The sequence below is a fragment of the Cyprinus carpio genome, chromosome B15, assembly GCF_018340385.1.
Source record: "Cyprinus carpio isolate SPL01 chromosome B15, ASM1834038v1, whole genome shotgun sequence".
In the NCBI taxonomy this organism is placed as follows: domain Eukaryota; kingdom Metazoa; phylum Chordata; class Actinopteri; order Cypriniformes; family Cyprinidae; genus Cyprinus; species Cyprinus carpio.
The window spans coordinates 19202823-19269194 of NC_056611.1; the positions used below are offsets into that span (position 1 = coordinate 19202823).

The window sequence follows — 66372 nt, forward strand, 5'->3', positions numbered from 1 at the left end:
TCTCTCCCTCTGCACTTATTTTCTGCCCCTGCTGTGGTTTTGAATCCCTCCAGCTTGTCAAGAGGACTGGCTGTGCGGACAGCACCGCATCACGCATTACAATTCACTACAGCTTTGTGTGTGGGGGGGGGAGGGTGTATTTTCAGGGGAGTTACCATAATTATATGACAAAATGCTGCAAATCTCACAGGGTGCCGAACACAGGAGCAGGGGTCAGGGGACAGAGCACTTTCGGCAGGGTAATTTGTAAATGTCATTCAGGTGGGCTCCCCTGTCAAAGCCCGCTATCCACAGCAGGCTTTCTCATGCAGATTTCTAGAACCAGAGCTGCCAGTGCTGCTTCATTCTCCTGACCTCCTTGGCAATATTATCTAGCACTGCTTGTGTAATCAGCAAAAATATGTGTTTAAAAAAACACTCACTACGTTCATGAAAAAAAATATGATACTGTGTTACAAAATGATTTTTGTTGATGTTGTTGTTTGTTTGTTTGTTTTTTAGTTTAGTAATTTTTCTCTCTTAATTGAGAAAAAATTTAGAAGAAAAGAAAGAAAGAAAGAAAAAAATTAGAGAAAAAAAATAAAGCCAACTTATTAGGACCCTTAAGATATTTTGCATTATTAAATTATTTACAGCACAATAATTTTACCCTCAGTTGGCATTGCTGTTATGTGAAACACTCATTCCCATTCCCAAAAGTCTCATTCCAATTATTGTAAAATAAATAAGAATTTATACTTCATTACATATTATATTTTGTATAATTATAATCATCATCATCATCATCATCATCATCATCATCATTATTAACAACAACATCAATTAATTCTAAATACTATAATACATCTGGAATCATTTTATTTTTTAGATGTATTATAGTACTGGGAATTAATTGTCCTAAAAAACTACAGGTCACATTTAATAGATTACACTTGTTTTGGGGGGAGGGGAATTTCCCCCCTTTAGTTTTGGATCAAAATGTGACCTGAATCATTGTATCTCCTGACAGTTCATGACATTAACCCTAATACGTATTTAATGAAAAGGAATATGACTGTCCCAATTAAAAATATGTTAATGTATGTTATAATTTTATAATTTATAATTTTAAAATAAATGAATGGCAAATAAGCATAACGGAGTACTGTAGCTACATTTGTCAGTTGTGTTCTGTTAATACTCATTTGAACCGAAACAACAAACAGAAACAACATCACTATACTGGATTACATTGATAAATATTCAATAATATTAATCTGGGTTTCTGTCAATTTAGAGGAACACGTTAAGATTACATTTCATGAGGGTTCAGTTAAGCAGTGATAGTATCATACATAATATAAATATATCATCCAATGGAACTGCTGTTTGAAGAACAAATAGTGTCCACTGCATGGACCAAAACCAAAAAAAAAGCATTGCTACGATAAAACATTCAGTGCTGTGCAATTGCTCTTTAAGTGTTTGGCCTCAGTAGTCAGTTGAGACAGAAACAACATGAGGTCAGATGCTGGATATATGATTAGGTGTCTGTGAGATGACCAGAACCCAGCTTCAGAATATGTTACTCCAATCTGAATAATCACAAGAGAGCATTCTAGACCCAATCGATGCACTATCACTATTATCCTTTAAAAGAGCTGCCTCATTTTCCCTCAAGTGGGCTATCAGTGTTGCTTCTAACCCATACATTTCAAGGCCTGGCCGAAGTTTCCATCTCATCCCTCCCCTCTCTGAATTCATTTCAAGGCCGTAGCTCATTGCAGCCTTGCTTGCGAGAGCTTGCAGGTTTCTCCAAGACACTATGTGCCTGAGACCGACACTTCCCACCTACGCTTGATGCAGAGGTTTTTTAGGATACAGTCAAAGCCTCAAGGACTGAGACATTGCACAGTGGACGGTTACACAATGGATGAGCAATTGGAAGGCTTTTAGAAGTGCTTCCCTTAAGGTTTAATTGAGGAATGGGGCAAGAATTGATGTTTGGTGATGTGGTTCATTATCTACACAAGGATCCTTGAGTAGCAGATCCTATAACCTCAATGATTCATTGAAGCTGTTGTATTTATATGATCTCAATCACTATTGACTAAACAAATATTAAACACAAAGACTCTTCAAGGTAAATCATTGAATCCATAACATCAGGAATACCGCCAAAATATGAAAAGCAATGACCAGAAGGATGTATAGTTCCATCCAAGAAAACAAGCAGTGTACAAAATATCCCATAAGTGCAAGGGAAAAACCTGAGCAGATATTCATATCTAGAGTTTATATAAATTACTTCAAAAAAAAATAAAAAAATAAAATAAAATAAAAATCAGCGTCTTGCTTTTTCTAGGGTCAATTGTAGAAGGTAATTTCTATTAAAATAACAAAAAAAGGATAATTTGAAGATTATTTATTTGAATATTACATTTACAAAAAAAAGAGGAAAAAAAACAGTTAAATTTTTTTTCTATATTATTTTTGTTCACCAGCAAACGGTGCTAACCATTGCTTTAAAATAGAAGTTAAAATCACTAAAATAAATAAATAATTAAATTAAATTAAAAAACGATGTTTAGACATTCTTAACTAGTAAGTAATTATTCTACTACATTCATAATCCACTAAAATGGTTATTTATAGTTATTTTACACTTCCTGCACTTTTAAAATACAGTTATCCATGTTAGTATTTTAAAAGTACATTTAACATCAAAAAACAAACATTTTTACCAAAAGACGTTTTAGTCGGAATAATAGCATTTAGATTCTATTGCACATGTGCAAGTCTGTGAAGTATAAAGTTGGTATGAAAAGGAAATTCAGCTATTTTCTAAATGCATGTTTTAGATCTTATTGTGAACGATTCATTTGTGCATATGTATTATATTTAAGTTATTCCTTTATTATCAAAATGTCATTACTGGACAGATTTCTTTATGGCGATGTATGCAAAACTTCTCCAATCATTTAATCCACTTAAACCCCGCCCACCTCTAATCAACAACCAATGCCTAGAACCAAGTCACTGCACTATATTTTCATTATCAATTAGCTGTTGCAGTCCTACATACATTAAGACATTTCTTTCTGTGGTCTTGGCATTCATTGGTGACTTTCATAGCTTTAAAATGGTGAACACAGGCATCATTAGACTATTTCCTTCAGCAGAGTGGCTATAATAGGGCTTATAATAGGGTTTTACACTTATTCTGTCTGAATACAGCGCATTGCAGCTTCCCATCCAAGCACCAATCGTTATATCTAAAGCAGCTGTGATATTCATTATAAGGAGGCACTTCGCCTTGACCATTCTACTCGCAGCCGATGGTACAAAAGCCTCCCCTCAATGCCTCGCCAACACTCTCATCTTATGACGGCAATGCAACAAGTCTGTAGATATATGCTAACCTGTTTAATTCCATTTTACTCCACTGTCTCTTTTCACTCTCCAACTGCTCCCAACCTCTTAGAATAATTCTTCAATGCTAAATGGTCAAAACCTCATTCTGTAAGTGAATACCCTAAGCTAATGAATCGCAAATGTTTTAAATAAAACTTGATGAATTAAATTTAATGAGATTATTTTACAAAACAGATCCACACACAAGCGCTTTAAAGAAATGCTACTGACATGGCATTGAAATGAACCGAAAGGCTGAGAGGTCCGAGGCTAGAGGGTTTTCTCTCTTTTTTGCACTGCAAGTCTGTCTACGGCCCAATACTGTAAGAACTTAATGCCATCAGGGACCCTGCTATTTGAATGCAGGGGCTTTTTTATCAGAAGCACAAGTGGTGCAGAAAAAATTGCTTGGGATTAATTTGGGTGGCGGCGAACACACAGCTGGGATCAGCGCGTGCAGCTTTTTGCACCCATGCTCGCGATATGCTGGGGTTGCATGGTCTGTTTATTAACGGTGACTCTGCTCCCATTGAGGGGCTGAGACTGGGGGCTGGAGTCAGTGGTGCAACTTTAAAAGGCATTTAGCCAATAATAACATACATGTACAATACGATAAGGAAATTAAACCTTTTTGGCCCCTCTCATCTTTGCAGCAACACCTAAGAATAGCCAGTCCCCCTCTCCTCTTTATCCATGTGTCCAATGCAGAGCTCGGTTGTATCATCTCAAAACATGAAGGATCATGTGTTCATGTGTGTAAATAAGGCAAAAGCGTATTACGACTGTGTGTGAAGAATCAAAGCATCCAGTCCATGATACAACCCTACTGGGGATGTGAATGTAAATGCATGCTATGTTGTGGATGTTTTATTTCTCTGCCATACCAAACTGTTTCTGCAGGGTGCAGATGGGTACTGTAGTTAATGTACCAGCACTCTGAGGCATGGCTGCATTTCATTCGGCCTGACCATAGCACTATTACAGCGGGAGTGGATGGTAGGCTTTGAGCAATGTTTGTGATTGGCTGTTCGTACATTTAACTTAGTATCTCGAAGCTGATGATGGTGGACCCACTGTGGAGAAAACGGCTTCATGGGTTCAGCTGCAGCTTTTCATAATGTAGTCTTCCTTTAGTGAACACCATACAGTTACTGTATGTGGAGACGATAACTATGGTTTAGCAATATATAATAGATTTTTGTTAACAGTAAAATATAGTATATTACTTATTTATTTATATATATAATTCAATATATTTATTGATATTGCATATGAGCATATGTATTTTATCATTTGATTCAATCCTTTATACCTGTGTTCATTTAGGGATAGTATTAGAGATACTGTGTGGGAAATGAACGAATGAATGAATGAATGAATGAATGAAGTTTTTTACACAGTATATCAGAGCAGAAAATAATTTTAAAGTTTTCACTAAATGAACAAGGACAAATCATTAATCACATGATAAAATATGTTGACATATTACAATATAACAATACTAAATAAATAAATAACTATAACATATATATAATAAATGATCATAAAAAATACCAATATTTAGCTGCATATACCAGCAAAGATTCTGTGAACTTACATGAGTGATAATGCAAAGGAATTGCTGAATTAAACAATTTTGAATCATTTAATTAAAAATGACCTGGAAAATGGTTATTACTTACCAACTTCTAGTAGTTGGGAAGTTTCTACTAGGGGTGGGCGATATACCGGTAGACATGATAAACTGGTAGAAATTTGTCAACTGGTAGAGATTTTGGACTGTAGTCTCTATCATAATTACATGCTCACGTGACATTGCTGTGCTATGTGGTCACGAAAACTTATTGTTTACACGGTTTTAAGCATTGTGGTTTAAAAACAAGTGATTTTAAGCCATTAAAATGCAATAAGCAGTGAAAGAGAACTCATTTCATTATATGCACATGCTGTCAAAAAGGCTAACGCACATGATGCTCAGAGCGTGGGAGTACTTTTTGCCACTTTATAGGCCTTGACCAATTAAATATACACACTTATATGCTTCAAAATGCCCATCTTTGCAAGTATCCTTGTAAACATAGTAATTTAGGTCTTAAGTGAAAGCAAACGGCTGAGAAAGAAAACACATGTGTAACGGTATATTGGATCCGGGCAGCTCTTAGAGTGACAGCAGTCTAATATACCAGCTGTCTGTCATTCATGTTAATCAAACAACAAAAGAGAGAAAATCTCTCACTCTTGGCTAAATCACTTTTGTAACTTTAACAAGAAGAAATATATGTTTAATTTACACAGTGAAGAATATGGTGTGTTTTTATACATTTGATTACTTTATGCATTTTTTATTTATTTGTTCTACTGTGGTTTTGTCCTTGTTAATTAGTTTGTAATGAGCTTGAGTGATTTTTATTTTATTTTTTAATTTAGGCTATTATTATTTTTTTATACTGACACTGGTGACAAGAATTATGAAATTTCTATGGTATCAAAAATTTTGGAATCATAAATAACTTATTTAAAAGCAAAAATAACTATATCATGATATATATCGTTACCGTGAAATAAAATGACTCATATTGTGACATAAGACTTAATCGCCCACTTTGTTTCAACTACTGGTTTATATCTGATTAAAACAATTAAGCATTAAAATATTTCTATCTTAATTATACAGTCATTAGAAAACTTAACCAATAATGTGCATTAAATCATTACAACACAAAATATAGCTTAATGATAATAGATTCGCCAGCAAACTCATCACAAATGTAGTTTGTATATTCAATATATATAACCCAGCCATAATGATGTCCAAAAACAAAACTTCTACAAGTAAATGAAATATGTGAATTATGGAGAGAGAAAAAAAATCCCGTTTCAAAGACATTTTCCCAATAAATGTTAATCTTGCACCATTTTCAACCAGAGGTCCATGTATGCTGTAATAGGACACTTAAGCAGTCAGCGACTAGTTCTCCCTTAGGCATCCATGGTTTCACTGCAACTATCACTGCAATAACGTGAAAGCACACTGCATTACACCCATTTGTGGAGGTCACGTTCAAATGAGCTTTGCATCAGGCATGCAGCCACACATATATGCACACATCCTGTAGATGAGAGAGAACTTACAGCAAAAAAGCAGCGTCTGGCCAAGAGCAGAGTGTTATTTCACAGCATAACTAACTGACTGATGGCTCAGTATCAAGTAAGAAAAGAAGAGAGAGGGACAGAGAGAGATACAGAAGAGAGACATTCTACATTATTCCCCATGGAAAAAGCTGTTAGGTCACCACAATATTTCTGGAAGCAAAACTCAGTCAAAAGCGTATATTATAGTCGGACGGTTTAAACATAATGATTATGTAACATACATTTGAACATTCAGTTACTATCAAGATACAATACATTTTGTATCTTGATGTATCTTGAAATGTGAAACAACAACAGACTTCCAGTTTGAATCACAGGAAACCACCACATTCAAAAAGGTGGTTAGTATAAAGCTCAAAATAAATCCCACCAACAGATCTGAAAAAGAAAAGTGTACTAAACAGAGAAAAGAGAGGTAAATTGTAAAAGTGACAGGGTGAAAGTTAAACAATCCGAGCAGTTTGCGAGCATGGCAGCGCATGAAGAAACAGGAAACATTGTGTGCTTTGGATTTAGTAAATGTGTCTGAAAGCAATCAAACAATGTCCGGACCAATACCGGCCTCATCATGATAAGAGGCAGCCGTGAGGCTGAGTGGCTAGCAGGCAGCTCTCTAATCAGAGGCTGGACTGCCGTAATTGCCTGCTACAATCTATCTCTGCCAGTGCCGGCTCCATACTTTCCGTAGTATTAGAAGGCTGCCCAGTTCATTTCAATACGCAGCGCGCCGTCAAGTGAAATTGGCAGGGTAAATAGGAACCGCTGTTTATTTCCTGCTTCCTTCTGTCGTACTGGGGCCAAACACAGAGTAAAAGAAAGTGCTATTAGCTCGGGCAGAATCCACACAAACCGCAGAAATTACTGTCAGCGGGCAACCCTCCGCAAACCACAAACAATAGACGGCATCCAAATTAAAGCACAATAAATCACAATGTGTTTAGCTGCGCCGAACCCGCCATCACTTTATATGCATGCACACATATGTGCGTTTTGCGTTTCAAGGAGCCGAAGGCCTCGAGCACCGCATGCTGTGGCAGAAAAACAGGTCTGGTGAAATCTTAGGTCATTATCAGGAGGCACATTCGACAATTCACCTCACACTGCTTTTAAACGCTCTCTAGAAAATAAAGCGTGCCAAACAAGTGTAATGGCTTACAGAGAAAATAAGATAATAATAGTGAATGGTTCTGGGTAAACAATGAGGTTTTGTTACTTGTATTGTTGTCGAGGCGAATTCTGCTCATTGTGTGCATCGCTAAGTCAAAGAATGGATTTTCCGTCTTGACATTTGTTTTCCACCTTGTCAAGTAAAATAAAAACATGCTGAAATGTTAACTTAGAAACATACCTAACAAGTACACTTCGCCATCACATTCTAAGTCTGATGGAAGTGTTGCTTTCAGATAACTCCTGCCTGAACCGATCTATAAGGACAACAAGACAACAAAACAAATGACACAGTTCATACAGCGGGGTGCGAAAGGTCAATGCAATCACTTTGATATTGTGTGTACAATCACAACATTTACTCGCCGCATACATCCCAGTCACTGATCTTCAAAAGATCTGTAATTAAACAGAGTAATTACATACCTATACTTGTGTTCAGACACCTTCAGAGGTCCGACGTAATTAGTTATCATGACCACCTCATAGTACGCAGGAAAGAACGAATCAATAACCCATTCTAAACGACCTCATGAACATGTTACAAACAGACAATAAGACAAGCCCTGGAAGCATCTGCAGAGCCTGTAAGAACTCAAGGCTGACCGGATATGTATAGAAAAATCTGAGTGACCTCAGTAAATCAAATGCTTGTGCCAATAAAATCTTTAGCTTTTTCTGTACATTAAGTCATTGTGTTTTAAGTCGAATGGCAAACATTTGGCGATATTTCAACAAGACAGACAGTGAGTATTTATATATATATATATATATATATATATATATATATATATATATATATATATATATATATATATATATATATATATATATATATATATTTTTTTTTTTTTTTTTTTTTTTCAGGGGACTTCAGTGCTTTTATGAGGGCACTTGTGCTTTTTCAATCAGCAATAACAACATTACTATTCAGTAAGAGCTGCAAACAATAATGTTTGAACTCTGGGTTCAAAAGGCCTAGAAAAAACATCATTCAGCCTCACGTTTTCACTTTTGGATGAATTCAACAATTGAGACTGAATGGTGGCTTCTTCAAAATAGGCTTCAGTGCTATTCCTTAAAATGACCTCTAATTACATGAAAGATATTTTGAGTCTTTTCAAATTATGACGTGTTCGCCATCGGCCTCCACTCAAGACTTTTTTTTTTTTGCGCTAAAGAAAATGGGCGAACAATTTGAGTTCTCTTTAGTCTACCCAAAATGGCTTTCCAAGTCGGTTTAGAGGGTCTGCAATTGGTTGGTGCAGAGCATTGCTCTGTTAATTCTGCTATCCACCATTTCCAATTAACATGCTGAGAACACTGTTATATCTTCCAGAGATAGACTGGGTTATGCAGGTTACAACCTTTATTTTATTTTATTTTTTCTAACAAAAACAAAAAAAGGTCCAGATGTGGTGGAAGTATTGCACTATACCACCTTCTAAATCATCGACACATTGTTTCATGTTCATACTGCGATATTAAGACCACAATCTACCCGTTACGTAGATCTTCTCAGATGAATTACCACCAAAGTCAAAGAAAAGGCTCCGACACCTAAAGCCAGAGGAACATTACAGACAAGAGCCTCATCTAAATCAGATTCTAACTGCTGAATCAATGCCAATTATTGTGAGACAATTGACAGCAATGCATCTGAAATGAGCTTCTACATTATTTCTGCCACTCTTTAACAAGGACTAGAGGAAAATATAAGACACTGAAATGTTGGTTTGGGTGAACTGTATTGGCCTGTCCATTACAGGATTATACTGATTTACAGGAAAAGGATGTATAAAGTATGTGCGCATACTTATTTTCACTGGAGTGCTCACAAAACACAATTAACCAATCAAACAAAACACATCTGTAAACACAGTCACTTGGTCCAGGTCAACCAGTCAGACTGTCTTTGAATTCATCATTATGAAAACAGTGTGCATTCAAGAAATGAAGTATATATGTTTCAATCACTTTGGAGTCTGTCAGCCATATAACTAATTAAAACCTTGTTAGTTCCCGAATTCTTTAAATGCATTTCTTTTTTTGAATTGGGGACGTGGGTACTTCGACGGGGACGTCTCCAATGCATTGCAGCGACTCTCCGTTTGAACACACCACAAATCACAGTCATACATTAATACTACAAGAGTAATCGATTAATTCTGAATGTTGGGTCTTTCACAGTACGCTCTATTATTTCTAATTACCCAATGGGTCACGGAAGTATGCCTCTGCAATTGCACAGCCCCTACCAGGTATATAAAAAAGGAGAAAAAAAAAGAGCCATTCCAGCTCTCCTGTCCACTCTTTCTCCCTCTCTCTTTCTCACATGCACGTCTCAGTGGCCCTCTACCAAAAGATCACAGCTCCACCTAGTGCAATCTACAAGAAACGAATGGAATTGAATTGAACTGGCACAAATATGATCTCTACAACATGCTTTACATCAAATTTCCATTAGAAGTTATTCTTTAACCTTCAAAAGTATAGACACTTTTTTTTTAATATCTAAACGAGCAATTAAGTTAAAATGATCTCTATTTCTATGCACAACTTTTTCTAGAGGACTTATAAATAATAAAATAAACCAAACATCTACTGGAAGAAAGTACAAAGCACACTAATGACTATTATTGAGTGTCCTGACAGTGTTATTGAGACTCTAAGACCCTATTTCTGAATCCTTGTCTATTAAATGAAAAAATAATAACGCATTATTTAACAATTGCAAGAAGCAAGTATATTTGTCTCCCATTTATAGTCTATTTACTATGAGAAATGACAAGAACATGATCAGATACTTTGCTAAAACCTTTTCACATGAGGTCCAAATCAATACTGAAGGTTATAAAATTATATATATTTTATTATTACATACACATATACGCATACACACACATTTTTTTTACCTTGAGTGTTGGCATATACTGTTCAGAACTGCATATTGTGTGTGTGTTTGTGTGTGTGTGTGTGTGTGTGTGTGTGTGTGTGTGTGTGTGTGTGTGTGTATACATATATATATATATATATATATATATATATATATATATATATATATATATATATATATATATATATATATATATATATACACATATACACACACTACGTAATTTTTAGTATTTTAATTATATTAGCTCATATTAATTCAAGTAGCGACTTCCAGAATTTAGTTATTTAAGCGTTACATTACTTTTCTTTCTATCTTTTTATTTTACACATATACAGCTGTGCTATGCACAGTAGTTAATTTAATTTAACTTTAATGAAAAAGTATGTGAACAGTATTTATGCATTTATGAACAAAAAAAAAGCGAACATCTATTTTTGTACTGTCACATCTTGCCAATCCAGAGAGCAGACCAAGCTGGAAAATAGGCTCACCACACACACACACACACACACACACACACTTTCTCTCTTCACACACACACCCTCTTCACCCGCTGAGTTCCACAGTCTGGGCCTGCTGCACCGAGAGGGAATTTACATTTTAATAGGCAGAGCTGCTTGCGCCGACTTCGAATGAGGGTATATGCTCAGCTGAACAGCGGGAAATGCACCCCACAGCAGAAGTTTAGAATGAACCTCAAGACAATTCCTGGTGCACAAAGACAGAAAATGATATATTTTAGCCCATCTCTGTCGTGTATATAGTGAAATATGCATACATATAGAAATCATTTTCTGCCAGACCTCATCCGAACGTCTCCAGGTTTATGCAACATTTCTGCATTTAAGCAGCTGCTTTCAATGCATCTTGTTGAGAACTGAACTGGGATCTAATGCGCTGTGTGGAAAAAAACCTGCAGAGACTTCCAGTATTAGAGTGCCAATATCTTGATTTACTAAAATAAATAAATAGATAATATTTAGTGACCAGAAACTGAACAGGTGCAGTTCTTGATATATAAAGATTCAGAAGTGATTTTTTTAAAAAGAAAAAAAAATTATTCTATGCAAAAGTTCTATGTAAATGATTTCATTATGCTTAATTCATTCAATTAATAGACTTTATTATACTTGTTATTACTACAACAAAGCATCTTTAGGGTGCTTTCCATCTGTCCTTAACTAAATTACTAATGCGACCACAAATGCACCTGTTTAAAGCAACCAAATTTACATTTATGTTTATCTGTTTCTACATTCTTGGAAATAACCATTCTGTCCTCTCATATTTCACTTTCCCCCTCTTTTTTTCATCCCTCATTTCTACACCATGTCATGACTGAGTGTGAAACAGCACAAGATGTCACTGCTCCGGGCATGCAATCAAGTGGAGGGCCCCTCCCAGCTCTAATTAATAACTATTGAACACGCTAACAACAATCAACACTAATTAAATACGAGCTTGTTGACAAGAGTGCAAACCTTATCAAAAGACACCCCCCTAAAAAAAAAAAAAAAAAACCTTGCTGTGGAGAAGGGGGATGAGGGAGGGTGCTCCTGTTTTCCGTAATTAGTTAACGAAGAGCCCTGGGCCATTTTTTTTCGATTGAGGACCCCGCAAGCCAGTTAGGAGTTTCGTCTGACACCCTGAACAGAAGAAGCACTCATACTTAACAGCAGGTCACATGACCATGCAGAATCTTCACCCTGGTTATGCAGGGTAAACAGAGCACTGAATGAATTGCTTTCAGCTTTTGATGTATTTCAATGCTGAATATGAAAGAAAATGAGATTTTTGTTGCAATATATGCAGGAGTGCAAAATAACATTCACCAAAAGCAAAATGAGAGGAAAAATGGCTTTAACAAGTATAAAAAATAAATAAATAAATAAAATGCCTACACTTCTTGTAGTTGTATTTTGCATTTTCTTTTTGCAATGTTTTAATTTAAATATAAATTAAACTGTATTGACAAAAACACTAACAATGTTATAACAAAAAATTCATAAATATATACTAGCAATAAACATTGGTTATTAATGTAATATTTTTATGTCCTACTTTATAATATGTGTCTTTAAATAAAAAATAAAGTCTAATTTCTAATAAAAATATAATAATAATAATAATAATAATAATAATAATAATAATAATAATGCAACCAAATCATATTTATGGCAGGTAATTATTTCTTGTTAACCCGACAATTAGCCAGAGTAGTATCAGTAATAGTAGTAGTAGCAATAATAATAATGATAATAATCTTACCAAATAAAGAATAAAAAAAACAAAATACATTGATATTAATTGTTAATTAAAAATGATAATAAAATAATTATTGTTTGACACTCTTCCAACACTCAACCTAACTAAGTCCACTGCTACAATACAATTATATAATAAATAAATCAAATGAAATCACAAAAAAAAAAGGAAAAAAAAGATCCAAGACAACAAACTGACAAGAAAGCCCAAAATCAAAGTACCCTATACTTGTGGGCAATCTATGAATTACATTATCTCTCAGTTGTAGCAGCCAACTTGAACACACTCAGCAAATGTCACAAAAGGGCCGGTTTGAGGTTTTAGGAAGCTGTTCAAGGCAATACAGCTTTAATTCAGTCTATGAACAGGATAGCAGTATAGTGCAGAGAATTTGAGAGTTTGTTGGCTACAGACAGGACACAGTGGGCAATCAGGGGCACAAGTTTGCCCTCCAGTGCCCCAGTAACCTAACTGACATGTGTGTGTGTGTGCGCGCCTGATGCTCTCCCAAACTGGGAGTAATACTGAGTGACAGCTACCAAGGGGTACAGCCCTTGCATCGACAGCAGCCGTTTGTTTCCATGATCGCTCCCTGATAGGCAATTGAATTTGTCAGTGACCCTAAACAATTGCTCCGATGAGATCCAACAGGCCTTTCCTTCCCCTGGCCCCACTGCCCATCCTGATCAATACAGCCAATCAATGGCCAGCGGCCGATATTGATGACTATGTCCCGTCTGCTGCCTGCTCCACAGAAGCTTGCCAAGAGGGCAGCAGGCCTCTGTCTCCCTGCACTTGTTGATCTCTGTCGTCCATTGTTGGAACTGATGACTAAATAATGCTGTGCTCCAGACTAAATCGGCAGAAACAGTCAAGCTGAAATTCCCTACCACCAACCTCAAAGCTTTGCAGCCAATCATACAGTCAATCAAATGTAAACCAAAGAAGATGGTCAAGCCAGGTTTTTTTTTTTTTTTTTTTTTTCAATGATGGCACAAAAATAAAACGTTTGACAGCAAAATGTGTGCATGTGATTTTGACAAAAAAAATAAATAAGGAAATACTTAATATTATTAAATAATGATAACATATTTAAATTATTATTATTAAGTATAATTAGAATAGAGTTATTGACAATTGAAAATTGTATTTCTTTTTTAATCAATTGAGAAATAAATAATAATAAATTGGATTCATTTTGGAAACACTTTGCAATATGGGTTCAATTTATTAACATTAGTTAAAATATTTTAAAGCAATGATTTAAAAAAAATATCTAGATTAAAATGATTTACAAATATTCGACTGTTCATTGCTATAAATTATTATAATTACATTTATTACAATTATAATAAACTCGATTACTTGGATAAAACAGCATTGTTTTCTTTAATATATATAATATAATATAATAATATAATATATTTCAAAAAATTTAAATAATTTTGTTAACACTTTGCAAAAAAGGTCAAATTTATTAACATTAGTTTAAATATATTAAAGAAATTTTTAAACATGAATCTGGAAATAATTTATAAAAATACTTAATTGTTATAAATGATTATAATTACATTATAATTATAATTAACTTAATTGAGTACTAAAAATCAGCAAAATTCCATTAAAATAATTTAATAAATAATTTTGGTAATACTTTGAATAGTTTTGGTCAAATTTGCTAAAAAATTTTAATCTAGAGGTTCCTTTCATAATACAATAATTCATTCTTACAACTTGCATGTACAAATTAACATTAAGACTAATACATTTTGAAAAGAAAAAAAAAGTAAAAAATGTTCAGTGTTAGTTCTTGCTACCCAGTGCTTTATTATACATTTTAAAAATATAATGTTATATATATATATATATATATATATATATATATATATATATATATATATATATATATATATATATATATATATATATATATAAAATTTGTATGGCCTGAGCACAGTAGTTGATGAAGTCAGGATTGATGCATCTGCTCAGTTCCGCTGATTATTTTAAAATAGGAAGTTTTCCTAGTTCCAAGATGTCTGGACGCCACATGAGTTTACTTTGCCACTACAAGCATGTTCAATCGATCCCTCCTACAATAACGAGCACAAAAATGTATGTGTGTCAACGAGTGGAGATCAATGGGACCCCATGAATCCAATCAGCACACCCCACCTGATCACCATTGAGCTTGGGATACTGTAGTAAAAGGATACAAGAGCACCCCTCTGGTTGAATGGCATCAGGTAGGGGGTTTGGAGACCGACAGAGTCCCAGCTGTGATGCCTGTGCATCTGAAGAGTCTGGGGAAGTAGGGAACCTTAATTAAAACCCTACCTGAGCTCCACTCTCTATTCAGAACAGAGATCACAAGCTCCCCATGCGGCACAGCTACGCCGCCCCCTCTACGCCATGCTCCCCAAACCCTCGGCCACATGTGGTTAAGGATTTTCCACTTTATTAGATAAATTGCTAGCGATCAAAAGTAGTCCTACCCGGTTCACATTTCTACTCTTTAATAAAAAGGCCTCTTGGCAATGTGGGCCTGCCAAGACACACTGACCCAGAGACTGAGACCACAGCAGCTGCAAAAATGTAAAATAAGAGGTAGAGAAGTATGCACAACTTAACTTGCAGCATGTCGTTGCGAGATGATGTGGATTTTGTTTTCTGTCCCATTGCCTCACACATCTGTTTGTGTTTGTTGCTTTGGCATGGTCCTGCCGTCATCGGAGCCAAGAGGAGTTAGTTCACCATGCTCATTAATTAACAGATTTAGTCCCCCTGAGAAAATGGCTCAAAGGCACCGCTGTCAAAGCACCAGTCCCCTAGTAAACGAGCCATCATAATATTCGACCGTTTAAATATTGTGTGCTGGCAGAGCAATCAAAAACAGAAAAAAAAATACTAAATAAAATAAATAAATGAAAATAAACACTACCTTACAAAAAGTTTGGGGGCAGTAAAATGTTTGGAAAATTCTTGTGCTTAACGAGGCAGCATTTATATGATTAAAAATACAGTAAATTTGTTAAATATGATTACAATTTAAAACGGACTGTTTTCTGATTCAAAATAATTGAAAATGTAATTTATACTTGTAATGGCAAAGCTGAATTTTCTGCAATCAATACTCCAGGTTAGGTATGTTACCCTCATTCCCTGAAGGAATCTACTTCGAATGTCAACTAAACAAGCCAATATACATTGGCATGCGATTATTGTATCCAGCTGCCACTGATCACAGCGTGAGCATAAAAAGGCAGCCGGTGCAACACAGACCAGGTTTCCGGTCTGGGACACAGGGGCATTAAGGAACCAAACATTGTCTGTGTTTCTCATATCAACCAGACACAGCCAGAGATGGCGCTCCTAGACCACAAAGTGTGGACATCGCACAACTCAGAGAACTCGTGGTGACCTTTGTTGTTCGGAGCACAAGGTCAGTAGCGGTTTAGAGCTCTTTCAGAACTTCTGGATCGTGACCACCCTCATGCAAGTCCTTCAGTGCCTTGGCCTGATGAACCTGCAGTAAGGCCATAGCGTGTAAGGCGGAGGCAGCTTTTCCACAGGTTGTATAACCAATCATCCAACCTCAAGGGCTCGGGGCATGGTGGAGATTTCCACTCGAGCCCTACCTTCTCGGAGGCCCGGGAAAGCATAGCTGACAACTCCGGATCTGATTCAGGCCTTGCCACCGCTCTGGAGGGCGGCAGCGCAGTTGAATTTTCCTCTCCAGAGAGCTCTCCCTCCGATGCAGTGATCGACATCCAGTCATCGGGAGGAGCACCAAAGGATACCGCTGGTACGCTCTTTGAAGAGAGTCCAGCATGTTCCTTTGGTGGCTCAACTGGTTGAGTGACCGACTGTAAGGGAACAGCGCTTATTTGAAATAAAAAAATATTTTGTAAGATTATAAATGTCTTTAGTGTGACTTTTGATCAATTTAATGTATCCATGCTAAATAAAAGTATTAATTTCTCCATAAATAAATAAATAATATGTATATGCCCTTTTAAACCATTCTCTTGTTAGTGGCACATAAAGGAATTCACCCAAAATTATATAAAAAAAAAAAGAAACAAAAAAGGGTCTGTACTCATTTACTCACCCTGACATTATTCCAAACCTGTATGACTTTGTTTTTCTGATGTGGAATTAAAAAATGACCATTTTTCTCAATATGCAATGAAACTCAAAACACTTTCAAAACACTGGACACTGAATCCCATTGACTTTCACTGTACAGACAAAAACAGTGGGACAATTTTTTTATTCATGTGTTCTTTTTGTGCTCCACAGAATAGAGGAAAAGTACATCAACACAGGTTTAGAACAACATGAGGGTGAGCGAACAATAACAATTTTCATTTTCGGGTGAACCTTCCTTCTAAAATGCTCTAAAATAAGTCCTAAACATTGCTTACTCTTTTTACACAGTGAATGGAGTGCTAATAGCGCAGCTGATGGGTACATTTGATCCAGCCTTCCTTGAGAGGCCTGCAAAAGAAGCCTGTTTATTTTCTCAGGATTCCAATTAGCATCCAATCAATAATCATGCTTCCTCTAAATTTCTCTATCAATTTTCAGTGGATTCAGACAAAGAGGAAGCCTTGTACTGTCAATAAGAGCATCTTGTTTACCTTCTCAGCAATGTTAACGTTTTCGCCAAGCTCTCCAACCGAAGCTGTTTGAGCATAATTGGAATTCTTTCATTGTCTTTGAGTAACCGGGCGATCCGCACCTGACTGGGCATTTGACAAGAAAAATGTAAAGGTTGTTCATGTGGTGTATCACAACAAAAGCAGCTACAGAGTAGCTGTTATCCATTTAGAGTCTCACCTCTCCACTGTAAAACACACTTCCAAAATTATGGAGCATGACTGTAGCGCCAGCGCTGCTTTTTTAGAAGACATGTCTTAATGAATGACTGTGATAACTTGACTATTAAAGATCTAGAGAATTTCCTTCTCTTTGTTTAACCAAAGATGGCCTGACTAATTATTAAACAGCCTGCTGTTTGGTAATACATAATGTATTCTCAGGAGTACGACAGATTAAAAATGAGAGTAAATACTGCATGTGTCGTGTGTGTTTCAACAGTAAATTGTGATTAACAGTGATTCTGTCCTCTCTCCTCCTCCATACAAATAGAAACGCATGAGATGGATTGATGCTGCATAGCTTTCTTCGCTCTGTGTTGAAAACACCACAAGATATCACCTTCATCCTTTGGGACAGCGTTAATGTTTTTTTGCAAATATCCTGTACTCGTTTGAAAATGAGTGATTGCTTAGTAAATCTCTCAAATAAAGGAAAAATGCAGCTTTATTCCAAGGTAGCTAATTGGCAATTAGTAAAACAATTGTGGAGCATTGTAGCATCAGCCTAATTGATAGCGTTTATAAAGCTGGCTTACCCAGCAGCGTGCTTTCAGAGCTGTGCACAGCAAGCTACATTTCTTCATTAGATTACAGCAAATTGCTAAAACAAGGAAATGGGCTCATTTACCTAAATGGTGTAAATGAATGTATGTTTATGAAGCTTTTACGAAACCAGCAATAACTTGCTTGTCTATTTTTTAATGCACTCCTGTCTCCAGGCACAGTCAAAGAGCAACAAGTTTATTTAAACCAGCACATCAAGGAGAAAGTTTTCAACACTATATGACAGGTACAGAACTCACATCCCGCAGCCTCTAAAGAACAAGCGAAAGGGTCAAATTAATCCTAAAAATGGCTATAAAATGCACACAACAAACTTAAAAGGGGAGTATATATTCATAACTATATTTGCAATGTCCTGAAGGAAATACCAGTGCTTACAAGACAGCAAAAGAATAGTGTTAAAGTTTCAGGTAGGTTTATGTTTAAGGCTTTGGTTCTGCAAAAATATTTAAAGCACCTTCTGTGATGCTTGTGCAATGTAAAGGTACAGATGGGTAAATAGATCAACCTCAATCTTGTACAAATCCCAAGGGTACAATGGTAAACATTGAAAATATATATTATATGTATACTTTCATATTAAAGTAGAATATAGATATTTATATAAAAAAAAGAGATTTAAGAGATAAAATTTGAAGTCTCTAAGTTAAGTGGTTTGAAATGTATTGTTGAAAATCTATTGTTGAAAATAATGCAAAGATTTGTTAACTACAAATGAAGATGTATTGCACAGCAATAATGTAATTTAATTAATAATATAATTAATATAGATCAGGGAATAAATAGTTACATATGTCTAAATCTATAATTACATACATTTAGGTCCATATATATTTAGACACAGGCACACTTATTCTTTTAGCTGTTGACCAAAACATATTCAAGTTACAGTTATATAATGAATATGGGCTTATAGTGCACACTCTGAGCTTTAATTTGAGGGTACTCTCATCAGAAATTGGAGGAAAAGTTAAGGATTTACAGCTCATTAATTTGTACCTCCCCCTTTTTTCAAGGGACCATAAGTAATTAGACAGTTGACTCAAAAAGCCATTTCATGGACAGATGTGGGCTATTCCTTCATTATTTCTACATCAGTAAAGCACGTAAAAGATCTGGAGTTGATTCTAAGTGTTCCATTTCCATTTGGAAGCTGTTACTCTGAACCCACATAATGCAGTCAAATGAGCTCTCCATGCAAGTGAAACTGACAATTGTCAGGCTTCAAAAACAAAATAAATCCATCAGAGAGACAGCAGGAAAAATACACAGCAACTGTACAGCATTAATTAGGAAAATAGTGTGTCAATAATTCAAAATGACAATAGTAAACACTCATTTTTCAGTTAAAGGCAGTTCATCATTGAATTCAGTGATGTCATCATCTAAAAACATCTAAAAAAGCCAGACCACTTCTGAAAAAGCATTCTTTGGATGGCTGAAATTAAGATCGACCTGTACTAGAATGACAAGAAAAAAGTATGGAGAAGGCTTGGAACAGCTCATGATCCAAAGCATACAACATAATCTGTGAAAAATGGTGCAGTGCAATGGCATAAGCATACATGGCATCCAGTGGCACTGGGTAACTGGTGTTTAGTGATGACTTTATAGTACAAATGGACTATGACCCAAAACATACAGCAAAGGCAACCCAGGAGTTTTTGAAGGTAGAAAAGTGGAATATTCTGCAATGGCCAAGTCAATCTCCATGTTTCAACCCAACTGAGCATGCATTTTGCTTGCTGAAGACAAAACTAAAGGCAGAAAGACCCACGAACAAACAACAACTGAAGTCAGCTGCAGTAAAGGCCTGGCAAAGCATCACAAAGGAGGAAACCCAGTCTTTAGTGATGTCGATGATTAAAGGAGTCATTGCCTGCAAAGGATTCCCAACAAAATATTAAAAATTAACATATGATATTTATTTGACCAATTACATTTGAGCCACTGAAAGTGGAGGGGGGGGTCTTAATTCAACCCCTCGAATTAAATCTTAAAATCTGAACTTCAATTTCATCTTGATTGTTTCATTTTAATTCTAATCTGGTGGCATACAGAGCCAAAATGATGAAAATTTTGACATATATATTTGTTTGTTTATTTTGCCATCTTGTGATGCCTACTGCTTTAAGGGTCTGGTTTCCTTCTGCCACTTCCCACCCAAACCCTAATTACTAATCCAGCACACAATAGCAGGCAAGAAGACAGATGAGAGGGTGAAGGAGTAAGAGGAAGGTGTGAGCTGCTATTCTGACACTCCGGCATGTGCAGCATATTTGTAAACATCGTTAATCACAGATTAGCAGATGGGGATGTTAATTGCACCTATGGAAATAACATGACCCAAAGGATGCTTCTATTTACCGCCTTCAGATGGCATTTCCGCACGGGGTGGGTGAGATGGAAAAATAGGAAGGGTTTGCTTGTGACACAAGCAGCCTGTATTTGAATGACGCTCCAAAATGTTGTCACCCAGTCTCACGATTTAACCCCCTCTCTTCCCATCTCACACCTCACGTGTTACTCTAAAGTGAGACCCAGCATCACTTTGCTGTTCTCCCTTCCCTCAGACTGAGATGTTCCCCTGACCACCTGCTACCCACCACACTGAAAACCAGACACTGTACACACTGTGCCAATGAAATAATCTCACTGCCCACAGCCAATTAGAGATGTGTTATTAAAAATATGAATTAAAAACCTCATGAATCTGCTTGACATTCCCTATTAAAAAAATAAATAAAAAATTGAGTGGGAAAAATTCAGAGTTTTTGACTTTTTAAATAACCAGTTGGTTTAAGTTACTTTGCAGTCATCTTCTATGTAAATGGCTACTTGCCATCAATCATAATTAGGGGCAGGACATTTCATAGTAGTATGACAGTTTGGATGAGAGCCTGTGTAGTGCAGGATGAGTCATCAACATTTTTGGTCTGTATCCCTGAAAACTGTCATTTTGAGATACACATATATGCAATAAAAATTGAGTAACAACATTGACCTGTATTAGAGGCCACAAATCTCCTTTGATTTCATATGGTTTCTAAATGCTTTATAACTGTAACTTTTCTTTCTTTATTCATTGTTGAATTATGATGTGATGTTTTGTCAGAGTTAACGTGAAATAAAAATTAAAGCTATAATGTATCCTTTTGCACCAGTAGCACCACATAAAATTGTAAAAACATCCTCTTTTTCTAAAGATGTTTCCTAAACGCGACTACCAAGTTTTAAAAAAAAATCAAACCAAAAATTGTCAATGTACTTTTATATCACTTACATTATTTATATGCATTATATAATGTTATTACATTGTTAAATAATTAAACTTTTTACATTATTCATTAAATTAAACATTTTAGAAAATAAAATATTGAGCTACTTTATAATGTCTCATTATAGTGATTACATTCTATCATATGTTCTGTTATATTATGAGAATTAAATAATTATTAGTTTAGTTATTAGTAATTTAATAATAGTTCTCGTTAGAATACTTTGCATTATATCTTGTATTGTAATATATAATACAAACAAAACAATATTGTATTATGAGAACTGTTATTATTATAGTGCCTCGTGTCTCTCTATAATATATTGAGACATATGAGACAACTATTTTAACTATTTCAAACGTATTATATTTTGTTTATGACACATAACACATTATAATATAGTTGGTCTAAATCAATTATATGCTATCATATAATATTTTATTATGATGGCAACTAAATATAATTTAATAATAGTTGTGATTATAATAATGCAATACATTAAATCTACTATTCATATAAAATAATATAAACAAAAAAAAATTGTTTTGTTATTGCAATCTCTAGACTGTTTTTAATATTTTTAAAAAGACACTTTGGCTTTATAAAATCACAATCACGTGACAGTTCCTGGTATGCATCATGTGATATCCTTACAAGGTCAACAAAGTCCGTATGGTTTTATTCTGCTATCATGCAGTGAAATTAATCCTTTGAACTAATTCTCAAGCAGCTGGCCACTACAGTCTCTCTCTCTCACACACAAACACACACAAACACACAGCTGCTTCCCACACTTCCATGCCCCAGCATGCCCCACGCCCAGCCTTAGCAGCAGTAACAGCAACAGCAGCAGCAGTCTCGATCAATCAGGCTCCTCCCATGCAGTGATTGCTAATTGATGCACTAATCCAGTCGTTAAGTACTGTGCCAAAGAGCTCGGGAGTGTGTCCAAAGTAAACACCTGCCGTCACTCATCAATGTGTTTTGCTTCTACAAAATGAATCGAAGGGGACGGTGGAGTTAAACACTTGCATGAGAACCATCACACGGAGGAGGCCGAGATATGACTGTCACGATCAGTGACATGACAACACAACGCATTTTATAAAAATAATGACAGCCACTGAAACTTTCAGGCTAGAAAACAATAGTGCATAGAAGAGACTGGGTTAAATGTTTTGGATGAAACCAGATTCATCCACCTGGACAGTGTACAGACTCTCAAGGCAGAGAACATATCATATATCAGCATATATAAACAGGATGCTAGGTCTACACAATGTCAAAAATATGACAATCCCAGTTTGAGGTAAAGGATCTATTAGCAACGGGGGTCTGTTGAAGATGCATGGATATGGGTAAGGGTCTATGTAACAAGTCCTCGTTTTGGTTATCCCATCACACTGAATGGCTGTAGCCCCTAATGCCCTTTCTCATTCAGTGGAAAAGCAAACTCTAATATTACATGAAATTACTTCTGCAACTCTCAGTGTAATCTAACCTACTTTATTCTAATGATTGTCATCTTGACAGAGGTCTCTGCAGACTCTTCAGGTTGTGTCGCCCTGAGTTGAAGACTGCCAAATGTGACACGCTACTGCCACCCAATGAAACAAAACAGTACAACACCCTGTCAGATGAAGCAAAAAGAGCTCAAATACATGAAAGAAATTTATGTTCTTGTACAGATATTTTAACTTTCTTTAATTTCTTCAAATGTTTTTTTTTATTTTCAAATACATGAGATATTTGGATTGGTCATGTGTTTAAAAAAATGCAATGGTGGTTGCAATGTTATTATAAAATGGATGCAGGCAATAGCACTGTCATAAAGATATAGTGCAGCGATAGAAACATTCATAACATGTACCAATGAGATAAAGATCTATATAGATTGATATATATGAAAGAAAGGAGGAAAGAAAGTTATGAAACATTTGAAATAAATAAAAAGATATCAAAGAAATGAAATATGAGAAAGAAAAAGATAGATAGATAGATAGATAGATAGATAGATAGATAGATAGATATTTTGCCATAATTTAGCAGTCTAAGTTAATATTTAAAAACACTAAATTTATTAATAATAATAATTAGGTAGATACAATGTCAAAATGAATATTTTTCATACTGTACATTATTCACTTGTAGCATTTAGAACAACCAAATTAAAACCAATTAAAATCAGCCATTTATAGGGCCATAACAAAAAATAATGAACAGCTTATTGTATTAGAAATTAAATATATAAATATACCATAATTTACATATATTGTGTTGAACCAGCAATATTTTTTTAAAGCATTATATACCAAATACAAAAGCTACCTCATCTATGCATACGCCTGTAACACAGGGAGAGACAATATATGAAGAACTTCAGAAGCTCACACTCGACCGATCTCAGCTGCGATAACACCTATAAAGATAAGACGATGAAGAAAATGTAGGGGGGGAAAAGGAATAATAATACTTGTGAAATAATAGCAGACAAAAAAAATATGCCCCACTAACCTGGATGCAGGGAATAGCAAGTGACACTTCCAGGCAGTTTGGAGTTCATGGATAAAGAGCACATTACACAGTTTGCTGTGGCATAGGCTCTGAACGCGTGCCAGGACAACTGACCTATGACCACATCCTTCTGCGTGTTGAGGAGGTTGAAATCCACAGATCCCAGCCTATGCAGCAGGGTGGACACATTGACCACGCGGCTGAACTCTGCTTGCTTAAGATGATCCAACATCAACAGCGTCAGCAAAAAGTGGCCCAGGTTGTTGACGCCGAACGCCATGCCAAAAACATCTTCAGTTCTGCCTAATGCTATAAGACCTAGAGAGAAAACCTCACATACTAAGGGCGTGTTTACAGGTGACTGGGTTGGTTTGATTAAAATGAACTCTGGAGCAATTGCTCTGTTAGTGCGGTTAATTTATATAAGTGTGAACACTGCCATCCGAACCTTGGTGTGCACCAAACAAGCAGCAGACCAAAACCCACTTAAAAGGTGAGTCTCAGTATACTTCCAAAAGATCTCTGGTGCGGTTCAACTAAAATATGAATGCAACATATGGAGCAAGACATCTAAACAAACCAAAACAGGACAGAATCCTCATGCAAATCTGGTTCTTCTCATCAAAGGAGCCATGTTGCCCATTACAGTTAGATATAGGCTTTGGAACCATCATCTCCTTACAGCAATGGTGGAAGTAGACACATACAACAAGAGCATTTGACCCAGTATGCAGCAGTTTTAGATGTTTGGTAAGTTTGTAAAATACAGTACATGTCATAAAAGCTGTCCAATCATGTTTTGACTGTATTATGCCATTTGTTTTTGTATCTTTAGGTTCAGAGTTAAAAAATGACAGTGTGAATGCTAAGCAAACTAGGACTAAATGTATCATTTACTTTTTAGACCCAGTTCAAAATAACTAAACTACAAATGTAAACTCCATGAAACAACATTTCAGAAACAATTAAACTTCTCAATTTGCCTGCATTGTTAATGAGCAAGTCGAGTCTTGGTTCACTCTTCAGAAAAGTCTCTGCAAAATCACGTATGGACTTTAAACTGGGCAGGTCCAGATGCATGTAGAGTATGTTTAACACATAAAATCACTTTTTTTCAATAGTCGAACCGGCATGAGAAACTTTCAAACTCTTCTGCAGGCTACATCTGTCGATCTCTGCACCTCACAGACACCGTAAACCTAACAAAAACACTCGCAGTTAGTCATTTCTAAATGTGTTCACCACCAATCATATTTTGAGTAAAATTATCAAAAAAAAATGTTTTCCCAAGTAATTTTATAAAGAGAAAAGCAATCCAACTTTTCGGTCACATGAAGATAAAATGGCGTTGTCTTTTTGCGAGGCAGCAGTATTTGAAGGGTGGGGTCCAGACAATTCGGTGGAGGGTGGGGGTGGGAGGGGTTCCCATACTTTCAGGCCATGTCCACACGTACACGGGTATTTTTATAAACAGAGTTTATCCTTCTTCCGTTTTTAAAAAAATCTCCGTCCACATGAAAATGCAAAAGCCACTGTCAACAGCATGCCAACAGGTGGCAATATAATCTTAACCATAAAGCCATGTTGGCCAATCAGGAGCCTGAAAAAGTTTATAGTAGGCGGAGATAACAGTGCATTCTCTGACATCACAAGCCAAAACTGCAGCCAGTGTTTTTGTAAATCTTCACCCTGGCAGGAGTTTTCAAAAAATGTTCCGTTCAGTGACCTGGTGCTGCGTTTGTGTGTGGACGAAAGGCCAAACTGCATAGAAAAAGCTACGGTTTTGAAAATACCTGTGTTTGTGTGGACATGGCCTCAGTGTAAAAGTGAAATTACACCATGTAACAACATTGAACATGAGTACTGTTTAACACTGTAGATTGTTAATTCAACTCTTTGGGAATTAATAACTTTTAACACTGCAAATATTACACTGCTGATATGTTTTATCAGAAGATATATTTTACATCAGTAGATATGCTTTTTATACTGTATGTTGAGACCTTCTCAACATTTCTCAACTCGAGAAAAGATCAAATTTTTTAGAACAAATGATTTAGATGTTAATAGCAAGCTTATGTGTAAAATCAGATGTTTTCTTTCAAGCATACATTTCGGTGTGTCATTATGGGATATACCCCTTCGGTGTATTCCTCAGAAGACCTATTACATTACGCCAGCCCCAGTTGGCTGGCAGATGTGACGTTGTGTCTGGGAGTGGCCTCCCCACCCCTCAGTATAAAGGGAGCGACACAATGTCAATACAACATTCAAAAACCTCTTCTCACTTCACACCAGAAGCCTACAAATTATATTAGAAACTTTAACAAACTCTTTAGAGATGCGCGGTTCAAGCCGAGGGCAAGGCCATTGCCACAGTGGTCATTCAAGAGAGAGGACGTTGACTTAACTGCAAAAAGAAGCGACCTTTTGAAAAAAGCGTTAAATTGGCCTCTTTAAAAAGGAGTGTCCTTCAGATGAGGCATTAAACTGGCCTCCTGACATTCTGTTGTCATTAGCTCCCAACCTTAATCATGAATTTGACCTCATTGTTTACAGTTTTTACAATTGCTTACACAGTAAAATGAAAAATAACACAGTGAAACCTGATACTCAAAGACTAAAACCTCAGCGCAAATCTGCACAACTATAAGCATATTCTCAGCCTCACACTTTTTGCAAAACACTACATATTGTTCTGCAAGACACTAAACACACTTCTCTACATTCGACACAGAAATCTAACATAATGTCACTTCTTTGCCATTTTAAGTCACTGCTGTCCAAACTACACATATGAACCTATTGATCAAACTCGGCCATCAGGTGTTCAGACACTTAGGTGCTTAACTGTAAACTCAACAATCAAGGTGTAAGCATTATAAAAAGGCAACAGGTGAATTTTTGTCTTCAACACAAATGAAAGGCAGTGGCGCAGGAAGAGGAATAGGAGAAACATCGCCACAGAGCTATTTTGAATGTCCCGGGTCAATGTGGTGGTAACATCACAATCTATGCTGCAATCACGAGAAAGGGGTCCTCCACTGGAATGCCAAAATAGGTCCTTACAACACCAAACACATACTCACATTTTTGGAAAGACTAAGTATTGTACAGACTAGGTATCTGGTTCCATTATTCCAGTACCTCCCACAACACTCTCATTTCCTTTCCTTTTTCCCTTCTGCATGGCAGTGGAAGGTTTATGATCTACGACCTATACCCCTCAGTCAAGCTATGGAGGAGACCTGTGACCTACAGTTTTTTTTACAATCATTTTGTACTAATAACAGAATCTTCATGTAATTTTTCAAAACTCTAGACACATAATTCACACAACTGATGATCAAAATGTGTTTTTCAAAACACAACACTTTTTCCATATGCAATACAAATGAACCAAAGATCTTTCGTTCATTGAACTAAAATCTGAAAAAAAAAAAACTTTTTTTACATAGTTCAAAATGACAAAACTTAACATCAAGGTATTACTATTTCAAAATGCAACTCACATTACATCTGAATTAAGTGCCTATTCATTTCATTACAATGATCTAATTATCATTTGATACAACTGTTCAAAATGCTACATAACTGTTGCATTACTCTTGAAGCATAGTTTTTATGGAAAATGATGAACAATATTAAATGTTTAGATTATGAAATTAAAGCAACTGAGGACAGAGTAAGTTCAGGTATGATCAGTTTCAAGATGCCTGTTGTTGGGAGAAATTTTTTTTTTAAACGTAATAAACACTTTTTTATCACTTTGGCTGACTGTGGTACGCGGAAGACATCCAGGCGAATGACGTACTGTAGGGTGTAGGGCATTGTGCGCGCCTCTGAGATATGCAGGAGCAAAGGAAACAAAGTTTCCTTACTTTAGCAAAGGAAAACCAGTCTTCACTTGGGTTATATCGAAATCCTCCGACATTTTTCTTTACAAATCCTCGTTTTGTGCTTCTAATTCATGACCGGCATTTTGTTTTGTTTTGTCTCCACGCTCATCACTAATCATGCAACGCCAATGTATTACATCATCCGCCGGAAAGCCTTCTGCGCATGACAGATGGCGGAAGTGATAGAAAAGTGTTTATTACGTTTAAAATATGGATATTTATCTTACAAAAATGCATGGATTCGCTACAGGAGGCCTTTATTCACCCCCTGGAGCCGTGTGAGGGATGTTTTATTATGAATACGTGCATATTTTTTCACGTCTTCTGAACTGTTGACATCCAACACCCGCTTAGCCCGAATGAAAGGCTTGGAGGGGCCAGGACAATTTTTAATATAACTCTGATTGAATTCGTCTGAAAGAAGAACATCACATACACCTAGGATGCTTTGAGGGTGAGTAAAACTAATTTTCATTTTTGGGTGAACTAACCCTTTAATGCCAGTCTAAGTTAGTAAGCAGTTCAGTCTTTATTTACTTAAGTGGTATTAAATTGGATTGGATTGTTTAATATGTCAAGCATTTTAATGATACCAACCTGTGACAATTGTTGTTTTTCCCTTTAAAGTCACGTTGCTGTTGAATCTGGCTCCTTTAAACAGGCTGTAATAAATCAGTATGTATGCAGCAAGCACAGCGACCAGCACTGACAACAGCACAGACATTATGCTGAAATTTTTTAAAGTTTGGGAGAGCACATGTTTTGCTCCGCTACTTTCTCCAGCTTGTTACCTTGTTTGTTTTCCTAAATGCCAGCGACAGCTTCCTGGGCTTTAACTTCTGACAAACGCCGGGTGGCGCAGTTTCTCTACGTCAGGCGTGAATCTCAAGAAGAAATGTGACATTCCTCATTTCTTGAAGATAGTAGCCAAGACCAATATATATATATACAATGTATAAACAATGTCTTGACAAACAAAATGTAAAACTAATTTTCTCATTTTTTATTCTATTTAACTCATTATAACTCAAGATTAAAAACAACAAATTTTAATATTGAGGATAAAATATATTATTTCTATATGGGGGGGGGGCAATTATTAGATAATTTTGGGCATTTTTTTAAATTTTGTAAACTTGTTTGTAACAACACCAGAAAAAAAAAAAATATTTGCTGCAGCTTCTAATACATGTATACAGAATATAATAATTTTGTCAACAACAAAAAAGATTCTGATTGTGATGATTCAATTGATTAATTTAAAAATCATTTGAATCCAACATGTAGGTTAAATTCATTAATTTCTCAAAGTGAATTGTCAGTAATTATAATATTTGGTACATTGTTTTTGCATGTCACCATGACCTGTTACAGGCAAGAGAAAAAAAAAACCACTGTACCCAAAAATAGGCGAAAACAATAACTCCTGGATAAATTAACTTTTATTTATTTTCAACCTCTTTTGTCCATACCCTATTTGGTCCCAGTACTCAACAACCCTTGGGCATTAAGTCTTTTTAACAATAGTTATAGGATATTTAGGTGGTAATGATGGTCCAATTTTGTGACATTACAATTTGGACCTTTTTACAAAGCTTGAAACTACACTACATGCATCAAACAAACTTTCACAATAGGTAGTTTCCATTAGTGAACCTTTATTGATCTCTTTTGCACAGACTGCATCATGACAGCAATGAGGAGCAAAGCTTAAGTCACACCACAGTGCAGCTCACAGAATCAGTCTGATTGAGTTCTTCCTCTCACTCTTTTCTTTCAAATCGATGGCATGCAGAAAGAAGAAAGCGGTGTAAACATCTACGGAATGCACCAGACTTTCAGCCTGTCCTGGGCTTGCTGGTATCGGAATGAAGGGGTGGAGGTGAGGAAGAGGTGGAAGAGGAAGAGGTGGGGGAGGGAGGCAGGGAGCTGGGCGAGCTGCCATCACTGCTGAACCCGGCGGAGGGACTGCACCTGGAAGGTCTGGGCGTGGGAGCCCCACTCCCTGTAGTGTTTAAACTCACCTCCATGGTGGTCACACTCCATGATATACTGATAACCACGGTAACCGGGGTACTGGTAACAAACCCAGCTACATGCAGTGAGAAAACACATGACAAATGCAAACTAAGATCCCTAATATTCCAAGTATCTCAAATATTACAGCACCTGAATCTAATGGTGTATTGCAGGGGTGTCCAACTATCAACCTGCAGATTTTAGCTCCAACCTGCTTGTCTGGACGTTTCTAGTGAGTCTAAAGACCTTCAGTGCATCTGAAATTGCATACTGTTTGATTAGGTGCAACATTTGGATTTAAACTTACTTTACGACCTTTAAAAAAATGATCTATTATGAACAGTGCTGTGTAGTAATGTCACAAAGTCATCGCTGTTTTCATGTTCATTAATGTTTACGTTCATGTAATGCAGAGAATCCCAAACTTTTTTGTCAGCCAAACTTGTTTGACCTAAAATATTTACATGAAGATCCCTGACATTTAAGTTAATATTTCAGTAATTTATCATCACATTTGCATGTTCACAGTTCTCTGATGATGGTTAATGGTCACAATAACATGCAGGTAAACATAGTAAATAAAAAAATTCAATTTTTTTTACTTAATCATTTTATTTAGATGTTATATTTTAAAATAATTTATTCATCTTGATTTTACATTTTTATGATTTAGTCAATTATTAACATTTCATCAACTCACAAACCCTCTACATTTTTTATGTTTAATGCACTTCATGTTGTTGATTACAATGAAGTAAATTGCTATATATTTATATATAAATATATATATGGTACACAATTTGTTGTACGCAAATTAGGTCAAAAGAAATCTAAAAGTAATCAAAAAATATAAAGGATATATTAGTAATTTAATAGATTATATTAGTAACTATAAATTTCATCACGTAATTTGTAATCAGTAACATACTATAATTTGTAAGTAATCTTCCCAGCAAGTATGAATATTGGTAAAATTCATCGTAATATGGTCATGTGACCTACAGCTTCAGTTGTGTTGTTTTACTGCCATTGACAAATCCTCTCCCATGGCCTCAAGGGATAGCACAGTGTCCATCAAATGCACACTTCAGAATCTCATTGGAAACAGTAGGTCGTCCAGGTATTTTTCACCTACTATTTTCTGAATACTGTATATTGAGACATCCTTTTTTTTTTTTTTTTTTTTGCATATTATACAGTAGAGAAGTATTTGATTTTTGAATGCAATACTTCATTAGCTGGTTAATTTCTGTTTAGGGTTGAAGCTAAACTCTGCAGGACAGTGGCCATCCAGGAACAGTTTTGGACAGCCCTGGTGTAGAGAGAGAGACAAGTATGGTACTCACGCCCCACTTTGCACCTGCATTGATCCGATCTCATTGGAGGGCCAGCCCATGGCCTGGAGAGAGGGGTAGTCATCGGTTATCTCCCACTGGTGTCCAATAAAGTTCTCCCGCTCAAAGACGGTAATCTTTGACTCCTTGTGGTTCTGCACAGATCATAACAATAGGAGAGATTGTATTTTATTTGGAGAGACTGCTAAATAATTTCACCACTGATCAGTTGACATGGTTTTAGACTTACAGCAGAGCAGATTGGCCGGAAGGACGTTAGCCTCTCAATGTGGTAGGCATTGCTGCCGCTCCAAGACTCCCAGCGAGGGTAGTCGCCTCTTTCCAAGATGAACTGCTGCCCACAGAAACTGGAGTGTTCATAGCCCACCCAGCTGTTTAAATAGAAACATGTACACAGAACATTGGCATAATACAACAACATGGGCTCTTTTAAATGTGTGTGTCTGTGAGTGCACGACTTACGCGCCACACTCCACCTTCAGAGAGCGGACATTGTTCATGCCACATTCCATGATGTTCTGACAGGCTGAGGTGAACTCCATGCGCTTTCCTTGGAAGTTCTCTTGGTCATAGACTGTGAGCTATACACATATTCACAGACATAACAGAGATGAGATTCAAAGCATTCTATAGCATTACGCATGATTTCATAGCCATCAGGTGTTTACTTGCCTTCCATGGCCCAAGTGGCATTGGATTAGTCAGAGCCATCCTTGAAGTTATCTCAGTGCTGATAGACCTGAGGAACAGAGATATGCAAAAAAAAAAAAAAAAAAAAAAAACTTGTGGGTTATATATCTATGTAAGTGTACAACTAGCCTGAGGATAATGAACAAAAAATGTATGGCAGCCAAATGCCTTTGTTGTTCCAACAAGTTAGACCTAACAAAATAAATCACACTGATTCTCTCTGCTGATTTAGACGATATAATCAAACATAACAGAATAAAACCACAGTTTACTGAAAAAGAAAAGACAGGTTTATGGCCTTAAACAAAAAGTCTACACAAACCTACAAATTGCATAGATTATATCAGATATAGCCAAAAGCATTAGTTTATAAAAAAAAAAAACTTTCAATGTCAAGATTCGTTTATGTTATGCAAAGCCTAATCTTTTTCATTTTAAATACATTTTAATACAAAATATTTATTTAAGTTTAACGTAGTCTTTTGTTTTACATTTAATTTTCTGAAATGCCAATAAAAGCCATTTTAATTTTTCTGAAATGCCAATAAAAATCATTTTAATGTAATTTAATTTAATCATTTAATTTAATTTAACTTAATTTAACTGATTCAATGTAATACTAATTTAATCTGTTGTTTTACATTAAATTTTCTGAAATGCCAATATGAAAAAAAATAGTGTCCATGCATATTTTCTCAAAAACAGCCACGTATATGCTTGCTATGTTTGAGTTTTTAATTGTGTATACAAGATAGTGCATCCCTCGTTTGAGTTTGCAAAGCATGCTAAAAGATGACTACAGTGGCTGAAAGGACAACCATGAAAGGCTTACCTGACCTACACAACAAATAGCTGCAAGCGCTCAGGAGCCCCACACAACGGTCTCCAGACCACCAACTAAGGGCTCTATTTATATGTAGCATGGCAGAAAGGGAAGATTGGCCACAGGGCAGGCAGGAGTCAGCACTTTGCCCCAGGCCTCATTGTTTTGGACTGAGCCTTTGGCTTTACCCAGCTCACAATGCCATCTGCCGTAGCCAGGGAGGCATCGTGCCTACTGGCATTTGCCACAGGAGTGGATGCCAGGCACAATGATTCCATGCATGTTTTTACATATGACCGGAGCGTATGGTAAAACACACATGCTTGCATAAACACAAGCAAGCTGTTTCGACTTAAGATTGTTCCAGCATAGACAACACAAACAGTGTCTTCCAGGTTTTCAAAAATGGTTGATAAAAGCATTGCAACCACCAAAAAGGTTTAAACATGGTGGTTTTTAAGTGTTATCTGTCGTTAAAAGTCCATTTTTATCCTGCACTGAGACTTGTCTGCTCTCCTCTAGCCACAGAGTGATTCAGAGACCCACTTCCACCTGCCTTTACATACTCGCACACATATGCATACATACACAATAGGCCCTTACAAGTTAATAGATTATACATTCATGTTCTGTGTACCTCTTTGACTTTATGCAAAGCAGGCTGCATGGATGGGGCCCAGTGTCGCACTAGGAGGTGCATGACTAAGTAAAATGAAGCGTGCGAATGATGGCATTCAAGTAAATAAGAAGATTAATAATTTTTCAGCTTTTTAGGTAAGTGTCAATGTGGTTCTTCATTAAGACATACTTTTTGATGGTCAAATGCATTTGACTGTGTGAATAATTACATGCATCACTATTTATAATTGTAAAATATTTAATAGTCTGGCAAATGTTGTGCATCTGTTTTTCTACTCTTAACTTAAGCTCCAAATCCTTGACAACTTAAAATTTAACTGTAACCACCAAATAAAACTGCTGAAGCTTCACACAATAGCAACAAGTCCTCTTTCTCTCAATGGAGAGGTCTGTGGCCAGTCTACTGAGGTCAGCACATTGCTAGCTGTGTTGTAGAGAGTGGATGAGTGCATGTTTGAGAGAGAGAGAGAGAGAGAGAGTTGAAGAGATAGGGGCCTTTGAGAGCCACGCTTTCTGCTGATGGAAGTAGACATCAGACATCCAGCCGCGGCCTGGAACAAAGCAATGAGCAGAGTCAGCAGGGTCACAGAGATAAGCCTGCACTCCAAACACCCATCACTTTTAGCCAATAGCCTGGTCTCATTCTGCTCTAGAAGTACTGCTGGCATATATATATATGTATGTATATAAAACCCATTCGAAGCCTGAAGCTCTTTTACATTCGGGCCTTGGCATCCTTTCCTCCGCCAGCACTCCTATTACATTCCATTGCTCTGTGCCTGACTGCAAAATTTTGGTGAGATTTGATTGGGGAGGTGGACATTTCAGAATGGCCACACTTTAAATAAGCTTGCTGTGACTGGAGAATGTATAGCGATAGATATTTTTGACTGATTTGAGTACAAAGATTACTACAGTAGGTATTAGAATAATTTCTGAAGGATCATGTAACACTGAAGACAGCAGTAATAGCTGCTTTGCCATCAGGAATAAAGAATATTCAAAAATATTTTAAAATAGAAAATTGTAATAACTTTTCACAATATTACTGTTTTTCCTGTTTTTTATTTTTTTTATTTTTATCTTTTCAAATTCAATAATCTTTTAAATAAGCTTGTTGTGATTGGAGAATGTAGATTTTTTTGATTGATTTGACTGATTTGAGTGCAAAGATAACATATTAGAATAATTTCTAATAAATAATACTGTAGACTATACTGCATTGACCGTTTTGCTATCAGGAATAAATTATAACTGAAAATCTATAAAAATAGAAAACTTTTTTTTATTGTAATAACATTTCACAGTATTATGTTTTTTTTATTTTTTTTTTAATCAAATTTAATGAGAAACCCATTTTTGTTATTTCAGAGTGCATGACTGTCCTTTAAATAAGCTTTTTTGGGGAACATAAAGATATAAATATAGATTTAGATGTTTTTGCCTGATTTGAGTAAAGATTATTTAGATATTAGAATAATTTCCATGTGACACTGAAGTTTGGAGTAGTGGCTGTTGAAAATTAAGTTTTGCCATCAAAGGAATAAATAAAATTTTTAATATAAGTAGGGCTGGGCGCTATATCAAGTTTGTATGATATGTCGATATTTTCTTGATAAGCGATTCGATATGAGGCAATACCGTTTATATCGATGTACAGTAGTTTGATAGGAGCGCATCTGAAAATATAGCGGAGGACACAGACTTAGTTGCTTTGGAGAAAGTGCATAATCCAATTTGTTCTAAACATGTGAGAATCTTCATATTAAGGCCTTTAAAAACTGGTAAGACATAGTTTTTAGTTTTCGTTTTGCATATTTTATATATATATATATATATATATATATATATATATATATATATATATATATATATATATTAAATACAGATTTTTTTAATCCAAATACAAAAACGAAAATATCGCGAGAGAAAAAAAATATATAATTAACATGACTGATTTCCCAACTCTGATAATGGATTATCTATAAAATGTGTGACTACAACAAAGTATTGATCTTGAATCAATCTTTTACTTAAGCTTGACTTCTCTTCTGTTATTAACAGCTTTAGCCATGTCACACACTGCTGTACAAGGAAGTATGGGTAGTCGCTATGCCACAGGAATGAGCTCCCACAGAGTATGTCAAATCTGCCCTATAACATGTTCTTACTAGATTCTCACTTTTTCATCTAATATTGCCATTATATGTGTGATGTCAAAGATGCACTTGCTGAATTATTTGTCTTTACTGTGTGTTCTCTAAACAGATATATCTGTTTGAGTATGAGAATTTCCAAGGGCGCATGATGGAGCTGAGTGGAGAGTGTCGTAACATCTGTGACAAAGGGTTAAATCGTGTGGGCTCCATCAGAGTGGAATGTGGGCCGTAAGTACTCATCTGAAAAACCATGTATGATATTAATAATGATAATCATAATAAGATGAGTGAAAAATGAAAAATATATGGTGATGGTGATGATGATGGTGATTTTTATTATTATTATTACACAAAAATAATGTACACTACCATTCAGATGTTTTGGATGGAATTATTTTAAGATTATTAATTTATTTTATTTTGAAAGGATATGTTAAAACTGATCAAAAGCGACAATAAACAAAGAACCATGATAAAATGTATCAGTTTCCACAAAAATATTAAGCAGCACAACTGTTTTCAACACTGATTATAATAAGAAATCTTTCTTAAAAACAAATCAGCATAATAAAATGATTTCTGAAGGATCGTGTGACTAAAGACTGGAGTAATGACTGCTGAAATAAATAAGTCATTTTAAATGACTTAAATGATTTAAATACATTTAAATAACTTTAAAAATAATGACAAATTAGATTATTCAAATATTTTTTAATTTGTAATAATTTTAGTAGTAATAGTAATAGTAATAGCTATTAATCTTTTATCTATTCATCTGAAAATTCATCTTATCATTTTAAAATATATTAAATTAAAAAACTTTTTAAATTAAAATACTATTTCATATTATTACTGTTGTATTATTTATTTATTTGTATGTTTGTTTGCTTTCTTTCTTTCTTTTAAATAAATAAGCTGCGCTAAGCATAATTGGAAAAACATTTTAAAAATCATAACAACCCCAAAATTTTTAATACTATGTTATAAAGGAGTAATTTAAATGGGAAGTCCATTAAAAAAGATAAATGTCCTGATTTTATATTTTCCATAGATCAAATAATGAACAATTTAAAAAAATAAATAAATATAAATATGTAATTCTTTTTTGTTAACTCCACATCTAATCAGACATACAAAACAACTGTTAACTAGCACTGTTTATCATAAAATCTGATTCATAAATACACAATTTTCCATACTGTAAATGCAGTAGATGTAAACAGCATTTACAGTACATGTGCCCTTTACCATTTTGCAGATGGGTAGGTTTTGAGCAACAGGATATGACCGGTGAGATGTTCATGCTCGAGAGAGGTGAATACCCACGCTGGGACACTTGGTCCAACAGCTACCGTTGTGATCGTCTCATGTCTGTCCGGCCCGTTAGAATGGTGAGTGACCGTTGCATCACTCCATTTCCCACTTCATCCCCAACCAACCAATACAGGAACACAGTAACAAGCTTATGGCCTTTCTACATGTAGGACCCACAGGACCACAGGATCTGTCTGTATGAATGCATGAACTTTGATGGTCGTAAGATGGAGGTTTCTGATGAGGACATCCCAAGTTTGTGGTGTTACGGCTTCCAGGACAGAGTCGCCAGCATTCAAGTAAATGGTGGAACGTAAGTGATTTAGCATCTCTTATATATTACAAAAAGGTGATTACCTAGCTATTTGATGTCACTTTATCAATTAATGTATTCTATGCTCATTCCTACTTTAGGTGGGTTGGATATCAGTATCCAGGCTACCGTGGATATCAGTACCTGTTTGAATTCAGATCCTACAAACACTGGAATGAATGGGGCGCCCATCACCCCCAGATCCAGTCTGTGCGAAGAGTGAGAGATATGCACACGCATCCCAGAGGCTGCTTTGAGATGGCATAAGGAACGATACACGGCATGGACAGGTGGACAAAACCACGCAGAGAAACCCTGTGGAATGTTTAAAAAAAAAATATTCATATTCGAAAAGAGCTGCTCTAAATAGGAATGAACTATCATATGTTCATGTGTGTCATGACTAGTTGCAGAACCACTTTTAAGTACAGCATTTTACGTCCAACCGCTTAGTTAAAAATAAGTATAGCAAATGGATAAAACAATTTTATGTCCCAAATTTAATGCTTGATGAAGCATTCATCAGCTTTGTTTGATAGTTTTGCATCATTGCATGTTTTTTTTTGCTCTACCTAAACCTCCAAGCATTCTGTTTCATTAGTTTATATAAGAATGTCTACCATCTACAAATGACCTAAAGCTAGTCAGAGCCCATTTCTAATTTAGCTGCTAAGCCCTGCAGGGAATAGTCATTGAACCAGAAGGAGGTGCAATTCAGCACCTCAGCATACTCAACCTTCTCCTGCTTCATCACAGCACATCTTCTAGAATCTAGAAGCTCAACCAGTATCGTGATGATCAGGGTTCTCAACATGGCAGGCTGGATGGGAAGAAGAGAACTGCTTTTCTTCTTCTTGTTCCCGGTATAGATTTCAGACATCCTTTATTTACGAAATAGAGAAGATCCTGCAACACTTTATCTTTCTCAGGGATGCTGGCATCTAAAAACACATTTACTTGAAAATAAATAAACAAAAATAAAAGATTTTAAAGCATAATTATTGTACAATGTCCTCAATTCATTGCTCTGCTCTCATATTAACAGTGCTTAGACTTGAGAACGCATTAGGTGAATTAATTCTTTATTTCATTCATCATGCATAATAAATGAGGAAACAAGAAAAATTAAAACAACTGATATAGACACTAGATGGTAGTGGATAGTTGATATATGAAAAAAAAAATCCCTTACAAAAATAACCATGGTTTAATTATAATAAAACTGTATAGTAACCATGTTTTGATTTACGAGTGATTACTATTTGTATAGCCACAGTTTTACTACAAATGCCATGGTTAAACTATAGTTCACAAGTTTGCCTGCCTATCCAGTCCTGATGGTTAATGGTAAACAAACTTTGCTTGCTGTCCTTAATAGAGGCTCGTAATGATCATTGACAGGACTGAATGATAAGGCTCCTCCCAAACCTACGTTTGGAACTTCCTTTAGTGTTGCTGGTTAATTTGTGGTTACCATGGTTTAACTATAGAGCCATGTTTTTTTGGTTTTATATGAAGTTCCAAATGTAGGTTGGGGAGGAGCCTCATCATTCAGTCCTGTCAAATCATCATTACGAGCCTATATAAGCAGCTCTCGTTGTATGGTCCCAGCGTCAATTCTTCCCGCATCCCTCCACCTCCCCATCTTTTCCTCTATTTCTGTTTTTCTCCCTCTAGGTAGTACTGCAATGGGGGGGGTTGAACTCGGCACTCAAGTCGAGCCTCCATTAAAGACAGCAAGCCAAGTTTGTTTACCATTAACCATCAGGACTGGGTGGGCATACAAACTCGTGAAATGTAGTAAATCCATGGTTAATTTTTGTATAGATAGATAGCTAGATAGATATGTATATATATATATGAACAAAAAAAAGTCTGATCAAAATGAAACAGCATACATTACTTTAAGACAGAAGTGACTTTCGAACCGTCTGCCCACTTCCTTCCGCAAGTTAATTATACTGTTCATCTCTCTGGGGTTTTGCTTGATTGCATGAAGTGGTTGCTTTAATACCTTCAGCAGCAGACAGACATGCAGATCACAGAGCGAGAGCCACTCGCCCTATAGGAAAGAAGGAGTAAAATAACTCAATATCTTTAGAAGACTAACTAGCTGGGGGAGGTGAATGCGCTATTCTTGTATCCGTAAAAAGCCTGCGTTAAATAACGACAACGCATAACACAGCAGAGGTGAAGCAAACAAACGGCCCTTGCCAAAGAGATTAGGTGCGAAGACTGCAACGCGTGCACCAAACGCAGCATCGTATCGCATTTAGAGATGAAAGTGAAGCAAGGCTGCGACGCGGGTGTCCCTTGTACGACTGAAGAGGTTTTGTTAAAAAGCACAGAAATATCGCCGGAGGATGTACTCGGGCTGCAGAAGATCACAGACAGTAAGTTCAGTAACATCAATATCACTCTCAAACAGGAAGCTTCCGCTGACGAGCTGCTCTGCTAACTTACACTGTTGCACATTTACCAGTGCAAAATTGCAGGTTTCGCTCCTGCATGTTTAGTCTCGCGGTCTGTGTTTTATTCAGTCTCGCGCTGTGACATTCTAAGTACGAAACCTCATTTAAAATGGAACGTCTTCATTTCGAATGTGACTGCGATGTTACGATTTCATTTAGCGTCTGCGTCTTTGTATGGTCTACATTTTGGCCGAACGAACCCAGTGATATGGTTCATTCGGCTCTTCCTTGGCAAATAAACAACACTGTGGACATTTCCATGTACTGACAGACAGTGACTACGTAGGCTATTAAGTTAACTGATGAATGGGCTGAGAATTGAATAATATATTCATTATTTATGGTCGAAGCGACTGAACACCGTAGTAAAATACTCGGACAGTGATTCCTGCACGACTGTTCATCAGCGTGGAGAATGAATGACTCTTTTGAGCCGGTTCTTTTTAGTGAATCAAAACACTTACTAATCACTGTGTATTAATCGGACGTAGGCTAGTTAATGAATGGCTGTTCATATGAAAACGTCTAGTCAAAGATATCATTTTGAGTTTTGTTGTAATCAGTGGTATTTCATAAAAAAATAAATAGCCTGAAATAAATAAAGAAAGGCTAGTTATTTTTGTTTAATCAAACAACAACAGTTAACGTAGGGCTAGTTTTAAAGGACCTCTAAAAAGTCTGTAAAACAAGGTCATTAAAAACAGGAGTTATATACATCTTTTAACCGAGCCTAACTTATTCTCAGGTGTGATTGTTTTGCAAAAAAAAAAAAATAAAATAAAATAAATAAATATTCCAGAATCTAAATATGGCCTATCTTATGATTAGAGGATCATTTGCAGCCATTATTCATTTTTAATACGTTTTTATGTCCATGTATGATTACAAAGTTATTACTTTTGCTGAAGCTCATACTATCTGGGAAGGTTTTTTCAAAACAGGCTTCAGCATTTACTTTAATTAGGCTACAACTGTAAGTATACTGTAGCACACACTTAAACAAGTTGTAGGGTTATTACAGTTAACTAAAAAATCAATTAAAATATTACTTGAAATAAAATATATAATAGCTCAAATAAAAAAAAAAAAAAAAATAATTTAATTTATAATTGATTTAATATAAAAAAATATATATATATTATATATATATATATATATATATATACATATATATATAATATATATATATATATATATATATATATATATATATATATATATATAACTCAGATAGTTAATCTGATCATGATTTGGTGATGAGTCAACATATTATTGTGTGGGAAATCTATCATAATGCAGTGTTAGAATTTGATTTGACTAGTGATACTTAAAAAGGAAGTAAAATTTTGATTGACTCATTCAATAACTGTTTCTTCTTCACTAGTTAGCTTACAATGTAATTACAAACAAAAAGAGGACCTTGTTGGTTCTGTATATTATAATTTTTGCATGCATCACTTCATCAGGAACTCAGATGCTAAGCTTTAGTATGGCTGGATGACTCAGTATTGCTTGTGAGCTGTTGTTCTGGCTGTTTTAATGTTGTCTTGCTCATTGCTCCAGCCTGCAAGGCACTCTGTCTGGCACTTAAACAAAGATAACTGAGTAAAGACCAGATCTGTTAAATGCAAATGCTCGGTTTCTACAGATTTCAGATCATCAACAGTTTTTACAGCACTGGCACTGTCACAACTTAAGACATTTGCATTACTGTTACCCTCATCTCATGGCTTCTCACAGTCCATAAAGAATATTTCACATGGAAATAATAGCTACTCTGTCTCATCTTTGCCATCACTTGTTGTTCTCAGTCATTAGCTCTGAAATGTGAGTGGTTTGTGGTTGAAAAATCAACAGTGTATTCTTATCCTGAGCTTTGAAACATCTATTTGAATAAATATATTCACAAATGCATGGAAGAAAAGTCCTGAGAAATCACTCTCTTTTATTTAAATTGGAAAAAACAAAAACATGTCTGATTTATCACTTGGATTAGTGCTCTAAAAATAAAAGCTGCTCCTGATTAAGGATACAGGCTGCTATTCTGAGGAAAGTGGACATTTGTATGCAGGCTTGCTTTTTTGTCTTCTTTAACTCGTTACTGTTATAAACAAGAATGCAGAGTATATTTAAGTCATAAAATAGTATAAATGTAAGTTATGTTTAATAAATGTTGTGATTTCATTAGGGAAAAGTATTGGCTTTTTAGCAAATGGTTAAATCCTTCTATCTTTGGTTTAACTGCTCAGTTTGGCACTTTGGAAACTTAATAAAGAATGAATTATATGGTGTTTAGATACGCACTTAATGCCTCATAAATCTCAATGAACCTGTGTGGTCTTGTAAATGAACACTGGATTGATCATAATCTGTGTTTGTTATACGCAGCAGTTCCTTTTGTTTACCCAAAAATAACAGGTGGTAGTTATCTTGGATTGGATTCAGAAGATATGTTGCTAGGTGACAGCATTAGAAGCAGTGAAGCGAGGCTCCTTGGTGGTTTGGAAAGCTACATTGACACTTGACTGCCACATTGCTCTGATTATTTCTGTCTTGATGATTTGCACACATTTGACGTTTTGTCAGATAATCTAAAAATCACAAAGATACTGCTTTATATAAATGAATTAACTTGGCTATTTTAGGTTACACAAGCAAAAAAAACTTTAAGAAACAGGCAGAAATAACTCATTTAAGTAACAACTGCACATTTTCACTTTTTTATAGTTCACAAATAAAGCAGATGCTTCATAAACAAACCAGGAGCTTCGCCCACTTGATGTGAGGTTTTTCAGGCAATTATCCTGATATTGGACCACTGGACTTTAAAATGAAAAATGGTTACACTTATAATGAGACCTCCATCATGAAAACTAGATATTTATTTTATTTTTAAAATGTATCAGCCAAACATTATAAATAATTGACTAAACTTATAATAATGCCACCACCATGAAAATTGGGTTATAACACGAGGCATTTTGTGTTATACATTATAAGTTATACTATATTTAAAATTTTTACTATCTGATTATTAAAAATAAATGACTAAACTTAAGATGCCTCCATGAAAATGGGGTAATGGGGTAGTTTTTTTATGTACCTGCTCGGCATTCTAAATAATTGACTAAACTTATAATAATGCAATAACTGAAAAATATTATAATGTTATGCATGTCACCTATGTTATGTTATGTTATGTTATGTTATGTTATGTTATGTTATGTTATGTTATGTTATGTTATGTTGTGTTGTGTTGTGTTGTGTTGTGTTGTGTTGTGTCCAGATCTTTATCTTTTTCATTTTAAAGAATATGAATCACTAAATAACGTTTAAATTAATGAGATTTACACTTAGAAATATGCACTATTATTTATGTTGACATGAACTGTCTCTGATCATCTGTAGGTTCTCTTTACCTCTTCACTGACTATTTGTATTTTTGCACTCAGTCACAAACAGCAGTGTAAGCTCACATACAGTAGATTGGTCCCACTGTGTGCCAATTCATGAGGTTAAGTAAACATAGCAAAACATTTCCCTGAACAATTTATTTAGTGCTATAAAGGTGTTGATATAACAAGCAAGTTTTGTGGTATTAGCCAGTGCAGTTTAAAAAAAAAAAATGCAAAGTATCTGTTTCTCGTCTATTCAAGTTTCAGTGTTCTGCTCTGAATCGGCTCTTAATCGGTGTTAATATGGACGGGACATTTTTGAAAACTACTAATTCTATAGGACATTTTTTAGGGAATGATTAATGCTTGATTGTTTAAAGTTTTTATGTTATTTATTTTCATCATCACATATCTGATTTGTGAGTTTTGTGGAACACTGACATTTTTTTATTTTTTCTATCCGCATAATTATTTTCATGCTTACATGAAACGGTTATTTCATTAATAAACCACAATATAAAGCTGTTTTAAAGCCTGAGCAGATGTTAGTATTTGCCTTCCCTTTCTCAGCTTGGCACACTTCTGAAGCAGAGGAGCTATAAATATCTCAGGTTATTGGCTAAATCCAGTGTTGCCCATCTGTTAACTAACAGGAAGCTTGGGTAGAGGATAGGTGGGACGTCTGCACTGTCCCACAGGAAGGAAGTGATATACTCAGCCTATAGTGTTGAGCTCATCTCAGTGTCATCCTAGCAGAGATGGACCTCTCAAAAGTTATCCCCTTAGCATCTCCCAATCTGTGCCTTGTGATGGTGAACAATGTAAGCTTCTTAAGTATAATCCATCCCAGGGAGAAGAGGGCTGACACAGCTGCTCCTCGCACCTCATGTGCCTCCTCTGGGAGTCTGGCATGAGGAAAGAGGGACGCATGTGAAAGGGCATGATAAGACTGGAATGACCCAAGTCGTTAACTCCAGGACACAAATAAATCACCACATATAGTATTTGGACAGTTAAGCTGCACTGTGTGTCATTGCATTAGAGTTTTAAACGGGGATCCAGGGACTCCAAATAAATGCTTTGCTTATGGGTCTACATAAAATTTTAGTGTAAATCAGATTTTACATTCAAACCACTTATGCCTTGATCAATAGACTAAAAAATCATTTGTATGTATATATATTCAAATCTCAAGTTGACAGTTATACTTGTTGACAGCTGAGCTCAACCCTCCATTACTAATTCCAAAACATCACTTTAGAACTAGTAACAAAGGAAAATTGAGTTGCTTCATTGAAAGCTTAAAGTATTACTTTATTAAAAGCTTACTATATTATATAGAGTAGAGTATTATGAGAGATAGACTGAGCAAGTGTGATTACCTGCATCTGATACAGCATTCATTCTTTAGCTCCATCTCATATTCACAATAAAACATTAATTTGAATGCCCGCTAAAGAAAGCGATATCTTTGTTGTACTAGCCTTTCATATGTTAATGATTTCCAATGACAGCATTGCTCAGTGCATTTGTTGGCTGCGTCTTGCAAGGTGTTGTTGAAAGTAAAAATACTATCTTGTTTCCAACCCTGTTTCAGCCTCTTTCAGTATAAAAGTCTTTACTGCTGACTCACTCATAAAACAGTCACTTGCGCTATCAAATGGTGGAATAATGTAACTAAAATCACTGTCTCAAACACATACACACCATTTCCCAATACTAAATACTATTAAATAATTACTACTGTTATATAAAATATTACTTAGTATAGAATAATAATTAATAAACATCAACAGCCATCATAAAAGTCAAAAGTACAAAGGCAGCGCTCTTATATACATATAAATATATACACGCTACTTTATTATTGTCATTATACTATAGCACATTATTACTAAAGCAAAACATCCAGCCAACTGCCATTTTTTACACAAAACAGCACAAGCACACTGTTAAAGCAAACTTAAATTTTTGAATTAATAGGCATATTATGTGTTTATTAATGTTTGTCTGTCAGTATATCTCTTTTCCTGTTGTTCTGACAGTATTTCCAAACAGTATCAGTCTCTGCAGGGAGGTAATGAATCGAGAAGGTGTATGGTCGTCATCAATGTCATTTCCACACAACATCAGAGGGAACAGAAATAGCTCTTTTTGTCCCTGCAGTCTATCACACAAGGGTACAGCTCTCAGCCCTGAGGCATGTCTTTGATGCATGTGACCTATGTCACACACACATAACCAGTGTTAAAGAGTGGTTCGCTTTATATTTTGAAATGTTACGACAAGTCTGGAGAGAATCACATTGTGTTAATGATCCATTCATATTTCATTTTCTTACAAATGGTGATCTAATGAGAGTCAGAACTGAGGCACATCCTGGTTTGTTTTTGTTTCCATAGATTACCTCTGTGGTCCAGAGCAGAACATACACAAGATCGACTTCACCAGGTTCAAAATCCGAGACATGGAGACAGGCACGGTTCTTTTTGAGATCACCAAACCCCCTACAACAGGTAGGCAAGGAGCCAGCAGACCTCTCAAATCCACTTCCTCACTCCACCTACACAGACTGCACATTTAAATGCAAGGCTCATTTTTTTTTTTTCCCCATAAAGCCCTGATTTCCATTTAGATGCAGTGCGCTTCACAAGAGCCCTTCAAAGGCTTGTTTGGTAATGCCAACCCCTTTCTGATTCACAGAGAGTGCGGAGGGAAGAACGGACATTGACCAGAATGCCGGGCGCTTTGTGCGTTACCAGTTCACCCCCGCTTTCCTCCGACTACGCCAGGTTGGCGCCACGTAAGTGCAATCAGTGGCAGGATTACACTTGATCTTAATTGCAACCTAAAATTAGCCTGAAATCACACTTGAATCTGTTTGACTTCATCTATAAGGGGGTCATATTATGATGTGTTTTGTCTTGATATTTTGAGATAAATGGGTTAATTATCCTTTAAAAAACATACTGATTCACAACTTCATTCCAAGTAAAAAAGACTATGTTACAGCACTGTAGCACATGACCCATCTTGTTAAAGGCAGTAATGAGAAGAAAGTAGGACACCATTAGACCTACATACAAGAATAATCAAAGATAACTAATTATAAGAGTAAAATGTTATTAAAAATTGGTTTAGTAAGGTAATTGTGAGATAAAGATGTATTAAGCAGACTTGCTGAGCATTAGATATTTCTTTTTAAAACATCAAATCAACCCTTTAACATGCAAGGAGCCATTTTCATTGCTTCAAAATCCATGTCCCCTTAAATGTGGCCTTTCCCACCTCCACAGGGTGGAGTTCACTGTAGGTGATGTTCCCATCAACAACTTCCGAATGATTGAGAGGCACTATTTCCGTGGGCAGCTGCTGAAGAGCTTTGACTTTGAGTTTGGTTTCTGCATCCCAAGCAGTAAAAACACCTGTGAACACATCTATGAGTTCCCACCACTCTCTGAAGAAATAAGTAAGGTCTAAATGTTTTTATCAGCTGTTTGCTGTTGATCAGTTTGTGATCTTTTTGGCTGGACCTAATACGCGACACTGTTTCTTGTATCCCTCCATAGTGCGTGAAATGATCCTTCACCCTTATGAGACGCAATCTGACAGCTTTTACTTTGTGGACAACAAGCTTGTGATGCACAGTAAGGCAGATTATTCTTACAACGGTGGACCGTAGGAAGTCATTCTCAACTTTTGCATTAATTTGCAATGGACCGGCAGAGGAACATCTACTGAAAGTGGCATCTAGGCATCTAATCTTATATGTGATGATGCATTTGGTTAAAACAAACAAAAAACACCCCAATCTCAGGATTTGTGTGTGTGTGTGTGTGTGTGTGTGTGAGTGTGTGTGTGTGTGTGTGTGTGAGAGAGAGAGAGAGAGAGAGAGAAAGAAAGAATGCTCAAAATGGGCCAGTACTACTTTTTTCCTTAGAATCATGTAAATGTGATAGTTCTGTCTCTTTGAGGATATGAGTGTGCCTGTGCATCTGTGCATTCATTGCATGCTATTTTTTATGTTTTTCAAAGCCCAAAGCTAAATCATTCTAAACAGCTCAAATTTTTGACTAAATGTTCATACAGTGATTTCACTCAAGGCTTCTAAAGCATTAAACGAGCATCATGTTGATTGAGTTGGAGATACAGTGACCAATGCAGTGTGTAAAGGAAGGGATTCCTGTTGGCCTCTACAGAAGGGCCTGGTTTTGCTTTATTTTTCCCACTTTCATTTTTAAATGTTCATAATTTGGTCGATGATGTAAATCTACAGTATGTTATTTATATTGATATACACTGTCACATATTTTTAATAGCATCTTTTGTCAAATAATAGTGATAGATATCTGTCAACTGTTTCATGTGATTTAACAAAAAAAGAGAGAGAAATAAAAATTCCAAAGTTCTTTAAATCATCATAAATTTGATTTAATTCATTTCTTTTAAACATAAAACTCCTCCATAGTGGTTTCATTCAGATAAAACAATATTTACACTATTATCTAAAGGTCTGGGACAGGTAAGAATATTTAATAATAAATCTCTTATGCTCTCCAGGGCTGCATTTATTTGTTAACAAATATAGTAAAAAGTAATATTGTGAAATATTATTTCTATTTGAATACATTTAAAAATACATTTATAAACATACATGTATTTAAAAATACATGTATAAACATTTTTATACATTGCTGATGTAGTGCTCAGAAACATTTATTATTATTATTATTATTAACACTGACAAAAAGTGTGCTGTTTAATATTTTGTGGAAGTTTTTTTTTTCTTTGATAAATTGATAAAGATAAATTGAAAAAAAAAACATTTATTTGAAATACATTTTTTGTAACAATGTAAAAGTTTTTGATCAATTTAATGTGTCCTTGCTGAATAAAAACAAATTTCTTTAAAAAAAAAAAACTGACTAACTGCAAACTTAATAGTTCTGTAGATAGTCAAAAGAATAATATATGATACAACCAAGGGCAAAAATAATAATTTACTGTAATACACATTGCTATATGCTACATATTCAAATCAGTTCTAATACAGCAAATTGTATTGATCAATTGTATACAGTGTATCATTATAACACAAATGCCTTGATCATATATGCATCCAACTTTAGATTTGGTTATAGTAGTGCAATAGATCAAATGAGCCCACCTCTGGTATATTACAAAGCTTTTAAAGAATTTAGACAAACAAAAATAACTGTGACCTATGCATGAAGAGATCTAGTAAAATCCTGCAATTCAGGAGATCTGTTTTAACTTGTCATAGAGCTTTTAGTGTGTGTTGCCATGGAACGTAAAAAAGAGGCAACCACATCCCCCAGTGGATGTCATGGCAAATGCAAACAACAAGCAAAACTAACTCTATGATAAGTCTAGAACACCTTATTAAAATATTACCAACTCAAACACTTTTACACTTTAAAAAACACTTGCACAAAAGCTACTAAATATTAATATACTGTTAAATTTCAGCAAACAATAAAAGACAATTTAGGCCACATTCAAGTGATTTTGAGCATTAAATGCTTACAGAACTTATTGGAATTTCCAAAAAATACCAATGGAAGGATTTTAGAGCCCACTAAGGGGGACTCCGTAAACTTATAAGGGAACCTCAAAACGACTTTAGATAAACACAAGCATTAAAATAAGCTAACACAACAACAAATAAAATATATTTCTTATTTTAATTCAACATCTCAACAACTCTTTTTTTTTCCCCTGTCCTACTGGAAAACCTGGATATACTGTATGAGGTAGCCTAATTTTAAAGGTAAGATCTAAACCTATGTCTAACCTAAGATCTAAGTTATGTGAATTAATGAACTCTTATAACTTCATGGGCATTTATTGTGTATATTTATTTTTCTAGTTATGCCAAGCTCTAGAATATTTTATCAAGTAGAAATTGTGAGTATAAAAATACTTATCCTTAATCATTATCCAGTATATCAGGAAAAGCTGCAGAAGCTTTTTGAATATTCTTCTAGATAATGGGGGTTTTGGAGTCAAAAATGTTGTAAATAAAATAAAGGTTACTGGAGTGTGTTAGTTTTTCTACTAAATTGTTAACTGCTTTGTAGGGAACTAATTGTGAAATGTCCTAGCAATTTCGGAGTAAAAATAATTTCTACACCAATTTTTTTTCAATGTAGACAAACTGGTTTAGTGGGATTGTACAGCATACTGCATTTAAGCAATAAAAACATTAAAACTAATGTTATTTTTATAACTCAAGCACACCATTTAGCACAGAAATCATACTTTTTAGGCATTCAAAAATATAAACTTTTTTCTATTTTGGACAGCAAAGATGACGCAGGTGTTTTTTTTTTTTTGTTTTTTTGTTTTTCTCATAGCAGAGGAATAGGGGTTGTGTAGAGCCCACTGAGATAAAGCTCAGAAACACTGCCTTGCACCCCAACATCAGTCTCTGCTAAACCCCCACAGACCCCCACGCTATCCCAGGTTTTATTGGGACTGTCCATGACTAACAGTGAATCTGGAGCGAGGCTGTCATTCCTTAGCTCCTCCCAAAGATTCCCTTTAAACAAAGACAGAAAACAAGTCATGAACAACAGAGCAGCTCAACCACTGCAAATATGGCCAATGTTTCAAACTCGATCTTACCATGTAGTTGTAGATCTGTGAGGCTAGGATTTAATGCATCGACATCATTACTGGTTTCTCCATCCAGCAGAAGCTCCTGCATGCTTGCTGTAGCGCTGTGACCAGCCTGCAGGGCGGTGCTGTAGCTCGGTGGGGTGTGTGCTGGTAAGGGGGAATCCAAGCAGCCTGTCCTGGGACTGGAAGGATGCCCGGCACTGGGCTGATGGGTGACAGGAGGGTAGTATGAGAAAGATAAAGGACCTGGGGATAAGTAGGGGGGTGGTGGGATGACAGTTTGAGAGGGTAAAAGGTTGTAGAGAGACTGCTGATGTGGGACGCTTGTGTCATGGACAGGTTGGTGTCCGTAAGCAGGATGCATGGCAACTCTTAAAGGTTGAGAATGTGTATGACTGCTCGGTAGACTGAAGTGAGCTCCAAGAGACTTCAATCTTTCAGGTCTCTCCCCAAGAAGGCGTTCCAGCTCTTCTAAAACAATGAGCATAAATACATATTTTTAATATACATTATATAAATATATATTTTAGCATACAAACAAGCAATATTGTGTAATATCTAAAACGTCTTGGGTCAGTAAGTTTGTTTTTATTGAAATTAATATTTTTATTCAGCAAGGATGCATTAAATTGATCAAAAGAGACAGTTATATGTTACAAAGATTTGTCTCAAATAAATTTTGTTCTATTGAACTGAATATATCAAATGTAATTGAATGTATCACAGTTTCCCCAAAAATGTTAAGCAGCACAACATTTATCAACATTAATCAATGTTTCTTGAGCACCAAATCAGCATATTAGAATGATTTCTTAAGGATCATGTGACACTGAAGACTGGAGAAATGACTGCTGATAATTCACCTTTGCCATCCCAGAAATAAATTCCATTTAAAAATAAATTGAAATAGTAAACATTTCATTTAAATTGTAATAATATTTCACATTAATACTGTTTTTACTTTATTTTTAATCAAATAAACGCGGTCTTTGTGAGCATATATAATAAAACTTTAACATTTAAAAAAACATACAGCACACACACACAACTAATACCTCTGAGGACAAAAAAAACTAGAAGAAATTTGAGATCACAGATTTTAATAATTGTAACTCCGCATATTGACAGATTGGAATGTCCATGTAAGTGTTTTTATGTGGGACTCAACAAGAGAAGGTTACATGATAGATTGGCTTAACATTGATATGCAATATGGACTGTTAACATGAACAATCCAATGGTGAAAGTTAATTATACAGATAGTATATGATAGTAATTTGCAGGCCATTGGAATCGAGCTGGTGACATTAAATATCAGAGGTGGAGATAGACTTAGACGGTTAAAGCAACAATAACTTAATGGATACATAAACTGAATGCTCTCTCATATCCTGGTCTTAATGAAGATATCCATTTTTGTAATTATTAGTTTTGCTTTGAGGTGCTTTTTTTTTTTTTTTATTTGTTCAGTTGTGATATATTTATTCTTATATAGGTTTGAAAAAAATATGCTAATTTTTTTTTCACTATAATGTTTTTTTGGGATTGTATGATAAAGTTTCATTTCATTATTTTTGGTCTTATGTAAAAGTTTTTGGATTGTTTGAGAAATGCAAAAAAATCCCAAGAGACATCTAGTGGTTAGATCCGGAAAATGTATAGTCACAGGTGTCTCTGCTTAGCCACTTTTTGCTCTCTATTGTCTAACACCCTGACGACGGTCTGCTTGGGCTGATACGTGTTGGTGTCTTTTTAATATGTCTTAGAATAAAGACTTTTTACTATGCAAGTACCAGGATGTAGATCTGTTTGTATTTTGCAACAGGAAATACCAAATATACTTTGTCTTTCTTAGTGTTTTCTGAGCATAGATTTTTATTATTATAAAATTGTTGTAATTGTAGAATTATTATTTATATTTGTAAACATTTTAGCATTAAAATAACATGTAAGCATTTTTTATAAAAGGATAGGAGCACACGTATACAATACATTTACAATAATCATATTGCATAAGTGAATTTAGGTAATCTGGGACATTTTTTGCACATTTAATGTTCAGACCAACAAATACGACCTTGAATATTGCAGTATTTGCCTAATGGCATCTGATCCCTTTGTGTACCTGGTCGGGCCATGCTCCTCCGGACAGTCAGGGGATCTTTACGTCTCCACTTGTGAAGTTCCTCCTGCATCTTTTCTACCTTCGCTGACCTTGGGTGCCACAGGCAGCCCTTTCGAGAAGAGTTTCCATTCTTGGTCTCCACTTTCTCAAAGCATTTGTTCAAAGAGAGGTTGTGTCGGACAGAATTCTTCCAGCCATCAGGTGCTGTCTGAGGAATAACAAATGAAACAGTGGTTCATCATGAAATTGTAACATGGTGGCTAAATTGGTTTCTAGAATATTCTAAGGTGTTCACAGAAAGAACTGAATCAAGAAAAGAGATTGCACCATTCATTTCTCTAACCAAGCATCTTTCTTACAACCCTTCTTTCAGTGAAGTCAACACTGGATAGGTATGGATTTGCATGTTTACCTAATGATGAGCCAAAATAATGTCACACTGTAAATCCATTTACCAGCACAGCGTCAAGAGGGGGCTGAACCAAATCATCAGGTTTATAAGGATCATGCCATAACAGGCATTTTCCACAAAGCCAGAGGAAATTAAATAACTCTATTTGCATTCTGTATTTGTCACATTAATCATGCACAGGCTTCTGTCAGGGATCCAAGGTATCACTGTAGATAAAGGTATATTATGTAGAAATTATTCTGAGATGCAGTAGTGCAGTTTACCTTAAAGTAGGGGAAATGCTCTGTCATGAAGCTGTAGATCTCACTTACTGGTAGACTGCCTGTTTTGCTATTCCTCAGAGCCAGGAATATGAGAATACTGAAAAGAAATATTCAACAATGAAACATAACCAATCAAACTGTGATGCATTGGTTTATTTTGATTTGTTTGAATGTGTTGTAAGTTACATTTTTATGCATTTGGCAGGCAATTTTATCCAAAGTGACTGCACATTCACATGAATAATGATAGGAATCAAATCTTTTCATTACAGACTGCTGATTACATAGTTTAGCTGTCAGCAATTTAGTTTTTTAAAAAAAATAATATAATAATTTTAAATAGAATGGCAGTTAGGTTGTACTGTAAATGTTTTGTTCCTGAATGAACTGGTTAAATTAATTCAGTGACATACTCATGATACTGTCACTTGTCATCACCTACTGTGTAACTATGTAACCTGCAGAAAGAATCACTGAAAAATCTCCATTACTAACGCACAGACTGACATGCTGACTAAAACTAACTGTTGTCTAATATGTTGGGCCCGGAGACGACAGATGACAGTGAACAGACGTTTTAGAGAATGAGCTGCTTTGAAAAGATGCCTTAGTTTACCAGGATAGAACAGCTGAAGTGCACATACTTACCTGTAAGAGAAGACAGGTTTAGGGTAGAGTGTCTGGACAGAATTGTCTTGAGATGTTTGTGATGAGAGGCTTTGGTTATAGTTGTGAGAAATAGTGTCTATTCCTCTTGAAGAGTAAAACTAGAGAGAGACATACACACACAAAAATTAAAAGCCATAATAAATGCCTATTTGTGTGGTTATTAGTAGTTTAAAAAAATGATTTTAATTTTAAAGCCTCCATTACGTAATGTGCCCATATTCAACAAGAGTGAGTCTTTGTTATTTGTCAGTCTAAAGATGTAGCAGAATTTCCTGCCAATGTTTTGACTGTGAACATGCATCCAAAACCATTTGATCATTTCTACCTTCTTACACATGCCAAGGCTAATACAGTAGTCATACTGACTTCCTTATAAGTAGCCATAAATTACAGTTCAAAAGTGCAGTATGCGTTTTTAAATTGTTTTAATCAAGAATGATGCATTAAATTGATCAAAAGTGACACTAAAGACTTTTATAATGTTACCAGGAATTTAATTTCAAATAAATGCTGTTTTTTAAAACTTTCTATTCATCAAAAAATCATGAAAAAAACATACCATGGTTTCCACAAAGATATATTATGCAGCAGCTTTCAATATTGTTATGATAAGAAATGTTTATTGAGCATCAAATAAACATGATTTCTAAAGAACCATGTGACACTCAGGACTGGAATAATGGCTGCTGAGAATTCAGCTTTGCCATCACAAGAATAAATTACTTTTAAAAATATTTCTAAATAGAAAACACATAATATAAGACTTCTTATAAACATGAAAAAAATTCTACCAAACCAAAACCTTTGAATGTTAGTTTAAATAATCAGTATATCACACATTCTTTCACTCTGTCAGTATCAGGTGTACCTGATGTTGTAGAGGACTCATGGGACTGTATGTCTGATGGTTCACTGCCGTGTAGTCGGGAGGTTCTTCAGAGCTCGTCTGAGGCACACTGTAGGGGTGTTGAGTTCCCTGCCCCAAGAACAGACCATGATCTACTTAATGCTGACATATCATATGTTAATGTGTCTTTAGAAAGTGTAATAAGGACATCTGCTTGCACATCTGCCTGGCAGGTTTTCTTGTTTCCATGTCTTTTGCCCCTGGCAAGAATTTAAAAGAGCTTTCATGCGATATAGGTTATCTTGACTTTAGTTATATGTTGTATGATTTTCCTTTCTTTTTAATTATTTTTCTATACTGTACAAATTCCTCTAAACGTATAGGAAAATTCTAATTTTATTTTCACCTGAACAAGAAATCTTACATTTTTGATTAAATAGTCCCTCAGTCTCACCATGACACTGGTGTTCTCCACATCAGTGCTTAATGGAGTCCAAGAGGATTGTTCCTCCATTCCATCAGTTGTGATGAGTTTCCCAACCAATCCAGCTCTTCTGAGACAACTGAAGGTTTGAACCTCACTGATGGCTCCTTCACTGCATTGACGCCTGTATGGATGGTAGTGATTGTTCTCCATTAGGCCAGATTCTTGTCCAACAGGGCTTCCATCTACACTGTGTCTACGAAAGCGCTCAGCACTCTTCTGCCTGTAGGGAACGCTTTCTCTTTGGGAGTACGGTGCATACCCTTCTCCAACATTGTTCTGGTGACACTATAGATTAAACAACAAAATCATGTAAAAACATGTAATATCTATCAAACCTGCATCAATAAGAAATTTCATACAACCTAAAATTGTATAGTATCAATATATGTGAAACATATTCTGTGTAAAGCCACGCCACAGTTTCATTTCTAATTAATGCACTCTTTAACATGAAGCAGTTTTCCAAGAGGTAGCACGTAAAGATCGTTCATCTGCTAAAGAGTCCATAAAAGCATTTAATGTGACATACTGCCTTCCCTGGGGGCCATAATTAATTAATATTAAATCAAAAGGATTTGGCGAAAAGGCAGGATGAAATACTTCTATTTCTGCCCCGGGGTCTTGTGTCCTTGAATAGTGCCTTGTGCAGGGGTTCATGTCCTCATCAAACCGTAATTATAATGACACAGTGTCATAATCAGAGCAGCTGGTGAGCAGCAGTTTTTAAAAAGCGGCAACTACAGAACAGTCTGGACTTATCAGAGAGTTTCATCTGGATTCACATACAGAAGATAGATTACCTTATATGTCATTTTTCCAAAATACTTTCTATCTATATAGCTATCTATCTATCCTGATGTAAGTAGAAAGATAAAACATTTTATTTATTAATTCATGGTCTGTCTCTATACCTACCTGTTTATTGACTGGTTCAAAGCTCTGTAAAAAGAATACAAAAAAAGAAGTCTATAAAACGACGTAATTCAAAATAAAGTAATACAAAATTAATTAAAAATGAAAAAAAATCCCAAAATGAAATGATTAATACCTGTGATTCTGGCATCTGAATGCAGGGCAACCCTAGATGGTCAAAGGACTGAGGGTCGCCTGGAGAAGGAATCGGTGAGCTGCTGCTGCTGCTTACAGATGGGAAATGCAGGCCCTGGGACTCAGAGGACATCGTCCCTACAAACTGCTTCTTCAAAACACCACAGATATAGATTGATAAATAGCCAAAATAAAGATACTGTAATATACAAATATGGTCCCCAAAAAAAAAAAAAAGCCAGCAGCAATGTGTCGGGGTCTGTGGTGTTACACAGAGGAATGCTGTCATGCTTGTTGGCTTGACCCTTGCTAAATTGGGGGCACACATGGTCCTGTTTTTAAGCACATTTCACAACATAGGAATATATATCCAGTTATACATTAATGCAAATGGAACCACCTCACCACCTGAATATATGCACATTATTTATTACAGTAACAATCTAACTTAAGTCATTTTTTCCTAAAGGCATTTTCCATGTCTCCAAATACTCTGTCTCCCTAGCTATTTGGCCTTTGGGCAAACTTACAGTTTTACGTGCCATACCTGTGTAACTGCTTGTAATGAAAATCCCTTTCCAACTGTCTGCTATGCTTTTACTATAACAGCGCTGGTCTATGTTCTCTTTTGCAGTGAAAGAGGCCCGATTTGCTGTATTTCACTGCCCTGGGTACTATCTGATCATAAACAGGTAAAACATAAGGCCACATAAGTATCCGGTATTCCGGGAAATTCAGGCCGCTCTCACTTACTGTCAGCAGACTGTGCTGTTTGAGCCAAAAACTCATTAAAATTACCAACAAACCATGAAAGAGTAGCAGAAGTGTGTTAGTGACATGAAATGGAGATGGGGGAGTTTTGCTCCATCTGAAACATAGAGTGTAATTCAGTATTGGAGAGGAAGTTGAGCTGGCCTTTATGGTCCATCACTGTGACTTTTAAACTGATCATTTGACCTGTTATGGTTGAGATACAAGCTATTTCTTGAGAGAAAACAGCTGAGTACGCAAAAAAGGTCATGGGGTGCTTGTGTGTGTGTTTAAAAGAGAATTGGGCAAGCAAATGAGGCAGGATAACCAGATTTTATAAAAAAAATTAAAGTATATGTTTTTTTAAGTCGTTTACTGTAAATTATCAAATAACTGAAATGTATAAATTAAGTATTTACACAGCTCTCTGCTTCTGATTGGACATTTATTGCAATCATTTACTGTCTTGGCTCAAACAGATAATTGATATCATTGTCATGGTGTTGCGATGTTTGTTTTATGAACTATTGGACTATTTTCGTTCTTAGCAGAATCCTAAGATAATATACAGGTAAAAAAATAAATAATAATAATAATAAATAAAAAAAACTGTGCAATAAAATGTACTTTGTGTAGCTACATATTTTCCTTCCCTTTACCTTACATATAATAAATGACAAATATATTACAAAAATAAAAGGATAAAAATCAATAAAATTTCATAATGCATATATGTAAATTCTTAATATAGTGTGTAAATGACAAAAAACAGCAATATTGTGGTTTCTAAAGCTACAACTGATAGTTTTAGATGGTTTATCATTTTTAGTCTTATGTTGGTGTGTTCAGCCAATAGGAAGTTACCGCATGATTAGATTCAAGTTCAGTTAATCACTGCTTTGAGGTCAATTTAATCAAGTCTAAATTAAAATGAAACCAAATAAGATTTTGCTTATGTTAATATGTCCACTGGGATTAAGTTACAATTTTTCTTGATTTATTAAAGAAGGATAAATTCAATTATTCCTGCATGGAACTTGAACTCATAAAGAGCTTTACTACTACCGTTGTCCCAACCAAGTATAACTCAAAACATGCTGCAAAATTAATAAATGTGGGTTCTAATTTTATATCAATTGATCGGGTTGTGCTTAAATTAATTTTTAATTGACATTTATTTGATTTGGCACACTGAGAAGTGTTTCTTAGATAATTATATTTGCAGAAAATTTAAATATTTCATTTTTCCATCAGCATAAAGCAAAGGTCAGAATGCTGAATGAGGTCATAAGCCATGCTATATAATCATCTAATACAAGTGTGTGTGGGTGTGTGGATGGGTGGGTGGGTTTGTGTGTGTGAGTGAAGATCATCTGGAGTGAGTAAGAATAAAAGTGCTGAAACAGTTATATTCTAAAAGTATTTCATTTCAGTACCCCTTCCTCTCTCAATATGATCACATTTATCTCACTTACATCTGGTCTGTTGCATGTCCATACAGCCCCACCCCTGCACTAAAACCCACTTTCATCACATTTGAGTGGCATTTCAAATGGACTGTGCATCTTCCTTTACACCGTCATCCATCAAGTAATTGGTAGGATTTCTTCCCGTATGTCTACAACAGCACTTTCACTGCACTTTAAAAAAAAATCTTAGATGTAGTACTTCCTGCTTCCTCAAATGTAGTCAAATTGCAGAATCTTCACTTAAGGAACAGTTCATCCAAAAATGAATGATCTGTCATCATTTACTCACCCTCATGTCACTCCAATCCTGTATATATATTTTTTTCCTGAGAAATTCAGCAGAATTGTTGATGATGTTGTTTGTGATGTTTTGAATGTAATTAGTGTAAATAGTTTTCTTAATTTTATTGTTTATTGTTTTTATTTATTTAATTTATGTTCTTAGTAATTTGCTCATCTTACAGCTCAGGGAGCAAATAGAAACAACCAAACCCTGCACCTGACAGAAATTTCAGTATAAGCCTTCCAGCATAAACTTCTACAATACTTTTAGATTAATAGTTTGACAGGTTTTTAATTTTCAATAAATATAAATAAAACTAAAATAATATTATTTGAATTATATTTAAACTAAACAGAAATATAAGCATACAATATGAACAAAAATATAACAATAAATACAACATTATCATTAATCATACTGTCAATGTTTTTCATTATTATCTATTTGTAGATATAGTTTTCATGTTTATTCAATCACAGCTGCCATATCTGTGATCATATATTTGTAACATTACTCATTAAATTATGAATTGCATTCGTCTAATAGCTCATACCTTGTAAAAATAAATCTCAGCTCTGAGCTTCCAATTGGGAATTTGTAAAAGGCTCTGTCCATTTGGCCCCTAGCCAACCTGTGGGAGCCACACACCCACAGGGGACAGACCTGCTGCAACAGGTTTTCCCATACACATACACATGTGCACACATGTGTGCGCGCAGCTACACACACTTGAGTCACTGGCAGCTGGGAGCCTCTCTCAGAGCTAATGAGAACATATTTAAAATGTTATATCAGACACATCCATAATCATATCCTGGAGAAAATGGGCACTCTGCCGAACTTCAGCAGCCATAGGGAGACGACTCGATAGAATCTGACTGCACCTGCCTTGCCTTGCCCTCTCTCTCTCTCTCTCTCTCTCTCTCTCCTGTATCCCTCTCTTCTGTTTCCTAGATGAACTTCAGCGGAGATTTCATCCAGGTGGAGACAAGCCTAACAAGAACCCTGAGGAACATTTCTTGATGCCTTATTTATTGGTGCCAAACGGGATACAGTGTTACAATAGTATCTGTGTAAGTGAAAAGTAAATCCCACAGATGTTTACGCATGTGTACACCATTCCTTTGGACTTCTTAGCTTAGATCTAGCTCTTCTAGAATGTTATTTAGTTGTCAATGAAGCCTTACCACAATGTTGATCCTAGTATGTACTGAATGGAGAAAAATGTTGACTGTAGTGCATACTAGGAGCAAAAATGTTCACTTACCGCTGTATGTGGTGCTTCCAGGCCCAGGTTGTAAATCGAAGACAGTCCGAGTCCACACAGATATGTGCAAACCAACAGCAGATCTCCTCAAAATTCACTCTCTGAGTTGCCACTGCTTTTATAATGACTGACTGCTGACAAGAAAAACAACTGAGAGAGAAATCTATAGAGAGAGCAAGAGAGAAAGAGCAAGAGGGAGGGAGGGGAAATGAATGTCAGTACAGGTGAATTCTTCCCCTACCCTCCTTGTGAACCTGGGAGGCAGAACCACAGCCCTCCTGAGCTGCTGTATTAAAATAATATTGTAATGTGAATGGGAGATGGTTGGGGTGGAGAGAAGCAAAAATAGTGATAGTGAAAGGGAATCGCTCACTAAAGGGCTTATGCAACGCTGCTGCTCAGGGTTTATTCATGTAAGATGATCAAAACTAGGAGGAATGAGACACAATGTAGAAATTGTCATTATTTGTTTTTCCTTATGTGGCTTTACTTTATAATTTTAAATTAAGTGTTTATTTATTTCTGAGATATGATTTGTTTTAGATTGTTATAAAGATTTGTTTTAAGAGTATTAAATGGTTTACACACTGTAATTTTTTTTTGGAGCTGTAAATCAAACCTATTATTGGTATGTAGGTTTTACAAAAAATACTACTTCAGTCTTTCTACTTCAAAACGTCATGCTTAATTCAATGGCACTTACCATTTCTTTTAATTATTATAATTTTTTAGGTGTAAATAGGTGTTATGTTATATTATATTATATTATATTATATTATATTATATTATATTATATTATATTATATTATATTATATTATATATATTATATTATATTATATTATATTATATTATTATATACACATATGGATGGATGGATGGATGGATGGATGGATGGATGGATAGATAGATGGATAGATAGATAGATAGATAGATAGATAGATAGATATAGATAGATAGATAGATAGATAGATAGATAGATAGATAGATAGATAGATAGATAGATAGATAGATAGATAGATAGATAGATAGATAGATAGATAGATAGATGAAGCTGCTTTCCAATGATGTGAATTGAATTTAATTTATCTGAACTGAATAGATAGATGGCCAAAAGAAATTGCAGAAATGCTGAATTCCTTTAACATGTTGCAATAAATCCATGGCATGTTTCAGCAGTACTTATTCAAAACAATACATTACATTGCTATATTATATTTCAGGTTATCCCTCTTTGATTAGTCTTGTGTGCTCTGCAAAGAAATCCTTGAAATAACATGTCTTAAGCCCTGTGCTGTGTAACTGATCATGGTGAATAGTTTGGCACCAGCATATGGCACGACAAAGCAAACTTGACAGAGACATTTCTGCTAGTCTTTTCCTGCTCCCTGGTTTGGCATCTCAACTCATGCAAAGTCAACACACAAAAAGACTACCCTTTCCTCCAGTAGTGTGCTGAAAATCATAACGTATTTATAGAGAGCAAGAAAATGTTTATCTTTAATGACTGTATGACAGTAGATCTGGAAGATTACATTCTTGAACACTGGTTCTCTGCTGCTCTGTTTCTCAGAAAAACCAATAGATGATCGGAAATATCAAACGTGCATAAATATTAGCTATCTCTCATGACTGAAATATTCTGCTGTTTTGTTGAGGGTGACAGCAAGATGTTTAATGAGTTCAAAAATGTAATTCTAAAAAAAAATCTAAGCAGCACCTGGATTGATGAAGTTGGGTGTTCACATTTGGCTTAACTTGATGGCCATAAACTTTTGTATGTATTATGAGCATACTTGAGCTGACATTTTGCCTGAGACATACAGATGAGGTCAAATCTCTTAAAAAAGTGCTGCAGTCAATGTAATTCTTGTGAAAATACATTTTGCTAACTCAAAGAACAGGAACTGAAAAAAAGATTTATGTCCACACCAAGAATGATAATGATAACTAGATTAGCTTTGACACCAATAGCTAATGGCTAACTTTCTGTTTATTATAAGCACTCCCTGTTTTGCCTGTTGGTTTAATTCTGATTGGCTGCCAATGTTTTTATTATTTATCAGCCGGGAAAAATTGTTCTGAAAGTGATTCCAACTATATATTTTCTCTTTATCGTTAGCTATGCTTTGTAGTTCATTATTTTCCTAGAATCAGAACAGTAATACAATTATAAATATATATAAAGGCAAAAATGCCAAAAAAAAAAAAAACTTAAATAAAAAAATAAATAAAAGAAAAGCTCCAGAATTCATGGTTTTGAGTAACCTGTGTTCTTATCACAAATTATTTACTGGTGGATCCAGGGGTTACCAGTGCTTATAGTCCACCTCCACCCGTGCACAGCTTGTCGAATCTCATCCTTGCACTACACTCATCCACTCAAATTCCAATTTAAATATTATTGCATGAAAGGATTTGCCTTCTGTTCCCTCCACTTGGTCCACATCAGTAGAGGTCACTGGAGCTGGAAAAGGATGCATGACCAGCAATGCACAAGAGCGTCCACATTTGTTATAATGTCTGTTGTTTACTGTTAGTCTATCTATCCATCTATATATCCATCTATCTATCTATCTATCTATCTATCTATCTATCTATCTATCTATCTATCTATCTATCTATCTATCTATCTATCTATATCTCAGTCACATGTGATTACTTTTTATGTACATTCTTTTTTTAGCTTGTTTTGATAGATTGTTTTGCTTTAGTTCTGTTTGATCTTAGTTAAACAAAACAATGAAACAAAAGCAAAAAAAAAAAAAAAAAAAAAGCTAACCAAAAACACTTTATTTTCTTATTGATCTCTTTGACAATGCCTGAAAGATTTATACAAACGTGTGTAGGCCATGTTTTTGCTTTTGGTTCATTTGGTTTGTTTGTTTTTAGTTAAACAAATCAAACAAAACAAAAACAATCTAAAAAGAAATAAATAAAACACTTGTTTTATTTGTTTTTATATTTATTTGCTTTCTTTTTCATTTGTTTTTTATTTGTTTGTTATTGATCTCTTTGTCAATAACACCAAGATTTCTAGTAAGCTGTAAGCCATTTAGAAGATCTGCACTATTCTGAGTCAGGTAATCCTGGAGCTGGAGCCTGCAGCTGATGGCCATGACAAGGAAACGTCTGTATGACATCAAACTGAGCTCCATCACATTAGACATAATATCCAGCTTAATAAACTCTGTTGAAATTACAGCCTGTCAAGGTGCTTTATACCATATATAGTTCTTTATGAACAGAGATGTGAAGACACGTTTGATTCCTAATGTAGTTCTCACTCATCAGTTGGGCCTTGGGGTGTGTGATGGTGAGGGCAGTTGTACCGTCAGTGCTGGCAGCATATCACACGTTCAGGCTCATCCCAATAGAAAGCCGCAGGTACTGCAGGTATAGAACCCTTCCTTACCTTTCCCATATCACATATGTTCCACACTTAAGTCACCAAAGTGAGGTGAGAAACAGTGTGAGAAGGTGTTCAACAGGAATGACCAAAGTCACCTTAGGTTAAAAATTCAATGATGTTTCCTGTCAACAGGTGCAAAGATGAGTGACATTCACACAAAAAAACACTTCAGACCAGAGGCTATTCCATAAACAGTAACAGTTTTACAGCATACTGCTTCTAAAACACACAGGGCTTCAAATTGAATATCTTTAACAAACTACATCTTCAAATTATATACTCTGAATTCACGTCTTGCACATGAAGAGGAATTCACACAAAAATCTCTCAAGTCAAACACCCTTCTTTGGTTAAAACAATGCTTACATTTATAAAGGTAAAAGGATGAAAGACAGCAGATGAAATGAAAATGCCTCTGGCAAACTTTCAGTGCTCTTTTCCCACTGTGTGACAAACTGACAGCATGGGTGGAGCAAAGGAATAAATGAGGGAGAGACATACTATTGATTACACAATTTGAGACAAAGACAGAATTAATGGTAAATAAACACTGAGCTATTAAAAAATTGTTTATTTTATTATTAGATCAAGGGTTTTTTAAGTTATTCAGTCAAAGGGACATTCACAAAAGAATATCTTAATTTTTACGTTAATGGTGGTTTAGGAACGTGATTATCAAATTTTTTTTAAGATTTGCTTAATTTACCCAAATGTTGTAAGATGAAACTGGTACAGCATGTAAGTCAGGTAAATTTACTAGAAATTTTTAATTGAGGTAAATTCTACACCGTGTGTGTGTGTGTGTGTGTGTGTGTGTGTGTGTGTGTGTGTGTGTGTGTGTGTGTGTGTGTGTTTTATTGGATTGTTAAACTGTGTTATATAACAATAAAATATCTTGTCTGAAATACTCATGACAACACATAATCATGTTATGTTCCTTGAGAACATGAAGAATGTTATTGGAAAACCATTCATAAAGGTCAAGTGTTTGTATCTGTCACTGCAATCTGTCTTTAATGAGGAGCTGAACTGAATAGCTGTCATTACTTTGGTCTCATCAAATGACAAAGTGCACTTAAAAGAGATATAGTCATCTTTCTCTCTTTCTCTCTGTCACTGCAACATGATCTCAAAGATATTATCAGAGGAGCTGAAGGTCCCACAAAAAAAAAAAAAAGAAAAAAGAAAAGAAAAAAGTTTTTCTCATGACACTCCCATGTGAGGACGATGTGACATAAATTGTATTGCTAACATTTTAATGACTCGACACCACAGGTTATTTTGAAAGCACTTTCTATGTGCAATGTCATTGAGGTACACTAAAGATATGTTCAATTTACTAGATTTCACCTCTTTTTATCTCTTATAATTAATTATAACATTTAAACTCACACAAAATTGTTATTTTTATTTTTCAAACTGAATTTCAAACTGTTAACAGTTGAATAAAAATAAAGCCACTACCAATCCATAAAACATTTCAGAGAATCAAAAACAAATTATTTATTCTATACAGTTAAATACACATGTACATAAATAAATAAATAAGGTATCTAAATCATTATTGTATACAAAGTAAATTACTTATTCACATCAAGTAGTGGATTAGTTCGAAATTGGATTTCACAAAGAGTAATTTATCTTTTTAAATTCCTGTGAGCAAGTGAAATCGATATATCAGCCTGCAGACAAAAGAAAATCCTATTTGAGAGGTTAAACCAGGTGCATTCCTCTTCAAAATCCTGTTATTACTTGAATCATAATCTGGCATGAATGTAATTAAATAAATAAAAAATATTTATACTATTTGCTGCTTCAAAATGATTACAGAATTGGTTCACTAATCCCAGTAGGTTTGTACTTTAACTGATACAAAGTGCTAGTAGAAAATTCAGGTATTTTCTGTTATTTGAAATATAATATAATAGGCTATAATAGGCTATAATAGGCTATAATATAATATAATATAATATAATAATAATATAATATAATATAATATAATATAATATAATATAATATAATATAATATAATATAATATAATGATTTACAAAATAAATGGCAAAAGTTTTTGTTTATTCTAAGGATGTAATACTGGTCTGTTGTTCTTACAAAGATATGAGTTTCCTACGAGTAGCAAAAGGGGGCGACAGCAGCACAGCAAACTGCATGAACACACAGCGGCTTCCGTTACGAAATTCACTGTCAGCAGATTGCAGTTACTGTTTGTTCAGATTAGTTATGTCGACACTTTTTTGTCGTTGTCAGTTTGATTTAGGCATTGGGACTCTAAACGCTTTAAAGCATGGATGATTCAGACACCAGCGCTATTATTGGGGAGGACCTGGAGTCGAGTGACTCCAGCAGAGTCTGTTGTTGTTTTAAGGTGCCACAAAACAAACGTGCACCGCCGTGTTCATGTCCGTTTTCCGTGACCGTGGAGCCCGTTATGTTCCTGTCCACGTTCTCCATAGCTCTCCAGATGCCTCTGTACACGCAGTACCTGTGGGATCGTATCAGTGAAGATGTGGGTTATAATGGAACAAAGGAAGGGGGATGTAATGCATCTACAGTCCTCGATCCTCTGCAGAAGGTAACAGAAATTTGACACTTTATCGGGGTTTTTTTTTTTTTTTTTTTTTTTTTTTTTTTTTGGTCCAGAAATCAGCCGGTTCTGCGCGATTGATATAAAGTTGTTTTTTTCCAGTGAACCAATAATAAGCGCTACCAGTTCGATGCCTGAACGAATAATACTTCTGAACCGATTCTCGAAAATATACCATGACGCCCACCTAGTGTAGTCCGATTCCCGAATAAATGACTGTTATGAGCCGCTTTTTGTCCAGTCAATTAAAAATATAGCGCTACCAGTGTTGTTCGAATCCCGATCGAGTGACTTTTATGAACCGCTCTGTTCTATGAACCAAAAATATACGGCGCTAACAGTGCAGTTCGATTCCCGAACGAAGGATTGTTGTGAGCCGGTTCTTTTTAGTGAATCAAAATAAAATAAAATAAAAGCATAAAGTGCAGTGCATTTGTGAGATCCGATTCCCAAAAGATTTTTTTAATCACAAAATGTGAGTGTTATATACCAAATCAAATCCATACTGCGTGACCAGTTGATTCCCAAACGAATGACACTGATTTAGTTATTTTAGTGGATAAAAAACATATTATAGATGCTAACACAAGTGTGGTGTGATTTTCAAAGGGGTTTTGTTTTTGTGAGACTTATTTTTAATTCAGTAAAACAAAAATATACAGGGCAACCTGTCTAGTACATTCTTGAACAATTGGTACTTATGAATCTGTCTTTTTTTTTTTTTTTTTTTTTGTGAATCACAAAAATGGACCAGTTTACCCCAAATCGAAACATATTGCACCACCATTGAAGTCTGATTCTTAGACAAATGATACATAAACCAGTTCATTTTCCTAGTGAATTAAAAAAAAAAAAAAGGTTACTTACTTTACCAAAATATTTAGCCGAAAAACCCTCTCACAAAT

General features: G+C 35.3%; 6 protein-coding genes across 8 annotated transcripts in view; 3 read left to right on the forward strand and 3 right to left on the reverse strand.

The window, feature by feature from the left end:
- Positions 1-23808: 23808 nt before the first annotated feature.
- Positions 23809-28828, reverse strand: LOC122139728 (retinol dehydrogenase 13-like). Its single transcript, XM_042738846.1, has 3 exons — positions 28613-28828; positions 24117-24434; positions 23809-24021 (listed from the first exon to the last, which is right to left on the reverse strand). Exons 1-3 carry the CDS (start codon positions 28737-28739, stop codon positions 23990-23992), a joined length of 477 nt encoding a protein of 158 aa, XP_042594780.1. The 5' UTR covers positions 28740-28828; the 3' UTR covers positions 23809-23989.
- Positions 28829-29653: 825 nt separating this feature from the next.
- LOC109105569 (beta-crystallin A3) lies at positions 29654-33020 on the reverse strand. Of its 2 annotated transcripts, none has more exons than XM_019118846.2 (6): positions 32912-33020; positions 32062-32128; positions 31852-31970; positions 31619-31760; positions 31381-31523; positions 29654-30107 (listed from the first exon to the last, which is right to left on the reverse strand). In XM_019118846.2, the coding sequence occupies exons 2-6, from the start codon at positions 32098-32100 to the stop codon at positions 29960-29962; spliced, it is 591 nt and encodes a 196-aa protein (XP_018974391.1). In that variant the 5' UTR covers positions 32101-32128; positions 32912-33020; the 3' UTR covers positions 29654-29959. The 2 variants fall into 2 exon arrangements, with proteins under 2 accessions (XP_018974391.1, XP_042595570.1); XM_042739636.1 differs by having other exon boundaries at positions 32917-32953.
- A 1166-nt stretch (positions 33021-34186) lies between these two features.
- Positions 34187-38548, forward strand: crybb1l3 (crystallin, beta B1, like 3). Its single transcript, XM_042739638.1, has 6 exons — positions 34187-34337; positions 35606-35679; positions 35810-35928; positions 36959-37091; positions 37185-37327; positions 37429-38548. The coding sequence occupies exons 2-6, from the start codon at positions 35614-35616 to the stop codon at positions 37592-37594; spliced, it is 627 nt and encodes a 208-aa protein (XP_042595572.1). The 5' UTR covers positions 34187-34337; positions 35606-35613; the 3' UTR covers positions 37595-38548.
- Positions 38549-39337: 789 nt separating this feature from the next.
- Positions 39338-47729, forward strand: LOC109104073 (protein unc-119 homolog A-like). Its single transcript, XM_019117435.2, has 5 exons — positions 39338-39720; positions 45596-45709; positions 45897-45996; positions 46490-46662; positions 46763-47729. The coding sequence occupies exons 1-5, from the start codon at positions 39606-39608 to the stop codon at positions 46873-46875; spliced, it is 615 nt and encodes a 204-aa protein (XP_018972980.1). The 5' UTR covers positions 39338-39605; the 3' UTR covers positions 46876-47729.
- A 1588-nt stretch (positions 47730-49317) lies between these two features.
- LOC109104393 (forkhead box protein N1-like) lies at positions 49318-58126 on the reverse strand. The gene is made up of 9 exons (XM_042739639.1): positions 55687-58126; positions 55554-55577; positions 54606-54923; positions 54173-54280; positions 53284-53402; positions 52636-52732; positions 51961-52168; positions 49842-50306; positions 49318-49755 (listed from the first exon to the last, which is right to left on the reverse strand). Exons 1-9 carry the CDS (start codon positions 56011-56013, stop codon positions 49565-49567), a joined length of 1857 nt encoding a protein of 618 aa, XP_042595573.1. The 5' UTR covers positions 56014-58126; the 3' UTR covers positions 49318-49564.
- A 6869-nt stretch (positions 58127-64995) lies between these two features.
- slc46a1 (solute carrier family 46 member 1) overlaps positions 64996-66372 on the forward strand; it is a 5320-nt gene continuing 3943 nt past the window's right edge. The window contains exon 1 of one of the 2 annotated variants that reach the window (XM_042739643.1): positions 64996-65455. In XM_042739643.1, coding sequence (XP_042595577.1) covers positions 65168-65455 — 288 coding nt within the window. In that variant the 5' untranslated portion in view covers positions 64996-65167. The remainder of the gene's footprint in view (positions 65456-66372) is intronic. The other variant, XM_042739642.1, reaches the window with a different exon arrangement.

Coding starts and splice junctions, on each gene's coding strand:
- LOC109104393 (XM_042739639.1), bottom strand. CDS start 56,013: ATGTGTGCCCCCAATTTAGCAAGGGTCAAGCCAACAAGCATGACAGCA. Junction 54,924..55,553: donor TTGAACCAGTCAATAAACAG/GTAGGTATAGAG, acceptor TTTAATCTATAG/TGTCACCAGAACAATGTTGG. Junction 50,307..51,960: donor GAGGAGCATGGCCCGACCAG/GTACACAAAGGG, acceptor TCATTGTTTTAG/AAGAGCTGGAACGCCTTCTT.
- crybb1l3 (XM_042739638.1), top strand. CDS start 35,614: ATGTCACACACTGCTGTACAAGGAAGTATGGGTAGTCGCTATGCCACA. Junction 37,092..37,184: donor CTGTCCGGCCCGTTAGAATG/GTGAGTGACCGT, acceptor TTCTACATGTAG/GACCCACAGGACCACAGGAT. Junction 37,328..37,428: donor ATTCAAGTAAATGGTGGAAC/GTAAGTGATTTA, acceptor TTCCTACTTTAG/GTGGGTTGGATATCAGTATC.
- LOC109105569 (XM_019118846.2), bottom strand. CDS start 32,100: ATGGCTCTGACTAATCCAATGCCACTTGGGCCATGGAAG. Junction 31,524..31,618: donor TCCGGCCAATCTGCTCTGCT/GTAAGTCTAAAA, acceptor TGATCTGTGCAG/AACCACAAGGAGTCAAAGAT. Junction 30,108..31,380: donor ATGCAGGTGCAAAGTGGGGC/GTGAGTACCATA, acceptor CACTGCATGTAG/CTGGGTTTGTTACCAGTACC.
- LOC122139728 (XM_042738846.1), bottom strand. CDS start 28,739: ATGTCTGTGCTGTTGTCAGTGCTGGTCGCTGTGCTTGCTGCATACATA. Junction 24,435..28,612: donor AAAAACAACAATTGTCACAG/GTTGGTATCATT, acceptor TTTTCTCTCTAG/GTCTTATAGCATTAGGCAGA. Junction 24,022..24,116: donor TTGCTATTCCCTGCATCCAG/GTTAGTGGGGCA, acceptor TTATCTTTATAG/GTGTTATCGCAGCTGAGATC.
- LOC109104073 (XM_019117435.2), top strand. CDS start 39,606: ATGAAAGTGAAGCAAGGCTGCGACGCGGGTGTCCCTTGTACGACTGAA. Junction 45,710..45,896: donor CACCAAACCCCCTACAACAG/GTAGGCAAGGAG, acceptor TCTGATTCACAG/AGAGTGCGGAGGGAAGAACG. Junction 45,997..46,489: donor CTACGCCAGGTTGGCGCCAC/GTAAGTGCAATC, acceptor CCACCTCCACAG/GGTGGAGTTCACTGTAGGTG.